General features: G+C 46.7%; 4 protein-coding genes and 1 long non-coding RNA gene across 5 annotated transcripts in view; 3 read left to right on the top strand and 2 right to left on the bottom strand.

Moving 5' to 3' along the window:
• Window positions 1-1,716: 1,716 nt before the first annotated feature.
• Window positions 1,717-6,151, bottom strand: LOC124646532 (KH domain-containing protein At1g09660/At1g09670-like). The gene is made up of 7 exons (XM_047186637.1): window positions 5,600-6,151; window positions 4,987-5,072; window positions 4,188-4,333; window positions 3,422-3,538; window positions 3,198-3,314; window positions 2,390-2,533; window positions 1,717-2,296 (listed from the first exon to the last, which is right to left on the bottom strand). The coding sequence occupies exons 1-7, from the start codon at window positions 5,707-5,709 to the stop codon at window positions 2,144-2,146; spliced, it is 873 nt and encodes a 290-aa protein (XP_047042593.1). The 5' UTR covers window positions 5,710-6,151; the 3' UTR covers window positions 1,717-2,143.
• Window positions 6,152-23,715: 17,564 nt separating this feature from the next.
• LOC124646531 (histone H2B.1-like) lies at window positions 23,716-24,402 on the top strand. Its single transcript, XM_047186636.1, has one exon. The coding sequence runs from the start codon at window positions 23,784-23,786 to the stop codon at window positions 24,246-24,248; it is 465 nt and encodes a 154-aa protein (XP_047042592.1). The 5' UTR covers window positions 23,716-23,783; the 3' UTR covers window positions 24,249-24,402.
• Window positions 24,403-41,160: 16,758 nt separating this feature from the next.
• LOC124706488 lies at window positions 41,161-47,806 on the top strand. The gene is made up of 15 exons (XM_047238152.1): window positions 41,161-41,260; window positions 41,396-41,477; window positions 41,582-41,722; window positions 41,810-41,943; window positions 42,037-42,312; window positions 42,514-42,653; window positions 43,154-43,200; window positions 43,490-43,567; window positions 43,633-43,698; window positions 43,784-43,843; window positions 43,932-44,051; window positions 44,138-44,265; window positions 44,347-44,622; window positions 44,759-44,889; window positions 47,457-47,806. The coding sequence occupies exons 2-15, from the start codon at window positions 41,405-41,407 to the stop codon at window positions 47,500-47,502; spliced, it is 1,716 nt and encodes a 571-aa protein (XP_047094108.1). The 5' UTR covers window positions 41,161-41,260; window positions 41,396-41,404; the 3' UTR covers window positions 47,503-47,806.
• Window positions 47,807-47,921: 115 nt separating this feature from the next.
• On the top strand, window positions 47,922-48,573 carry LOC124706487. The gene is made up of 2 exons (XR_007004429.1): window positions 47,922-48,078; window positions 48,170-48,573. It is a non-coding gene; the product is annotated as an uncharacterized LOC124706487 (long non-coding RNA).
• Window positions 48,574-68,685: 20,112 nt separating this feature from the next.
• The window catches only part of LOC124706486 (MADS-box transcription factor 21-like), a 13,458-nt gene continuing 10,922 nt past the window's right edge, over window positions 68,686-71,221 (bottom strand). Inside the window, exons 3-8 of the mRNA XM_047238151.1 lie at window positions 69,823-69,904; window positions 69,566-69,630; window positions 69,354-69,453; window positions 69,194-69,235; window positions 69,054-69,095; window positions 68,686-68,940 (exon numbers count right to left, since the gene is read on the bottom strand). Of these exons, the coding sequence (XP_047094107.1) occupies window positions 68,686-68,940; window positions 69,054-69,095; window positions 69,194-69,235; window positions 69,354-69,453; window positions 69,566-69,630; window positions 69,823-69,904 (586 nt within the window). The remainder of the gene's footprint in view (window positions 68,941-69,053; window positions 69,096-69,193; window positions 69,236-69,353; window positions 69,454-69,565; window positions 69,631-69,822; window positions 69,905-71,221) is intronic.

The raw sequence follows: 71,221 nt of genomic DNA, 5'->3' as shown, positions 1-71,221 counted from the left end.
ACGTGATAATTCTTAATACTCAAATAAGCTGAAACTTACGGTTTGAATTCCAATTTGATTCTGCCATTTGCGCGATAGCGCAACCGGTCATCTAGTTTACTTAAAAGACACAGGTTTTTCAACTCAAGCACCTCGATTCCCAAACCCCCTGATTCTTAGGCCTACAAACTATATTCCATCGAGATAATTTGTATTTCTTCTTATCATTCTCCTCTTGCCAAAAAAAGCGGGAACGATAATCTGTATGTACTTGTGTAAGTGTCGCCCTGTATTGCTTGTCTAACTCTGCTGTTTATTTACTCTTCAGAAGATATGCCACTTACTCCAATGCTGTCTTGCGAAGTGTATCCTTGCATAATGAGTATGCATTCTTGCAAGCAAGACTTAATGATCCTCTGCCATTGTAGAATGCAAATTCTGCTGGTCCAATGATCTATTTGTAACTTTTATTATTTTTAGGTATCTTTGTACTGTTGTTGATAATTATCGGTGGAATTTTCGAAAAAAAAACCCTCACATTTCTTCAGCATGTTATGATAAGCTTAATCTGAAATTCTGAATGAAAGCAGTCAGTTACTTAAGAAAGAATGCATTTGACTTGCTAATTAAGGCTAGAAGCTTCATTGGAGCTGAGTGGAAAATAAAGTGTTTTATCACAAATGAAGGGAAGTAGGGAACTGAATCATATCGCCGTGGCACGTCAACTCTGAGCACGCAAATAATGAAAATACAGAATTTGGATCTTGAAGCTCATCATCAACTGCAAATGAAGTATTCCTATTTCGCTTTCTCGAGATAGGCTATAAAAGGCGAAGATATACTTAAACTAGTGGTCTATGTAACTTTCTATAGAAACTTTACACTGAATCCCACATGAATCCGTGCAAGTATGAAGTGAATTTGGTAGTGAAGGCATGGGGCCAGGCCATGAAATGATGGCAGACAGTCATCATGGATCCGTGGAGGAGCAACTTTGCATACTCCGTAGTTCATGGGACATGTCAATAAAGGCATGTACGGTGAAATGATTTGCTTGCATGTTGTTCCATGATCATACGCAGCGAAACGACCTTCTCTGGCTGCGACTAGCAGTTCATACATGCAGGGCATATGGTAATCGTTAAAACCAACCAAACAAAACCCTTCGCTCATCAAAACATGGCAATCAACCAAACGCCTGAATTGGCTTTAAGGGCCTCTTTAATTCATAGGATTCTAAAACACATGAATAGAAAAATCACAGGATATGCACAAAAGTTAGTTAGTTTCCATTAAAAGAAAAATAAAAGATTCCTACAATAAGGTTTGACTGAATGTCAGATTTCCTATGAAATGTACTACTCCCTCTGTCCCACGAAAGATGTCGAAAGTTTGTCAAAATTTAGATGTATAGTCTTAGAGATAAGGGAAGAGATGATCTACAAAGCCTATACAAATCCCGTAATATCTCTAACTACCAAATATACTCTAACATCTAGATACATCCAAATTTTGATAAACCTTCGACATATTTCGTGGACGGAGGGAGTACAAAGGATTCCTTAACAAAAGTTCCTATGGAATTCACTCATACAAATTATATAACCACCATGGAAAAAAAAAACGTAAGAATTTGAATCCTTTGAAATTCCTATGACAATCCGTCAAATCAAAGAGACCCTAACAGAATTTTACTGGACATACCAGTGAGGACATGCCTGTGAAAAAAGAGAGATAGGAGGCTAAATACCAATATAAATAGATCTTATTGAGAACCATGACTATCAAGAATAACATAAACCCCTTGACATGAAACAGCTATTTCTTGTACAGACAAAATCCTTATTGGTATTGTCCAGAACTAATCGAGAGACTTTCTGCGGACCACCACGAACCAAAAATGTTAACATTGGGAGTTAGCTACATAAAAGAATAATCAATAAGACCAAACAGACAGCTCCAACTCCACAACCACACAAATTCTCTGACGGCGATCGTCCGTCCAATGACATATCTGAGGTGAAGCACATATCATGACATGACAAGCCTGAACGCGATCGTGCTGGCCCCTCATATGCATCAGGAACTATTTCCAGAAGTAGACCAGGTTTGCAATCTGTTCAAATGAAGGTCACCTCAGGCAAATCGATATTCAGGAGTACGATCACTGGCCAGTTTTCGCACGTTTCATCCCGGTGGAGTTGAAGGGTGATACACTGGGACTGAGATGGGGGCTTGGGCTTTCCTCTCTTAGAGTGCCATTCAGTATTGCCAGTTCTCTCAGCTGTTGCTTCTTGAAGTAGTCCATGGATTCATCCTGATGATAATACCATTAGCAAGAGATATAATGTCGACTTCAGAGAGAAAATGAATATCATAAAAAGTGGGAACTGATAGAAAGGGGGCATACTACTGGTTTGAGAAGATCCTCCAGTATGGCCACAGCTTGGTTTAATCGGGCATCAACGATACCTGCCGGGAACTCAGCTTCGACAAGTAAATGGAGTGGTTCATTTAAGTGCTCATAGCCAGGCTTATCTCTAAGCTTGTTTTCCTATTCAGTAAAGATAATTCAGTTTTTCAGAATCTCTTCAATAATTTTTGATAGTCAGAATACATCGAAAATTGTTAAACCCGAGAAGTAATTATGTTCAGAATTGCTTACAAAATAATATACTTTAATAACTAGTAGTTGCCTTATTTACTCACGGGCCAACTAGAGATGCACACGTGCATGTTTTAAAAAGGGATGCAAACACAATAAGTTGTGGAAATTCATGACTAAGGTGAATATATTGAACACGCAACAGACAGATCTTAGAAGCTTTGAGCTTGGACTTTGTGAATAATATGTGGGCAAATTACCAGATAGTTTATCTTAATGGCTGTAAATTGAAGCTAATGACACTGGAGCATTGAGCCAAACTAATTAAAACAGTTCTAACTTCAATCAATACTAGTGCATGTACTGCCCATTATTGCTTCCACATCTAACAGCACTTAATAGTGAAAAGCATAATGCCCTTTGCAAAACACATGTATTTTCACATCAACCAGTACAATTCAGTACCGGCCTTGGGTTTTATGTACATAGCATGTTTAATTAATAGTCAGGCATACTATATCGATATTAATGTGCTTAACAAGTATTGTAATGGAACGCGAGGGATAAGTAATATGAAACGATAGAATGGTGGTTTTAATCTGTGTTTAGTTACCTTAACAGTATCTTTCACGGAACCACGTCCACGAATATAGACTCTACACTGTGTTGTAGCTTCAACTCTTTTCAGGGAGTTTCCTCGTGGCCCCAACAACCGACCAACAAAGTTGAACTAATTATAACGAAAGATTGTGGATGATTTGGATTCAGCATAACACATAAGAATAAAGTTAACATTGTTTATCCAACTAACTTGAGGTAGAAGTAAGTCGTACATACATTTGGATACTTGTCTGCAGGAATATCTATCCTGATAAGTTTCTTCACAACAGGGCTGCCAACTACACCAGGAACAGCATTCCAGCCCATGGATGGCGATTGGTGTACCCCCATGTGCTGAAGAAAGGCATTCTTATATAAGCAAAGAAAATAAACAATATAAAAGGTGCTTCTGTTTGGCATTGAGAAATGGAAATTGCTGGCAGGTTATAAGAAACTGTTACAAGAATGACTAAGTGAGGTTATAAGAATCAAGCTGCTATCATTTAAAATATTATCTTTAAAACAGAGCCAATGATTTCTAGTCAGGAATCATTTCAGATCCAAGATTCAGATGAAAACTGCCAATGAAGTAGCAAGAAACACTATCAGTTTCTCCAACGGAAAAAAGTTGAACCATTCCATTCTTGAATTATTTAAGATATTAACTTATCTAATTAGCAACGGCTGTAACTTCATTAGTGCTTTTAAAGTCATTCCTATCAGTATCACTCTGTACAGCTAACCTTTTTTTATTCCATGTTAATGAACTGAACAGCTGATCGAGACTTGTCCTCGGTAAGTTCATTGGTTAGTGCTAGTTTGCAAATCAGCTACATGGATAGCATGCACTAGTTATCGGCACTTGTAGACATTATGCAAATTTGAAATGGCCGTATTAGAAAAAGAAGTAGAGAAAGATATCAGCATGCTGGCATCTACATAAAAACTTAGGCAGTTAGAACTTGTAAAGTCAATAACCAGAAGATATATGAATATGCACAACCTCTGCTTGCATTCCTGTCCATCCCTCCAGATCCATTGGTTGGCAATTCATAGGGTGGCCAGATAATCTTAACGGGCTACTGTAATCAGTTCTCTCAGGTTCAACAAAATTTGGGTTAGGTGGCAAAGAAGATGCCCGCAAAATTTCTGCATTGAAGAAAACAAGCCAGTATGAGATTTGTTAGTTCTTTTTGTGTTACTTTAAGTCAGGGAGAAAAGGTCTGATGCTAGAATTTATGTCTGTAACCTGGAACCAACTAGTTGTTAGTGTAGAATCGCCACTCAAGTTATGTAAAGGTTACATTATGATATAGAAGTGAAAAATGAGCATGTTAACTGAAAGGGATGACCGAAGAACTTCACGATATTTGACTGTCTATTTGCATTACCATTTCTCAACTGGTTAGTTTCTGTCCTTTATTGAATCATTGGCAGCAATTTATGTGTTTTCCACATAAATTATAGATGGTTAGTGTAGAGCGAATGAGACAACATATCCTTGAAGTAAACTAACTCAATATCCCTAACAAGATTCTTGGCAGAAAACTTGACAATGCAAAAATCTAACAAAAAATCCCCATGATCAACTTTTCATATAGAAAAGGGCAGACATGATTGTCTGACATGATTTTGTCAAAACGAAAGTTTTCTTTTAAGGAGTAGCAAGGATACCTAAAAATAGCAATGGATAAATTTAACACATTAATAGCAACTTATATCGAAAAATATTAGGAAGCACATAAATAAATAGCATCGTTGTAATACGCAAAAACAAAAACTAATTTGCAAAGGAAACAAACCTTGGTTTAAAAGCCTGTTACAAAATGGAAGAACTTGCAAGAATGGAACTAATTTCTGTCTCTCAGCAAGTAACTCGGCAATATATCTACAAAGCAAACAATCTAATTAGTAAGATCAACTGTAACTATCACAAGCACGGAATTACTTAGGAACCAAAAATAATAATGACTCCAGAGAATACCACAAAGCAAGAGTGCAAGACTATAAAATTCCCTCAAGAAAATGATGATATGTACAACAAGGTGAATACACCAATAAATTGTTACCCAAATACCCAATCAAAAGTCGCGATAACGGGCACTCTGCAAATGACCTTCGCATCTACCATAGTCCAATCATGGTTGTCATGCCCATTTTATTCCTTATAGCAAGCACAAGTCTACCATTAGCAGGAAATCCTCCACTTGGTAGATCACTATAGCGCCGGGACATGATTTGATCAATGGTTAAAATCACTCCAAGGTGGTCCAGATTAAGCACAAATCTCGCAGGACCGGAATCAAATCTCACACTCTCGCCACGATTTCAAGCTAACAGAATCGGCACGAAGATAAAAATGAAAACTTCATAGCAGTTCACAACAGGAGGTTGGAGGGCAGAACATGTACATACCTGTCCCTCTCGGAGGCAGACGACCTCATGGGATTGTGCTGGCGAGGGGAAGAATGGACACCAGATGGTGAATACTGGAAGAAAGGGGCTGGCGGTATCCTCTCATCCATGGCTCCTGACGGAAACAAGAATCCAAAGGAGAACTCTACAAGATTGCGATCTTTTGGGGCATGGAAGAGCCCAGGGAGCCAAGAGAAGAGATCAAGAAAACAGAGGAGCAAAAGGCTGGGTAGCTATCGAAGCAAATGAATGTGGTGGAGGCCTATATGGAATCCAGTGAAATCTAGAAAAGACAGAAAGCTGCCAAGAACCAAGAAATAAGTATAGGGATGGGTGGGATTATATATGCTAAAAATTAAATAAAAAGAAAGGTAATAGCTGGGTTTGTATCAGTCAATTATCAGAGCACAGGCTGTGCAGGGGTTGGCAGCAGCTCTTTGTGGCTGCCTGTCTGCCTGCCCGCTGCTGTTGTTCGTGCTTGCTCTGCCTCCTTTCTCTCTCTACTGCGACGACAAACCCTGTGGAGAAGCGGTGGGTGGGAGATGAGAGAGAAAGAGACAAGGCCAAACGAAAACCTTGGATGCTCTCTCACTACTCGATGCAGCTAGACCAAGAGCATATCCAGTCACGTCCCCAAATCGTTCCTACAGAGATTTGAGCGCATTGGATAAAAAAATGTTTTCAGTTCCGTTCTCTAAAGCCGTTTTTTTGTCTAGCGCGGCTCGATACGGTGTCTGATGCTTCGAGTCCGTCCCCGCTCCACAGAGGACGCTCCGGGCACGCCGGACACAACGAAATGCGAGGCGGAGAGTGGCGAGGCTGACGCGTCAGCGGCACAGGAAAAATTTGTCCCCCCACTCCCACCAAATCGCGTCCCCTCCCGCCACATCGCGCATCTCCCGCCGCGTATTTCTGCCGTCCCAACACATTTGACCTCCTATCCGCCGATTCATTTCTCCCTCCCGCCGTCGCTGCTCTATTCCTCCCGCCGCCGCTACCCTCTCCCCATCCATGGCGCCGCCGATAGCCCCCAAAAAGATGGCCAAGAAAGTGGCCAAGAAGCCGCCGGGCAATGAGACGAAAGGGGCGAAGGCGCCCTTCGCGAAGCCACGGAAGGCGCCGGCTCCGAAGAAGAAGCCGGAAGGCTGGATCGATGATCAATGGCATCAAGACTGTCTGCGCTGAAAGTTGTCGACGGCGGAGCAGAAAGGACGGAGGGTGGCGCAGCAGGAGAAGAAGGCGTTGGCAGCGCGCGCACCAGCACATGCTGACCGGGTGTATCGCTGCCACCAACGCGAGCCCATGGAGTACGTCGGCGCGGGTGTACGTTCCGGAATGCTCTCTCCGTCGACATCTGGGTTCTACAACGACGGCCCCTCCGCCACTCCCGGGTGCGTGATGCCAAACTTGTTGCCCCACTACCAGGATCTGTTGCTGCATGGAGGCTTCAACCCCAACTCCCTCTTCTACTCCCCGACGTATGAGCAAGCGCCCTAGCGCGAGCCAGGACCCGGTTCGAACGGTGCCCCGTTCATTGGCCACAGGGGGCCGCTCGAATTCGACAGCGCCGGTGCTGAGGAGGATGAGGGGGAAGAGGACGAGGACGAGGAGGAGGAGGAAGGGGAGGGTGTGGAGGACGACGACGAGGACGAAGAGGGCGGCGAGGAAGAGGATGAGGAGGGTGCTGGTGAGGATGCCGATGATCTCGTAGAGGTTGACGCGGATGGCGTGATGAAGAAGAAGAAGAAGAACAAGAAGAAGGGCACACGAGGCCCCAAGTGGACGCCTCTGGAGGATCAATGTATGTGCGAGTCGTGGGCGACGGTGAGCCATGACTCCATCATCGGCGCCAACCAAAAGTACGGGAAGTATTGGGCGAGGATCAAGGCCGAGTTTGATGAGCGCAAACTCATCAACAGCGACTACAACAAAGTGACAATGAAGAGGAGCCAAAAGGTAATGTCGACGCGATGGGCCATCATCCAGGCGTCGGTGAACATGTTCCATGGGTTTCATAGTGAGATGGAGACCAGAGGCGAGAGCGGCGTCGACATCAGCCAAATGGTGCGACTCTTTCTTAGAGCATCTCTAACAGAGCCCGTATTTGTCCGAACCGAAAAAACGGAGTTCAGTCTCCCGAAAAACGAATTGAGAGAGCATTTGGGCACGGCGGGTAAACCCAAACCGAACTCGCGAAAATCAAACGACGCGGGAAATCTATCGACGGGGATTGCAGTCGATTTCATCCGATCAACCTTAATTCGATCATAATTCACACTAAATAGTGGCAAAATACAACCGCATTGGACCTAAATTACATACTACGGGCCTAATTAGACTAGAAATTACATTTCCCGGCGACTATACTGTCACCGGGCGGCGGCGGAGGTTTTTTCGATGCCGCTGGTTGCTAGGCGACGACGAGGGCCGCCAACTCGATTGCCGCCGCGCCGGAGGCGCCCCCGCAGAGCAGAGGCGGTCCGTCTGCATCATCGTCGTCGCCGCTCGGGGGCAACGGCGGCAGCGGCGGGCTGCACCCGTCGGCAGCGGGGGGCTCCTCCGCTTCCCCGGCCCGCGGCTGCTGCGCGCCGCCGCCTCCGCGGCCGCAGCCGCCTCCGCGCGCGCTCGAAGGTGGCGCGCCATCAGCTCCGTCCACTTGCGGCCGGCCCGCTTCCATGCACCGTCGGAGCGCGCCCGCCTGCCGCGCTCCGTCTCCGCCCGTACGCCTGGGGGACGGCGACTTGCCCTTCTGACGCCGGATCGGCCGCCACCCCTACCCACGCGTGTTGCACGCGTCATTTCGGATGGCGGGGTGGTGGCCGTAGCGGGGGAGCGGCGTCCGAGCGCCCGGGATTGCTCGTCGGAGCGGCGGCGGGCTACGGCGGCGGGAGAGGAGCAGCGGGAGGGGAGTAGGGTTTCTGAACCGAACTCCCCTCCGCGAACCCTTTTAATAGGGGCCGTGCGGGGGATTTCTCGGGCCCCCGAACTTTCGATTCGAGCCGGCCCACTTTTTCGGGCGCTGATCTGCGCCAGTTTCGGCCCAAACCCGTAAATCCGCCGGAAAAGTTTAGTTCTGGCGGGATTTACGGGCTCTGTTAGAGTTCTTCTTACATAATCTGTAGTGCCTACATTTTGTTCGATGAAATGGTTGTGTTTCCTTTGGTTAGTTTGACAAGGCCATGGATTTGTACCGGAGGAACTCAGAAGGGCATAAGTCTTTCACGCTGACGCATTGCTATAGCAAGCTCAAAATGAACGAGAAATGGCGGTTGACGCGCCATTCTTTGTCGAAGGGGAAAGACGCCATTGATCTGGATGCGCCGCTGGCAACGTCGGCAGGGCGCCCTGTCAGCAACAAGGCTGCCAAGGCCGCCTTGGCCGACGCTGCGTCGTCCAAGAAGACGCAGGTCGATCACGAAATATCTCGTCGAGGTCTCCTCGACCTTGCTCTCCCGCAACAAAAAGGCCGATGAAAGGTGGGCGGCGCTGCTCAAGAGGCAAGAGGATGAAAGGACACGGATGTCGCCTAGAGGGGGGGGGTGAATAGGCGATTTAAAACTTTTACGAGATGGGCTTAACAAATGCGGAATAAAACTAGCGTTTACTTTGTCAAGCCCAAATCCTATATACTATTTGTTCACCTATGTGCACCAACAACTTATTCTAAGCAATGGTTCACCTATGTGCACCAACAACTTATGCTAAGCAATACAAGCAAGTATGCGATAGCAAGATATATATAACTTCAAGCACGATGGCTATCACAAGGTAAAGTGCATAAGTAAAGAGCTCGGGTATAGAGATAACCGAGGCACGCGGGAGACGATGATTTATCCCGGAGTTCACACTCTTGCGAGTGCTAATCTCCGGTGGAGAGGTGCGGTTGCTTAGTGCTCCCGAACGCCACAAGAGGCTCACCTTGAGGTGTGGTTGATCGATGCACACCAATGCCACAAAGGCCTAACCCCAAGATGCGGTACTCACACCACATACCGAACGCCACGAAGGCGCCTCACCTAAATCTCCGGTGACCCTCGCCACAAAGGCCTAGGTCACGGTTCCACTAAGGGATTTCCTTCGAGGCGGAAACCGGGCCTTACACAAAGATTGGGGCACACATCCACAACTTAATTGGAGGCTCCCAACAAATCGCCACAAAGGCCTAGAATCCGTCTAGGGTTCCAAGAACCCAAGAGTAACAACCTTCTTGCTTTCACCACCACGAATCACCGTGGAGAACTCAAACCGATGCACCAAATGCAATGGCAAGAACACCACAAAGATGCTCAAGTCCTTCTCTCTCAAATTCCAACAAAGCTACAAAAGCTATTGGAGGAATAAGAGAGGAAGAACAAATAAGAGGAGGAACACCAAATTTCTTCAAGATCTAGATCTAGTGGATTCCCCTCACAAAGAGAGGGATTTGATTGGTAGGAATGTAGATCTAGATCTCCTCTTCCTTTTCCCTCAAAAAGATTCAAGAAGTATAGGAGGAGTAGAGGGATATGGCAAGCTCTCAAGGTCAACAATGGTGGAGAGCACAAAGGGGAAGAGGTAGCTGCCCAAAGAGGAAGAAGGGGGGCTTAAATACCCCCTCCCATCGAAATATGACCGTTTGGGTCAGCTCAGGCCGGATTTTCCGGGCCGGATATTTGCAAAATATCCGGGGCCCGAAAAACGGCTAAGGACCATGAGAAAACATGCCCTTGGATGGGGGCCGGACATTTGGCCGGATATTTGGCCGGATGTTTCCAAAAACCAGATTTTTCGGGGGGGGGGGGGGCGGATTATCCGCCCCAAACTTGGGCCGGAATATCCGCCCCCCTGAAAACTGGCAGAAACATCAAACTGAAACGGGCATAACTTTAGCATCCGGACTCCGATTTTGATGATCTTAGGCTTGTTTTAAAGCTATGAACAAGCTCTACAAGATAATGCAGGAAAACATCATAGTCCAACAAGGGAGGATAGAAACAAATGATGAAAGGTTTGACCTATCTAAAAAAGATATACCGGTAAAACCTCCAATCTTGAAAATGCAACAAGTTGCCCATGCAAAAACCTTTTTCGATGAACTAGAGCTTGTCATGAGAATAAGAACAAGCTCTAAAATATAACATGGATAAGATCCAAATAAAACCAAGAAAGATGATGAACCAAACTCAAAAACGCAACAAATGATCTATGCGAAATCCGTTTTCGATGAACTAGAGCTTGTCATGAGAATAAGCACAAGCTCTAAAACATCACATGGATAAGGTCCAAATAACAACCAAGAAAGATGATGCAAGGATGCAAAGGTTTGAGCTCTCTCCGAACGATACGATCGAGTTACTCACTCGAGAGACCTTTTGATAGTACGGCAACTAAACTATAAACCGGTCTTCAACTACACTATGAGACCGGTGAGAAAGAAACCCTATCAAGAGCAAACCTTATACTTGCGCATTCCACTTGAACTCGATGACGACGATCTTGACCTCAACAAGATGGAACGCCTTTATTGCTTGTGCTTGCTTGACGAAGTCTTGTGGATTGCTCCCCCATAATCCACCATGGGAGAGCTTCTTCTTCGGCGCATCTTCACATAACCATGACCACCATGTGGATTGCTCCCCCATAATCCACCATGGGAGAGCTTCTTCTTCGGCGCATCTTCACATATCCATGATCACCATATGGATGGCAAGACTCAAGCAAAGGATCTCTTCGAGATGGCTCATCTTGAACTTGCACTTCATTTCTCCATGGCAAGCTTCAAGCTTATGAACTCTTCGAGTTGGCTCATATTGAACTTGCACTTCATTCTTCATTCTTCATCATATTGATGTCTTGAAGTAACTTGAGGGCTCACTTCATCTTCATCTTCAAGACATACTTGACACTTGATATCCTTCATCAATTTCTTATTATTGCAACCTTGAAGCCAACAAATGGTTCAAGAATTGCCTATGGACAACTCCTACAAATATAACTCAATGCAAACATTAGTCCATAGGGCTTGTCATTAATTACCAAAACCACACATGGGGGCTCCATGCACTTTCAGAGGAGAAGATGGAGCTCAAGAAACGCAGGGATCCTGCTGAGAGCGTCGACAAAAGGAATGTATCCTCGGACGCGGGCGGCGCACCAACTTCTTCAAAGGCCAGATCCTCGACGACATCAAATCCAAAATGGCGGCGGCCGAGGCGGCGACAGCAACCCCAACCTCGGAGCAAGAGCCAGCAGACACGTCTACAACAGCATCTGCTACTACACCTGCGTTGGCCTCTACCTCGGCGTCGGCGATGGAGCAGACGGAGCATGCACACCGGGAAGATCATGACGAGTTCATCATGATCGACGGGCCTACGTCGACTCAGGATGCGTTGGCGTCGCCCAACCCCTTCTTCTAATTTAGCATGCACCACCAGTCTGTAATATGATCACGCGCCCAGTACTTTGATCGCCGCTACTCTGATCGCGATGACTTTGGAGGGAACGATCTCTTTTGAATGCAAACTATTTGAATTTCTGATTGGGGACGGCGTTTGGGGAACGCGGCTGGGAAGCGACGTCCCCCAAACGTGGCATGAACAAAACTCATCCCCCAAACGCTCGATCCACCGCCGTTGGGGGATAGTTTGGGGGACGCGACTGGAGATGCTCTAAATTGACGTCGACTCATTGAAGTTGTCGTGACAGTCAGATTTAGGGGTTTTCTTTTCTCAAGATCCTCAAGAAATGCCTATAATTTTTCTAGATGCAAAATAGTAGTCATACATTTTTCAAAAAAAAAGGGGCTCTGCATTGATTGATGCGAGATAATCATGATATTGTTCTAGCTATATAACTGCATCTCCTCGGAACTGAAATTCTCCCCCATTTTAGCCCCTACCCTTCACTCCCGTGTGATGCCACGTGGTGGCGCACCATGGTGTCCGGCACCGGCGGCTCCTAACCCTCCCTCGAGCACATCCCTTTCCGCCGCCACTGATGGAAGAACCGCCGAGCAAAGCCCGTGTGGCAGCGGCGGTGGATCTCCTCGGCTACCATGGAGACGCAACGGAGGCGCCCACTCCGGCCATCTGCGGCAATAATGTTGGCGGCGACGGCCAAGGTGCCTTAATGGGCTAACGACGGCGGGCGGCGCGTGGCAGCGTGGAGCAGGTGGACTCGTTCTGGGCCCATGTGCCTCAGACGGACTACGTTTAGGGATTCATAGCATAGAAAGGAAATCCTACGCAACAACGAATAAACCACCAAGATCTAATCTAGGAGATGCATGTAGCGATGCGGTAGCATGTAACAATGCGATAACTTGATTTGTGTACCGTTGCAAATCGGGTGCGGAAGCTTAACGGTTGGTGTCGATGTAGACGATCACGATCCGTTCAATCTTGGCGATCCAACTCGATCAACTCCGTCGCTCGTGTGGTGGATCCGAGGTGATGCACACGTACGGTTTGACGGCGTCGGCTCCTTCTTGTTCCAGCAAGTTGGAGTCGAGGTATAGAGATCGCTCCGGCGTTACGACAGCGTGATGACGAACTTGGTGCAATTCCGGTAGGGCTTCGCCCAGACTATTTTTCGGAGTTCACCAAAATTAGGGTTCCGACGAGATTCCGACGATCACCAGCGGAGGTCCGAGGACCAATGGAGTTAAACAGCGGAGTACGGAGGAGGACCCCAATGAGGACGGGCGGCGGGCTGCGGCGGCGGCTTGGCGGCGGCGCTGGGCGTGGGGAGCTCGGGGATGCGTGGCTCTTGTGGACTTGTGATGTTGTGGCCAGCCCTGGGGCTCTCGTATATAAAGGCTCGGACCCAAGAGGCCCTAGGATCTCTGAATCCTAATTTGACCCTCAGTCAAACATTGTCAAACTCATATTGGAACCAAATAAGGAAGTTCCCAAGTGAATCAGAATAAGAAGAGGAAACTCCTCCCTCCCACTCCCAAACCGAGTGGAGGGAGGGCTCTCCCTCTCCCACTCGGCCATGGTGGCCAGCCGGCTGGCCAGCCCACTTGCCGCACGGGTGGGGCCCACCCGGCCCTAGGCTAGGTGGGTTCCCCCCCTTCCGGAACTTTCCGGTACAACCAAAAATCCAGAACTTCACGGAACCATTTTGATACTCCTCATATATGTCCATATAGGTTTATTTCCCTTCCGAATCCATATGTGATATTCCTGAACCCATTCGGTACACTGAAAACACTGCACTTGATATCTCTCTATCCCTAGCGACGTCGAACCTTAAGTGTGTGACCCTACATGTTCGCGATTATGCGGACATGACTATGTCCATAGCCAATGGTTAATAGAGGGATCTGGAGATCCATATTAACCCCAACATATTCAACGATGATCTTATCGAGTGAACCACTTATGTCATTCATATATAATTCCCGTGTCCTGTGATATCTTAGTTACCCGATATTTGATTGTTGGTACCTTCATACCTTGTTCTTATCTCGTTACCGGTAAGTACTCTTTTCTCGTCGTAATAGCGCACCCTCATGTGACCTAGTCACGGGCTTTCAAGAGATTGAGTTCGTATTACGGCCCAGAGAATATTTTCCATTAATTGAATGGACAAATCCCACGCTTGATAACATACAACCCAACAAGTATCTTATAGAATACATGCGAGATAGCTTTATGATCACCCAATAACGAAGTGACGTTTGCAATAAGCTATGCATTCTTCAAATACCCGGGGGTTGTATAATCTCATGGTCAAAGGAATAGTGTAGATGACAACGGGAAAGCTTCGCAATTAGAACTGTCTAACGTGATCAATTGCTACGCTTTGATTAGGTCAAGTCCATCGTATTATTCTCCTTAATAATATTACCTCGCTAATAAGTGATACTATGTCCATGGCTATGAAAACCAATAACCAACGCTTATTTCACTAACTAGTATAGAGGCATACTAGTGACACATTGTGTCCATATTCCACGCATGCATTATATTTTCGGATAATACAATAAGCATGGTATATATATAAACATTATCATGAACATGGATTGGTGATAATAAATATTCCTTTATTATTGCCTCTTGGGCACCAAATCCCTTTAGTCTCCCACTTGACTAGAGTCAATAATTCTAGTTAGCATATGGTTACGATTCAACACTTGTAGACTTTAAGTGTCCAATCATGTTTTGCTCCGGAAGAGGAATAGTCAATGTATTTGATATGTGCGAACAATGCAAATATTTATGTCACCTTTCCTTAAAATACTCACATATATAATGTGTGAAAATACTTTTGTATTCGGAGCTCTTGTATGACCATTATTTTTACATGAATTTGACAATAGTTCGATTATTTATTCGATTCATTAAAATCATAATAAGATCCATAGATAAATGGTTTTTTATCTATACTCCCTTTTTGTGTAACTCTATGAGTAATCACAAAATAGTACTTTTGTAAATGCCACCACCACAACAATACTTCTCTAACTATTTCCTTCAAGTTTATAAGTTTCATATCTTGAGAAATTCATTTTATCATGATCTAAATATGAAGCTTTGCATAGATGTAAATCCTTTCATCTAAATTTTCATAACAATCATGAAATATTTGATACTTCTTAAATACCATGACATGGTACCTTTTAAGAATATCTATAATTGATGTTCAATCTTCCATATCAGTAATTTTATGATATCTTTTGTCAAAGACAAAATATTGAATAAATTATGTCCAAATATAAGTTTATTCCATCGATAAAACCTATGACTTAGTCATAGTAGATGTTCCAACATCTTCTTTTATCAATAATCGTTACTGGGTGACGAGGGTGCTCCCCGGCAATGCCCACCATGAGGGGCTTAGGATTGACGTAATCCTGTAGGCTAACACGAGACATCGAATACCAAACAGACATGGAGGGAGATTTACCCAGGTTTGGGGCCCTCGATGAGGTAAAACCCTTACTTCCTGCTTGTCTGATCTTGACTATCGAATATATCGAGTTACAATGGGGTAGTCGAAGGCTATGGTTGTGATCTCGTCGACAGGCTAAGATTCTAAGGACCTAGCTCTAGACTGGCGGTGGATCAATCTGTTGTAGCTGTGTCCCCGACAGACCTTCTCCTGGCCCTTATATTGCAGGCCAGGTCCCAAGGGTTCTGTCCGGATTCGGCTAGATTACAAAAAGATCTATTCTAATCTTTCCTTGCTTAACGTCTTCTTGCCTTGTACATCAAGAATCCTTCTTCGGGTGAGTTTCCTTCTTTGGAATCGACGTATTGGCCCATCTTGGTTGTTGGACAATCTTCATGTGCCCCTGGTTGGGCCGTCCCTCCCCCCATTATGTCCAAAGTGAACAAACATTTCTCCGTACGTCCTCTTTGTGAAAATGAGCTTCAAAGACGAGTATTGGTTTTGGACCTAACATACATCTTTGCGGTTCCTGCCAAGCACTCACACATGGTGGTTTTTTTTTTTGCATTGTATTGGATCTTATTTTCTTATCTTTTGTTCTTATTGGAATCACACTCACTTTTGGCTTTTACCTTTGTCCGACTCTTGGAAATTTGAGGTGTAGTACCATTCCCGGTTCGATGTAAACCAGATTTCGTGAAAATTCTTTTGGAGAGATACCCTTAGAGCATCTCTAGTTGGAGTCCCCAAAGAATCCCCCAAAGAGTTATGGATGGCGCATGACATATAACCCCAAAAGGAATTTTGGGTCTAGCGCGACCCAATATGGTGTTTAGCTCCATTGCTCGGTCCATAGGGGCTCTTGCGGGCTGATGTCTACGCACACTTCTATTCCTGTAGACAGTGTTGGGCCTCCTAGAGCAGAGGTTTGTAGAACAACATCAAGTTTCCCTCAAGTGAATCACCCAAGGTTTATCGAACTCAGGGAGGTAGAGGTCAAAGATATCCCTCTCAAGCAACCCTGCAATTAAGATACAAGAAGTTTCTTGTGTCCCCAACACACCTAATACACTTGTCAGATGTATAGGTGCACTAGTTCGGTGAAGAGATAGTGAAATACAAGTAATATGGATGATTGTAAGTAGTAATTGCAATCTGAAATAAAAATGGCAGCAAGCGAACATGTAGCATAACTTGTTGGAAACGGTGTTTCAATGCTAAGAAATAAGGCCTAGGGATCATACTTTCACTAGTGGACACTCTCAACAATGATCACATAATTGAACAATTAGATAACTTCTCTTCACTTGTGCTACTCTGAATTACTCTCCTATTGGAATCACTAATCATCACGTAGTGGCTACAAAAGCTCCACTCAAAGTTCATCAAGTACTTGAAAAACACCACTCATAGGGATATCCTCATCAAATCATAATCCAAGATAATACCGTTGCAATTTAGACCGAGTACTAACATAGCATACACACTGTCAACAATAGCTATGAAAGGGGGAATAGATCACATCAATACTATCATAGTAATAGTTAACTTCATAATCCACAGGAGATTACAATCATAACCTATGCCAACTACTACATGATGTACACGTGGTCCTCTTTACATCATGGAGGAGGAATAGACTACTTTAATAACATCACTAGAGTAGCACATAGATTAATAGTGATACAAAGCTCATGATCACATAAAGATCACACCATGGGAGAGAGAGATGAACCACATAGCTACCGGTAGAGCTCTTAGCCTCGGGGGAGAACTACTCCCTCCCCATCATGGGAGACAACAACGGCGATGAAGATGGCGGTGGTGTCGATGGAGATGACTCCGGGGGCAATTCCCCGTCCCGGCGGCGTGCCGGAACAGAGATTCTGTCCCCCGAAACTTGTCTTCGCGATGGCGGCGGCTACGGAACTCTTCGTGGATTATCGTCGATTGTTTTAGGATTTTCGGAGACGGAAGAATATATAGGCGAAGGGGCGATGTCGGTGGAGTCCCGAGGGGCCCACCCCATAGGGCAGCGCGGCCAGGGTGGGGCCGCGCCCCCTAGGGTGTGGCCGCCTCGTGGCTCCTCTTTGTCTCCTCTTCAGTGTTCTGGAAGCCTCAGTGGAAAATAAGACCGTGGGCTTTTGTTTCGTCCAATTCCGAGAATATTTCCTGTGTAGGATTTCTGAAACCAAAAACAGCAGAAAATTGTGTTGGACACGTATCAAGCATCCCCAAGCTTAGTTCCTACTCGCCCTCGAGTAGGTAAACGATAAAAAGAATAATTTCTGAAGTGACATGCTACCAACATGATCTTGATCAATACTATTGTAAAGCATATGAGATGAATGAAGTGACTCAAAGCAATGGTATATAGTTTGCTAACGAAAAGATAATGACTAAACAACTGAATCATATAGCAAAAACTTTTCATGAATAGTACTTTCAAGACAAGCATCAAAAAGTCTTGCATAAGAGTTAACTCATAAAGCAATAGATTCTTAATAAAAGGTTTTGAAACAACACAAAGGAAGATTTAAGTTTCAGCAATTGCTTTCAACTTTCAACATGTATATCTCATGGATAATTGTCAACACAAAGTAATATGATGAGTGCAATAAGTAAGCATGTAAGAATCAATGCACACAGTTGACACAAGTGTTTGCTTCTAAGATAAAAGGAAGTAGGTAAACTTACTCAACATAAAGTAAAAGAAAGGCCCTTCGCAGAGGGAAGCAGGGATTACTCGTGTGCTAGAGCTTTTTATTTTGAAAACATGGAAACAATTGTGTCAACGGTAGTAATAATTCATATGGGTAATGTATAAAACTTCCTATAAGTTGCAAGCCTCATGCATCGAATAATAATAGTGCTCGCACCTTATCCTAATTAGCTCGGATTTTCATGGATTATCATTGCATTACATATGTTTCAACCAAGTGTCACAAAGGGGTACCTCTATGCCACCTGTACAAAGGTCCAAGGAAATAAATCGCATTTGATTTCTCGATTTTGATAGATCTCAACTTAAGGACATCCATACCGGGACAACATAAAAAACATATAATGGACTCCTCTTTTATGCTTTAAGCATTCAACAACAAATAATTTTCTCATAAGAGATTTGAGGATTAATGTCCAAGCTGAAACTTCCACCATGATACATGGCTTTGGTTGGCGGCCCAATGTTCTTCTCTAACAATATGCATACTCAAACCATTCAACTCATGGCAAATCTCCCTTACTTCGGACAAGACGAACATGCATAGCAACTCACATGATATTCAACAAAGGTGTAACAGTTGATGGCGTCCCCAGAAACATGGTTACCGCTCAACAAGCAACTTATAAGAAATAAGATACATAAGCGACATATTCATTTACCACAATAGTTTTTTAGGCTACTTTCCCATGAGCTATCTATTGCAAAGACAAGGAATGAAATTTTTAAAGGTAGCACGCAAGCAATTTACTTGGAATGGCAGAAAAATACCACATAATTAGGTAGTTATGGTGGACACAAATGGCATAAGTTTTGGCTCAAGGTTTTGGATGCACGAGAAGCATTCCCTCTCAGTACAAGGCTTTGGCTAGCAAGGTTGTTTGAAGCAAACATAAGTATGAACCGGTACAGCAAAACTTACATAAGAACATATTGCAAGCATTATAAGACTCTACACTGTCTTCCTTGTTGTTCAAACACTTTTACCAGAAAATATCTAGACTTTAGAGAGACCAATCATGCAAACCAAATTTCAACAAGCTCTTCGATAGTTCTCCACTAATAGGTTTAAACCACATGATGCAAGAGCTTAAACATGATCTACTTGAGAGCTCAAAACAATTGCCAAGTATCAAATTATTCAAGACAATATACCAATTACCACATGAAGCATTTTCTGTTTCCAACCAAATAGCAATAAGTGCGGCGACTTTTAACTTTTGCCATGAACATTAAAAGTAAAACGAAGAACACAAGTGTTCATATGAAAAAGCGGAGCGTGTCTCTCTCCCACACATGGATTGCTAGGATCCTAATTTATTCAAACACAAACAAAAATAAAAGCACACAGACGCTCCAAGTAAATCACATAAGATGTGACGGAATAAAAATATAGTTTCACTAGAGGTGACCTGATAAGTTGTTGATGAAGAAGGGGATGCCTTGGGCATCCCCAAGCTTAGATGCTTGAGTCTTCTTGAAATATGCAGGGATGAACCACGGGGGCATTCCCAAGCTTAGACTTTTCACTCTTCTTGATCATATTATATCATCCTCCTTTCTTGATCCTTGAAAACTTCCTTCACACCAAACTCAAAACAATCTCATTAGAGGGTTAGTGCATAATCAAAAATTCACATGTTCAGCAAGGACACAATCATTCCCAACACTTCTGAACATTACCCAAGGTTACTGAAATTTAATGGATCAAAGAAATCCACTCAAACACAGTAAAGGAGGCAATGTGAAATAAAAGGCAGAATCTGTCAAAACAGAACAGTCCGTAAAGACGATTTTTTTCGAGGCACTTAACATGCTCAGATGAAAAAGCTCAAATTGAATGAAAGTTTCGTACATATCTGAGGATCACTCATGAATTTTTGCAGATTTTTTAGACTCTCCTAAAGAGAGATCAACTCAAATTTGTGACAGCTAAAAATCTGTTTCTGCGCAGAAATCCAAATCTAGTATCAACTCTCTATCAAAGACTTTAGTTGGCACAACAATGCAATAAAATAAAGATAAGGAGAGGTTGATACAGTAGTAACAACTTCCAAGACACAACAAAACAGTAGCAAAATAAAAACATGGGTTATCTCCCAAGAAGTGCTTTCTTTATAGCCATTAAGATGGGCTTAGTAATTTTAATGATGCACTCGCAAGAAATAAGAGTTGAAGCAAAAGAGAGCATCAAAAGCAAATAAGAAACACTTTTAAGTCTAACCAATTTCCTATGAAAAGGAATCTTGTAAATAAACAAGTCATGTAAGCATAATGCAACAAGCATAGAAAGGCAACACAAGCGCAACTTCAAGATTCTCAACATAAAGAGGGGAAACTTAATATTATTAAGATGCTTATAACCATGTTTTCCTCTCTCATAATAACTTTCAGTAGCATCATGAACAAACTCAACAATATAACTATCACATAAAGCATTCTTATTCACATGCATAAAAGTATCATTAGTCTCCACATAAGCATAATCAATTTTATTAGTAATAGTGGGAGTAAAACTATCACAACCATCGTTGTAATCATCATAAATTGCAGGCATGGTATAATCATAATAAACTTTATCCTCCATAGTAGGTGGGACCAAAATACCACTATCATTATAATTATCATAAATGGGAGGCAAAGTATCATCAAACAAAATTTTCTCCTCAAAATTTGGGGGACTAAAAATGTCACAACCAGCTTCCCCAAGCTTAAATTCTTCTATAGCATTAGCAATAATAGTGTTCAAAGAGTTCATGCTAATAACATTGCTACAACTATTTTGCAAACAAAGTTCCATGGGTTTTTTAATTCTCTCTTCAAACACATCATGTCCTAATTCAATATAAAGTTCATAAAGATCTCTAATTTTGTTGTTGTTTTCCATTATGCCTAACTAGTGAAATAAAAACAAGAAACAAAAAGATATAATTGCAGGATCTAAAGGAAATAGCTTCGAGCACTCACACACCGTCAACAGTGCTAGGAAATAGCTTAGTAGTCGGAGGATGTGAATACCTTTTACCTTACCTCCCGGCAACGGCGCCAGAAAATAGCTTGATGTCTACGCACGCTTCTATTCCTGTAGACAGTGTTGGGTCTCCAAGAGCAGAGGTTTGTAGAACAGCAGCAAGTTTCCCTCAAGTGAATCACCCAAGGTTTATCGAACTCAGGGAGGTAGAGGTCAAAGATATCCCTCTCAATCAACCCTGCAATTAGATACAAGAAGTCTCTTGTGTCCCCAACACACCTAATACACTTGTCAGATGTATATGTGCACTAGTTCGGTGAAGAGATAGTGAAATTCAAGTAATATGGATGATTGTAAGTAGTAATTCCAATCTGAAATAAAAATGGTAGCAAGCGAACATGTAGCAGAACTTGTTGGAAACGGTGTTTCAATGCTTAGAAATAAGGCCTAGGGATCATACTTTCACTAGTGGACTCTCTAAACAATGATCACATAATTGAACAATTAGATAACTTCTCTTCACTTGTGCTACTCTGAATTACTCTCCTATGGAATCACTAATCATCACGTAGTGGCTACAAAAGCTCAACTCAAAGTTCATCAAGTACTTGACAAACACCACTCATAGGGATATCCTCATCAAATCATAATCCAAGATAATACCGTTGCAATTTAGACCGAGTACTAACATAGCATACACACTGTCAACAATAGCTATGAAAGGGGGAATAGATCACATCAATACTATCATAGTAATAGTTAACTTCATAATCCACAAGAGATTATAATTATAACCTATGTCAAGTACTACATGATACACACGCTGTCCTCTTTACATCATGGAGGAGGAATATACTACTTTAATAACATCATTAGAGTAGCACATAGATTAATAGTGATATAAAGCTCATGATCACATAAAGATCACACCATGGGAGAGAGAGATGAACCACATAGATACCGGTAGAGCCCTTAGCCTCAGGGGAGAACTACTCCCTCCTCATCATGGGAGACAACAACGGCGATGAAGATGGCGGTGGTGTCGATGGAGATGACTCCGGGGGCAATTCCCCGTCCCGGCGACGTGCCGGAACAGAGATTTTGTCCCCCGAAACTTGTCTTCGCGATGGCGACGGCTACGGAACTCTTCGTGGAATATCGTCGATTGTTTTAGGGTTTTCGGAGACGGAAGAATATAAGCAAAGGGGCAATGTCGGCGGAGTCCCGAGGGGCCCACCCCATAGGGCGGCGCGGCCAGGGTGGGGCCGCGCCCCCTAGGGTGTGGCCGCCTCGTGGCTCCTCTTCGTCTCCTCTTCGGTGTTCTGGAAGCCTCCGTGGAAAATAAGACCGTGGGCTTTTGTTTTGTCCAATTCCAAGAATATTTGTTGTGTAGGATTTCTGAAACCAAAAACAGCAGAAAACAGGAACTGGCGCTTCGGCATCTTGTTAATAGATTAGTACCGGAAAATGCATCAAAATGATATAAAGTATGAATAAAACATGTAGGTATTGTCATAAAACTAGCATGGAACATAAGAAATTATAGATACGTTGGAGAGGTATCACGGGCGTGTCAGACCCAACTGGGGCGGTGTGGCGAGTGGAAGACCATGTCTGTCAGTGACACCGCCCTCTCTCCTATCCTAGCGCCGCTAACCTCCAGAGCCAGTAGCAATCCATCTCACAATGTTGTGATCGGCGAGCCGCGACACATCCGCAAGGACTAACCTACGCGTCCCCATGCTAGAGCCGAAGGGAGGAGGATGAGGAGGACGGCGTCTCGAAGATGGCGGTGTACCTCCGCGAGCGGCCCCTCCTCGTCTGCAACGACGATCCAGAGGACACGTTAGGGTGCAAGGCGTTGTAGATGGAGTCCTTGAGGGACCACCGCGACTGGGAGGGGAACATCCGACAAGCCCCTCATTGAGCTCACAGATGGCGATGACGACGCTGGACCTAGCCGCGCCGTGAAGGGCGAGCTCGCCCACGAGCCCTCCGACCCGTGCGGGAATAAGGAGCTCACCGACAATGAGTACCGCTACTTCGAGCACAACTACCACGGTGACCGCCGCGATCACTAGTAGATTTTAGTCTAAGTTTAGATAAATTTTAGCGCGCATGATTTTTTCGCTGTCTACTGGAGATTCGCGCGAGCTCTCCCACGATCGACGGTTAATTTACCGCGCGCGATTTTTGCCGCGCCGGTTGGAGATCTAATGAAGATACTCTTACCAAAAACATCCAGAAGGCAATGTGCACCATTTTATTTTTGGTTGGACGGGGCGACCCGCTCTTTTTGTGCTGAATAAACTTTTCCGATCCCGCCCGCGAGATTCTTTTCTTCGAGTTAATCCCGCCCAGAAGTTTACCACGTCATCGATCCGGGCCGAAACGCATCCCACCCGTCCAGCGAAAGCGACGGAACCGCCTGATACTGCTCCACGTCACCGATCCGCGGCACCAACCCTCGGACCAATCACCGCCGACCGCCTCACCTCTATAAATACATCGCCCCCGTCCTTCTTCCCCGCACCGCAACCCAAATTCCCCAATCCATCTCCTCGCACACGCAAGCCCAAATCCAATCCCCACCACCAGCACCACCAGCTCCGATGGCGCCCAAGGCGGAGAAGAAGCCGGCGGCGAAGAAGCCCGCTGAGGAGGAGCCAGCGTCGGAGCCGGCCGCGAAGGCGCCCGCCGCGAAGAAGCCCAAGGCTGGGAAGAGCCTGCCCGCGGGGAAGACCGCGGCCAAGGAGGGCGGCGGCGTGGACAAGAAGTCGAAGAAGAAGAACAAGAAGTCCGTCGAGACGTACAAGATCTACATCTTCAAGGTGCTCAAGCAGGTGCACCCCGACATCGGCATCTCCTCCAAGGCCATGTCCATCATGAACTCCTTCATCAACGACATCTTCGAGAAATTGGCTGGCGAGTCCGCCAAGCTCGCCCGCTACAACAAGAAGCCCACCATCACCTCCCGGGAGATCCAGACCTCGGTGCGCCTCGTCCTCCCCGGGGAGCTCGCCAAGCACGCCGTCTCTGAGGGCACCAAGGCCGTCACCAAGTTCACCTCCGCTTAGGTTAGGTTTTGTTCGCCGCCCCCCTCCTGGAGAGTCTCTGTTATCTGGAACCACTGGTAGTAGTATTAGCGATGTATGGATGATGCATGTAAGAAGTAATTAAATCTCTGGTGCTGCTTTTGCGTGATGGATCTAAAATACTAGTACTTTGCTCTGTTGTGCGGTACGTTTGCAATGCTGTGCTTATATGCCTCAGTTAATAGTATGATGTTCGTATGCAATTGTGGAACCATGTGATGGCGTGTGCTACCTTTTCTCCTTGTATATTTTCTCTGATCCATCTGAATTATAAGAAAATGGTTTGCATCCTTATCTATACAGGTCTTATATTTGCATCCCCTTCATCTGGATCAATAGGTCTTATCTGTCAAACTCGACATGGGCAGTATTTATGTGACTAGTGCTGTTGTTTTACTTGCTGTATCTGAATAGTAACTTTGCTCTACTGCTGCGTTATGTTTTAAAGCTCTGGTTATGCTTAAACGAATGTCCAATGCTGATGATTTTGTGGATCCATGTGGGATGTGGCTGCACTCCTTGGCATGCTACTTCTTCTAATTCTCGTTGTTATATGATGCTTATATGATCATGTGCATCCATGTGAATTGTATATATCATCTGAATCGATAGGAACTGGATATATTATTTCCGGTTTGGTTATCAGTGGATTTATGTGTGGTTGTAAGAGATTGTTTAGTATCATTCTTGCCTAGGGTATTGCTAAGGTTGTATTTCCTGTTGATATCTCTTTCATGTTTAAAGAATACTTGTTTTGCTCACAGTAGAATAAACTGTATTTCCAGTTCAAGGATAAGACCATAGTATACTTGCTCGTGTTCATTCTTGCCATTGGCATTGCCTATATATTAGTAGTGTACTAATTGCCCTGTGGCCTACTGTATGGGTTACTGCTTGTTACGTAGCCTTATTTTGCTGTTGATGCTGAAGATTTAACTGTGTTTAATAATCAAGAAAACTCGCTGAATGACTTTCCTTAAGAAAACTGTATGGCTTTGGTTACCTGCACTGCAGCAGTGTAGTCATATATACATTAGAAAACATTCCAGCTGGATGTTCATCTGTTGATTTTGAATGCCCCGTGTTCCATTTATATTGTGTTTGAGAGTTGAGAGTAGAAATTTCCAGTCTCTTATACCTACTGCTTGTATCAGACTAGAAGTATGCAGTGGCGTATATATATGAACTCTTATTTGCAATAGGTCTTATCAGAATCAAACAGTACATTATGTCCTGTTTGATGGGTATTGGGTGTAGTGGTGCTGCTGGTTTTTCCTGTTTATCTGAATTTTTAATAATGTATTTCAGTGTGTTGCTCTGGCTGTGCATTGTATACCTGTGATGGTTGGATTATTTCGTGGATTTCTAATTTTCTTCACCTGCTGAATTTTGTAGTAGTATGCAAGAACCATACATGTAGATTGTAGCTGAAGTGTCTAACCTGATGCATAATGCTGTTCAGTAGTATCAATCTTGGTCTATTGCTAGGGTTGTATTTCCTGTAAGATCTCTTTCATGTTTAAGCAGCCAACATTTTGCTCACAATACAATTATGTTCTGTTTCGAGTTTAAGGAACACAATTATTTTGGACTCAGTCAACAGTATAGCTGCACATGTTCATTATTGCGGCAAGCACTGATGTTTTTTCCTTTTGGGAATTTGCATCACTGATATGTTAGTGGACTAGTTGCCATGTAGCCAACTATATACCTTACTGTCATTTACCCGCACTGGAGTAACTCGTAGAGAATGGAAAACCGTCCAGCTTGATGTTTATCTTTTGATTTTGCATTCATTTTGAATGTCTTTTTTTTGCAGGAATTGTATTGCAAGTGTTGTTGTAGTATGTTGGGATTAGAATCTTAATACCTACAGCTTGCTAGAAATTGTTTGCATGCCTGATGTGTGCCTTGTTGGAATAAAATATGCACTAGCATCTGTATCCAATGTAACCTGACAAGCAGCTCTTACAAATACATGGAAACAATCTTGCAGGAAGTAAACCAATGTGCGTGAAAATTCTCTGTTGAGTGATGTATAGATCATTGTCGTTTTTTCTTGACTAGACGCATGGTAGAGTTTCTGTTCTGCATCAAGCTTGGACATGGTGAGTGCGATTTCTGTTTGTTAAGCTTGGACATGGTGAGTGCCATTTCAGTCTGTTTGTGCTTTGCATGAAGCATGCTGGCCGCAATTGTTTGAGATGAAACGCTAGTGAAAATCTGTATTGTAAAGGTAAAAAGGAGTCTATACTACTAGTATGTACTCCATTATTGCAAAATCTAGTATTATGCCATTCGTGTCTGTTTCGGTCTGTTTGGGTCGTTAGGAATCTTCAAACAAATTTGCTGGGTTTTTACTCTATAAATAGTGTATACTATTGAAAAATAAACCAATACCAGTTTCATCATTTCTATTTTTCACAGCATATCTAGCTGTTTCTAAACTACTGGTCCAGGAAGAGTGACAAAGGTAACATGCTACAAGCAGTTACCAAAAGAGTGTCAAAGATTCTTTTATTTTACATTGTTTCTGCATTTAGCTTGTTCTACTTAGTTTATTCTTCTTGCTTTCACTAAAGTGGAAAAGAAAAGAAAAAGTCTCTGTTATATTGATATAATTAAAGGCATCTTGTGATCTAAGAACTTGATTATCAATGGTGAGAAGCTTAGAAGGATCTTTATTGATTGTGTACCCCTTTCCTAAGAAACTAGGAACCTTAATGGTTTTTTCCCCCAGTTTAGTTGTTCAAATGTGTTATCATATTTAGCATCTGGAAGGCATGATTACCAGTTGTTAAAGAATTCTTTATAGGCAACCTTTAGAAGAAACAAGCTTAGGCAGAATATTTTGCATCTGCTATTGCGAAGTAATTTGCATAACTTGGTAGGTGTATATATTTTGGGTCTCACGTGGGAAGGAAAATAAGCGGAAAATGCAAATGAACACCTAGAGTTGCTTCTCCATGTACCTTTTTCAATGCAAACTACAGTCACTTGACAAATTTTCATAATTATTTTTGCATGGAACTGATTCTGCCGGTTCCACTGTCCAGCACATTTTTGGTTTGTGGGATAAACATGTTTGTTCAAATGCCTAAAGGGTTTGATGCCGAACTGTTCATATAATCTTGCACCTATTTTTGTTGTCAGATAATGATTATTCTCATACATTAGTTTAAGAGCAAGTACAATAAGGTACAGTCAGCTGGCTATAAGAGAAAATATTATAAGTTTGCTTAGTTGGAGGAGAGAGATTAGGAGAGAGAAGGTAAGTGGGCTCTTATCTAATAGCCAGCTCTAGCACGTGCTCCTAGGCACTATGTGAGAGTAAAAGGTGGGCCATGTATTGTAAAAGTACTATACTTTTATAGCTTACTATTGTACATGCTAGCTATAAGTTGACTATAGATGATGTGGCAAATTGTTATAGCCGGCTGGCTACACTATTGTTCTTGCTCTAAGAACACTGATTGTTATGTCACCTAGAAATTCTTTTGTCATTAGCACTTTAGCAATAATATGACCGGTATCTTGGATGACAATAACCCACACTGCATTTTATGTCCCAAGAAAAGGAGAGAAATGCAAGGAATTTCCATAGTTGGTTTAGAGGTCTTTTGTATACGGGATACCTATATTTTCTTATTATCTCTGTATTTATTTACTTGCGATAAGTTGAATCAATTCCTGATGTAGTATATTCAAATGGACATTTAATTTAGGTTCACCGGAAGTGAAATTGCATTTTTACGATGCTAACATCATGAAGTTACCTTATCTTAATCTGCAAAGTGTGCATTTTGTTTTCTAACGGTATTGCTGGCTTTCTAGCAGATTGCATTATCGTTATTTCTGAAATACATTTCTTTAAGATTTCCTACTATTTCTCTAAATGCATCGTGTTTGGATTCTGTAATGGCAACATATTGTCTTAGGGTTCTAAAATGTTTAATCTATTTTATCCTCTATCAAGTGCTAAGTAAATCTTTGGGGCGAGCAGCAGATGGTTGATAGGTGTGGATGATGGGGTGTATGGCCAGTTGGTGTGGAGGGAATGGAGGGAGGTGTAGCAAATCAAGGCGGATGGATAGGGAGATAGGTTAAAGGAAGAGACTGGGCCATTAAGAGATGGCCGGTATCAACCGAGAATAGTGGTGGAATTTCTTTACGACGTGCAAACTTCTATAATAGTTTATGGTTCACGTGGTATCGGTTAAGGGGCTCAAAATCTTGAATCATAATAAGTAGAAACATTCTTTTTTGGAGGGGCTCAAAATCTTGAATCATAAGAAGTAGAAACATTCTTTTTTGGAATTAGTAATTGTCCTTTCTCTGGGTACCCTTTCGATACAATAACCATAATTTGGTGGGGGAGTTTATACAAAAGCATAAAAGCTGGAAAGAAATAGTATGAAATCGTACTAAATTGTCATATCTTAGTGCAGCACCTTGATGGAATGTTGTGTCTGCAAGATACTAAAAGAGTTAAATTCCGGACTAATTCTTAATATTCAAATAAACTAAAACTTTTTAAATTTTGACTTGATTCTGCCATTTGCGCGATAGTGCAGTGGGTTTAAACCAGCACCTCTACCTCCAGCACATCATTCTCAACCATCTCACCACCGATTCCTTGTTGTTACACTAGGATTTCGGTTTATTTTATGGGGTATTGCTTGATGGGCCTAGGAAAACAACCACCAGGAAATAAAAAGCACGTGGGGCTGTGCCTGGGCCTCGAGGCCAGGCCCCATGCCGGCCCAACACGACCCATGATTGGACGGGCCAGACATGTGACACATTGGGACGGGCCTATGCCGGCCCTTTGGCCAGGTATGCTCCCAACCTCCGGTGGAAACAAACGTTTTCCTTTGGATAGCCGCACCCCCAACACTTTTTTTCTTGAGTTGAGCCGCAACACCTCTAATTAGGGCATGTACGATGTTGATGATTCAACTATCTGTAAGGAGTAGTTATAGGTGATTTTGGTGATGTGGAGGAAAGAGAATGAGGAGAGAGAGGGAGGATGTCTGTAAAGTTCTAGACAATCTATAGACTTCTTATAGACAGTTTACACACAACATTTTTGTTGTTGTATGAAGAGTGTTTGTAATTTATACTCACACATAGTTAATAAAAATAGAGAATTTACAGATAAACTATTATATACACTGTCTATATCATTGTTATATATGAGATGGAGTAGTATTACAGACACCAAGTGTCTAGACCAATGTACATACCCTTTAGAGCATCCCCACTCGTTGGCGCTCCCCACGCCCAAATCCGGCGAAATTTTCGTCCGGATTGGATCAATTTTTGGCATGGGGGCAGTCGTGTGCTCCCCAAGCGGCGTTTCTCGGGGAAAAAGAGGATGGCCCGGGGAGTCCGGACGAAAGAGGAGACACGTGGGCGTGGGCGGTTGGTTTTGCTCCATCCGGAGTCCCCGAGAGATCCCCGGGAAACCGAGGATGGCCCGGGGAGTCCGGACGAAATTAGGCCGTTTTCCGGACGAAAATGAGAACCTGGGAGCGCGACTGGACCGTTTTTCGCCGTCCGGATGTAAAAAACAGCTCGTGGGGGTTTCTCGGGGAGACGAGTGGAGATGCTCTTACACGCTAGAGGAAAGAAGGGAGAAAAACATAGAAGGACAGATAGATAATTAAATGCCAGAAGGAAACCAAAATATCCAACTGACCAGCGGCGCAAACCTCAAGAAAACAATCAAATGTACTCTCATCTTAATTGTATTGTACATAATTAGTATCGTTAAATTCATATCGAAAACCCCTTTATAATGATGCTAATTATACTCCCTTCGTTCCTAAGAATACAACGGATATTCTCCGGCGCGACGATTAAGGAGCGACCCACAACAAAATTTGTTTGCCGTCTTACCCATATGAAACGCTCTCTCTCCACTTGGTAGCGCTTGCTAGTGAGAACCGCTCCTCTTCTCCGATGGACCACCAGCGTACTGGAGTCCTCGTTTTGAAGGGGAAACCCTGAGGTCGAGGGGCGCCGACAGAGGGAGAGATGCTGCTGTGCCATCCCTCCCTTCCCATCTCTCCGCAACCGTGCACCATGGAGCTGCAGGAGATCATCGCCGCCACGTGAAGATTTTTGGTATTGCCGCATATTGTCGATTCATCGACCTCCTCGCCAGTTTAATCGGCCATCCTCCTGTCGTCGGCCGCCCTGGCCGAGCCTCGGGGGATTCTAATTTGTATATGTGCGTTCCTCAGACCACGTCGGGGCCTCGCGCTTATGGCTGTGTCACTTGTCTGATGGACCACACTGTCGAAGAGGTGGCTCCACCTGCTCGACTGTACCACAGCGTGCACAGATTGCTTGAGGGGAGGTAGGAGAGGGTGCGGCCCAACAATCAGTTAATTGCACGTGGGGACAACGAACAAGGGGAAAACAGGAACAAAGGGGCAACTTTGGGAGATTAGGGACTAATTCGCACCTAATGTCGCCCCGCACCTTTTCTTTGGTAAAAAATCTAGAAAAAGCTTTTCTAGATTAGCACTACCAACATTTTATATAGATTTGAAGTAATTTTGTGGTTAAAAAAACTCGAAAAATGAGGACGCCTTTGAGATGGAAGGACAGGAGTACTCATTTGGATGCATAATAAATGTCGGTAATTTAAATTAAAAATTGAACACTGTCATGTATCGAAGAGATTTTTTTTTAAGAAATGTATCGAAGAGATTTGTATAGTTTGCCGAGGCTAGAGAACCGGTTAGACCGTGGAACCGTTTCAGTCGTGAGTCGTGTCTACCGTCCCGTCCCGTTCGTATCTTTCCTGTTCCTCTCCTAAGAGTATCTCTAACAGAGGCTGTAAACTAGGCGTGCGCTAAAAAACTGTCAATATACAGCGTCAGACGCGGTTTTGCGTTCTCCAGCAGACGCTGCAAAGTAGGTCACGCGGTAAATATTTTAGTGCGCGCGGCAGTTTGCGCTATTCCAGTCTGTATATTTGGTGCTTCGACTAGGGCTCTGTATCTGGCTTCTCCACCGCGGGAAGAAAACTGCCGCTCTGAAATATCTTGCTTCTCCGCGCTGCGATGAGGAAATCCGCCGGCCGTCCCTCCGCCATGGCCGCACGCGCCCTAGCTCCTTCTCTCGACGCGCCGTGACCACCCGCGCCCGAGCTCCGCCTCGCCCGATGCGCCATGGACGCCAGTGTCCGAGTTCCCTTCCACCCGCCGTGCCATGGTCGCCGGCTCGCCGCGCCACGGGCTCCGCCCGTCGCGGTCGGCCTGCTTGGTGGACGCGAGGATGCGGCCGTCGTCCTCGTCCCGCAGCTTGCGGAGGTCGCGGAGGTCGAGGCCGCCGTCGGTCCGCCAGCGTGCCGCTCCGCCGCAGCACCCTCCCCTCCATCATCAAGAGAATCCCCCCACTGGCCTGGTCTGGGCGTCCGCCGAGCTCCGCCTCCGCTTGCTTGCTGTAGCCGTACGCGCATGAAAAAGATCGGTTTTGAATATTGCTAAGATCGGTTCTGAATCGATTGGCTTGCCGCACGCGACGTGGAATGGACTAGTTATTGCTAGGTTGCTCTCTCTGTTTGTTCGATCGATTGCTAGCTAGATGCACCGTATAGTTGTGAATTTAGTTGATTTTTTCAGATTTATTTGTGTCCTGTTTGATCTTATTTATTGCATGTACGTTGAAGAACTTGTTTGTGGAGCTCTATTTTACAGTTTCTGCTGAAGGATTGTTTTTGCCCTTCTTAGTTGCGCCGTAAAATAGAGCTTTCGGTGAAGCTCGCGTCGACGCTACGCTGTATTCGGATCGAGCGTGCTGCAAACGACTTTTATAGCGCCAAATTTTAGAGCCTCGCTCTAAGAGCATCTCCACTCGTCCCCCCGACGAGGCCCCCGAGCGACGATTTTCCCATCCGGACGGCAAAATTCGGCCCAGTCGCGACCCCGGTTCCTCGTTTTCGTCCGGATTTGGCCCTTCATCCATCCGGAGAGCCCACGGCATCCCCGCCCCCCCGGGGACCTATCGGGGACTCCGGACGAGTGAAAAGCGGGGAAGGGCCCGATCTGTCGGTGACTCGACACACGAACCCCACCTCCACCCCTCGTATCTCTCTCGCCGCCGGCTTGTTGCCCAGATTCCGCCGTCCCTCCTTCCCCACCTGCCTATATTCCGCCGTCTTTCGACGACGGCCTATCTGGCTGCTCTTCCGCCGGCCTGTTTCCCGACTTTGGCCTGCTCCTCGTCGCTCGCGGCTCGGGTTGCCTCGACCACGCCCGTCAGGTGTTCGTCCATTTGCCTCGCCGGCCATGGACTCGGACGAAGAGGAGGAGCAGATGTTCGTCGAGCTTATGCAAGAAAAGATGGCAGCAGCCGCCCAAGACGACGAGCACCTGATGATCCTCGGTTGCTTGGCAAGCATGTACGCCGGACTGGCAACTGGTCGACGTGGTGGGTCGGCACCAGGTCGCCGCAAGTGCAAGCCGAGACAGCGAATGGAGGGCTACTGCATGTTGTACGCCGATTACTTCGTCGACAATCCATTGCACGGTGAGAGTGTTTTCCGGCGTCGTTTCAGGATAAGCAGAAAGCTATTTCTGCAAATTGTGTATGCCATCCGAGACTTTGATCCATACTTTAGATGCAAGGCGGATTGCACTGGTTTGGTTGGATTTTCGTCACTGCAGAAGTGCACAGTGGCTATGAGGATGCTGGCATATGGAGCTCCCGGTGATGCTGCAGATGACTATCTTCGGATGGCGGAGTCCACCGCCCTTGATTGTTTCTACCGGTTCTGCAGGACCGTCATAGCAGTGTTCGGGGACTATTACTTGAGATCACTGATGTCTACGGGTGCTTCTATTCTTGTAGACAGTGTTGGGCCTCCAAGAGCAGAGATTTGTAGAACAGCAGCAAGTTTCCCTTAAGTGGATCACCCAAGGTTTATCGAACTCAGGGAGGAAGAGGTCAAAGATATCCCTCTCATGCAACCCTGCAACCACAAAGCAAGAAGTCTCTTGTGTCCCCAACACACCTAATAGGTGCACTAGTTCGGCGAAGAGATAGTGAAATACAGGTGGTATGAATAAGTATGAGCAAGTAGTAACGGCGCCGGAAAAGTGCTTGTCTGGCGTGCGGTTGATGGTAGTAATATTGCAGGAAGTAAAGATGCAGCAAAACAATGAAACAAGCAGCGATAGCGATATTTAGGAACAAGGCCTAGGGATCATACTTTCACTAGTGGACACTCTCAACATTGATCACATAACAGAATAAATAAATAGATGCTAGACTCTACACCCTCTTGTTGGATGATGAACACCACTAAGCGTGTAGGATTACACGAACCCTCAATGCCGGAGTTAACAAGCTCCACAATATTCGATGTTCATATTTAAATAACCTTAGAGTGCATGACGGATCAACATAACCAAACCAAGTACTAACATAGCATGCACACTTGTCACCTTCACACTACGAAAGGAGGCATAGATCACATCAATACCATCATAGCAATAGTTAACTTCATAATCTACAAGAGATCACAATCATAGCCTACGCCAAGTACTACACGATGCACACACTGTCACCATTACACCGTGCAGGAGGAATAAACTACTTTAATAACATCACTAGAGTAGCACACGGATAAATTGTGATACAAAACACATTGCAATCATAAAGAGATATAAATAAGCACTTCACTATGCCATTCATAACAGTGAATAAGTATTCTGTGAAATATAGCCTAAGAGACCCACACGGTGCACACACTATCACCTTTACACACGTGGGACAAGGAGTCTCCGGAGATCACATAAGTAAAATCCACTTGACTAGCATAATGACATCTAGATTACAAGCATCATCATATGAATCTCAATCATGTAAGGCAGCTCATGAGATTATTGTATTGAAGTACATAGGAGAGAGATGAACCACATAGCTACCGGTACAGCCCCGAACCTCGATGGAGAACTACTCCCTCCTCATGGGAGACAGCAGCGGTGATAAAGATGGCGGTGGTGTCGATGGAGAAGCCTTCCGGGGGCACTTCCCCGTCCCGGCGGCGTGCCGGAACAGAGACTCCTGTCCCCCGGATCTTGGCTTCGCGATGGCGGCGGCTCCGGAAGGTTTTCTCTGGTTTCGTCGAACGTCATAGGGTTTTCGCGACGGAGACCTTAAGTAGGCGGAAGGGCGGCGTCGGAAGGGGTCCAGGGCCACCGGACACTAGGGCGGCGCGCCCCTCCTCGGGCCGCGCCGCCACCATGTGTGGGCCCCTGTGGCCCCTCTCGGCGGCTCTCGGGTGTTCTGGAAGCTCCCGGGGATTCTAAGATGCTTGGGCGTTGATTTCGTCCAATTCCGAGAATATTTCCTTACTAGGATTTCGAAACCAAAAACAGCGAGAAAATAGCAACCGGCCCTTCGGCATCTCGTCAATAGGTTAGTTCCGGAAAACGCATAATAATGACATAAAGTATGCATAAAACATGTAGATATCATCAATAATGTGGCATGGAACATAAGAAATTATCGATACGTCGGAGACGTATCAGCATCCCCAAGCTTAGTTCCTGCTCGTCCCGAGCAGGTAAACGATAACAAAGATAATTTCTGGAGTGACATTCCATCATAACCTTGATCATACTATTGTAAGCATAAGTAATGAATGTAGCGATCAAAACAATGGTAATGACATGAGTAAACAAATGAATCATAAAGCAAAGACTTTTCATGAATAGTACTTTCAAGACAAGCATCAATAAGTCTTGCATAAGAGTTAACTCATAAAGCAATAATTCAAAGTAAAAGGTATTGAAGCAACATAAAGGAAGATTAAGTTTCAGCGGTTGCTTTCAACTTGTAACATGTATATCTCATGGATAATTGTCAACATAGAGTAATATAACAAATGCAATATGCAAGTATGTAGGAATCAATGCACAGTTCACACAAGTGTTTGCTTCTTGAGGTGGAGAGAGATAGGTGAACTGACTCAACATAAAAGTAAAAGAAAGGTCCTTCAAAGAGGAAAGCATCGATTGCTATATTTGTGCTAGAGCTTTTATTTTGAAAACATGAAACAATTTTGTCAACGGTAGTAATAAAGCATATGTATCATGTAAATTATATCTTAAAAGTTGCAAGCCTCATGCATAGTATACTAGTAGTGCCCGCACCTTGTCCTAATTAGCTTGGATTACCAGGATTATCATCGCAATACACATGTTTCAACCAAGTGTCACAAAGGGGTACCTCGATGCCGCCTGTACAAAGGTCTAAGGAGAAAGCTCGCATTTGGATTTCTCGCTTTTGATTATTCTCAACTTAGACATCCATACCGGGACAACATAGACAACGGATAATGGACTCCTCTTTAATGTATAAGCATGTAGCAACAATTAATGTTCTCATATGAGATTGAGGATATATGTCCAAAACTGAAACTTCCACCATGGATCATGGCTTTAGTTAGCGGCCCAATGTTCTTCTCTAACATTATGCATGCTCTAACCATTAAATGAGTGGTAAATCTCCCTTACTTCAGACAAGACGGACATGCATATCAACTCACATGATATTCAACAAAGAGTTGATGGCGTCCCCAGAAACATGGTTATCGCACAACAAACAACTTAATAAGAGATAAAGTGCATAAGTACATATTCAATACCATAATAGTTTTTAAGCTATTTGTCCCATGAGCTATGTATTGCAAAGGCGAATGATGGAAATTTTAAAGGTAGCACTCAAGCAATTTACTTTGGAATGGCGGAGAAATACCATGTAGTAGGTAGGTATGGTGGACACAAATGGCATAGTGGTTGGCTCAAGGATTTTGGATGCATGAGAAGTATTCCCTCTCGATACAAGGCTTAGGCTAGCAAGGTTATTTGAAACAAACACAAGGATGAACCGGTGCAGCAAAACTCACATAAAAAACATATTGTAAACATTATAAGACTCTACACCATCTTCCTTGTTGTTCAAACTCTTTACTAGAAATTATCTAGACCTTAGAGAGACCAATTATGCAAACCAAATTTTAGCAAGCTCTATGTATTTCTTCATTAATAGGTGCAAAGTATATGATGCAAGAGCTTAAACATGATCTATATGAGCACAACAATTGCCAAGTATCAAATTATTCAAGACATTTTATCAATTACTACATGTAGCATTTCCCGTTTCCAACCATATAACAATTAACGAAGCAGTTTCAACCTTCGCCATGAACATTAAAAGCTAAGAACACATGTGTTCATATGAACCAGCGGAGCGTGTCTCTCTCCCACACAAGCATTTATTAAAACAAAAACAAAAACAAAAACAAACAGACGCTCCAACTAAAGTACATAAGATGTGACCGAATAAAAATATAGTTTCAAGAGAAGAAACCTGATAAGTTGTCGATGAAGAAGGGGATGCCTTGGGCATCCCCAAGCTTAGATGCTTGAGTCTTCTTAAAATATGCAGGGATGAACCACGGGGGCATCCCCAAGCTTAGACTCTTCACTCTTCTTGATCATAGTATATCATCCTCCTCTCTTGACCCTTGAAAACTTCCTCCACACCAAACTCGAAACAAACTCATTAGAGGGTTAGTGCATAATAAAAATTCAAATGTTCAGAGGTGACACAATCATTCTTAACACTTCTGGACATTGCACAAAGCTACTGGACATTAATGGATCAAAGAAATTCATCCAACATAGCAAAAGAGGCAATGCGAAATAAAAGGCAGAATCTGTCAAAACAGAACAGTTCGTAAATACGAATTTTAAAGTGGCACCAGACTTGCTCAAATGAAAATTCCCAAATTGAATGAAAGTTGCGTACATATCTGAGGATCACTCACGTAAATTGGCATAATTTTCTGAGTTACCTACAGAGAATTAGGCCCAGATTCGTGACAGACAGAAATCTGTTTCTGCGCAGTAATCCAAATCTAGTATCAACCTTGCTATCAAAGACTTTACTTGGCACAGCAATGCAATAAAATAAGATAAGGAGAGGTTGCTACAGTAGTAACAACTTCCAAGATTCAAATATAAAACAAAGTACTGTAGTAAAAAAAACACATGGGTTATCTCCCAAGAAGTTCTTTCTTTATAGCCATTAAGATGGGCTCAGTAATTTCAATGATGCACTCCCAAGAAATAAAAGTTGAAGCAAAAGAGAGTATCAAAAAGCAAATTCAAAACACATTTAAGTCTAACATGCTTCCTATGCATAGGAATCTTGTAAATAAACAAGTTCATGAAGAAAAAAGTAACAAGCATAGGAAGATAGAACAAATGTAGCTTCAAAAATTTCAGCACATAGAGAGGTGTTTTAGTAACATGAAAATTTCTACAACCATATTTTCCTCTCTCATAATAACTTTCAGTAGGAACATGAGCAAACTCAACAATATAACTATCACATACAGCATTCTTATCATGAGTCTCATGCATAAAATTATTACTCTCCACATAGGCATAATCAATTTTATTAGTTGTAGTGGTAGCAAATTCAACAATGTAGCTATCATTATTATTCTCATCAAGTGTAGGAGGCATAGTATAATCATAATTAAACTTATCCTCCATAGTAGGCGGCACCAAAAGATCAATATCATTATAATCATCATAAATAGGAGGCAAAGTATCATCAAAGTAAATTTTCTCCTCAATGCTTGGGGGACTAAAAATATCATGCTCATCAAAGCCAGCTTCCCCAAGCTTAGAATTTTCCATATCATTAGCAACAATGGTGTTCAAAGCGTTCATACTAATATGTTTCATAGGTTTTTTAATTTTCGCATCAAACCATCCATGTCTTAAATCAGGAAATAGAATAAGAAGCTCATTGTTGTCCATTATGCCTAACTAGTGTAAACAAGAAACAAAAAGATGCAATTCCAGGATCTAAAGGAAATAGCTTCGAGCACACACACAACGGCAGCAGAAAAGTACTTTACCTGGGACCGGAGTATGAGAGCCTTTTACCTTTCCTCCCCGGCAACGGCGCCAGAAAAGTGCTTGATGTCTACGGGTGCTTCTATTCTTGTAGACAGTGTTGGGCCTCCAAGAGCGAGAGGTTTGTAGAACGAGCAGCAAGTTTCCCTTAAGTGGATCACCCAAGGTTTATCGAACTCGGGGAGGAAGAGGTCAAAGATATCCCTCTCATGCAACCCCGCAACCACAAAGCAAGAAGTCTCTTGTGTCCCCAACACACCTAATAGGTGCACTAGTTCGGCGAAGAGATAGTGAAATACAGGTGGTATGAATAAGTATGAGCGAGTAGTAACGGCGCCGTAAAAGTGCTTGTCAGGCGTGCAGTTGATGGTAGTAATATTGCAGGAAGTAAAGATGCAGCAGAACAGTAAACACGCAGCGATAGCAGTATTTAGGAACAAGGCCTAGGGATCATACTTTCACTAGTGGACACTCTCAACATTGATCACATAACAGAATAAATAAATAGATGCTAGACTCTACACCCTCTTGTTGGATGATGAACACCACTAACTGTGTAGGATTACACGAACCCTCAATGCCGGAATTAACAAGCTCCACAATATTCGATGTTCATATTTAAATAACCTTAGAGTGCATGACAGATCAACATAACCAAACCAAGTACTAACATAGCATGCACACTGTCACCTTCACACTACGAAAGGAGGCATAGATCACATCAATACCATCATAGCAATAGTTAGCTTCATAATCTACAAGAGATCACAATCATAGCCTACGCCAAGTACTACACGATGCACACACTGTCACCATTACAGCGTGCAGGAGGAATAAACTACTTTAATAACATCACTAGAGTAGCACATGGATAAATTGTGATACAAAACACATTGCAATCATAAAGAGATATAAATAAGCACTTCACTATGCCATTCATAACAACGAATAAGTATTCTGTGAAATATAGCCTAAGAGACCCACACGGTGCACACACTGTCACCTTTACACACGTGGGACAAGGAGTCTTCGGAGATCACATAAGTAAAATCCACTTGACTAGCATAATGACATCTAGATTACAAGCATCATCATATGAATCTCAATCATGTAAGGCAGCTCATGAGATTATTGTATTGAAGTACATAGGAGAGAGATGAACCACATAGCTACCGGTACAGCCCCGAACCTCGATGGAGAACTACTCCCTCCTCATGGGAGACAAGCAGCGGTGATGAAGATGGCGGTGGTGTCGATGGAGAAGCCTTCCGGGGCACTTCCCCGTCCCGGCGGCGTGCCGGAACGAGACTCCTGTCCCCGGATCTTGGCTTCGCGATGGCGGCGGCTCCGGAAGGTTTTCTCTGGTTTCGTCGAACGTCATAGGATTTTCGCGACGGAGACCTTAAGTAGGCGGAAGGGCGGCATCAGAAGGGGTCTGGGGCCACCAGACACTAGGGCGGCGCGCCCCCCTCCTGGGCCGCGCCGCCACCATGTGTGGGCCCCCTGTGGCCCCTCTCTGGCGGCTCTCGGGTGTTCCGGAAGCTCCCGGGGATTCTAAGATGCTCGGGCGTTGATTTCGTCCAATTCCGAGAATATTTCCTTACTAGGATTTCGAAACCAAAAACAGCAGAAAACAAGAATCGGCCCTTCGGCATCTCGTCAATAGGTTAGTTCCGGAAAACGCATAATAATGACATAAAGTATGCATAAAACATGTAGATATCATCAATAATGTGGCATGGAACATAAGAAATTATCGATACGTCGGAGACGTATCAATCACCCACTGTCGAAGACACTCAGAGGATCCTTGCAACAAATGAAGCTAGAGGTTTTCCAGGGATGCTTGGAAGTATTGACTGCATGCATTGGCAATGGAAGAACTGTCCGTTTGCGTGGCAGGGAATGTACAAGGGTCATAAAAAAGGCTGCACTGTGATACTTGAAGCAGTGGCTACCCATGATCTCTGGATTTGGCACTCTTTCTTTGGTATGCCTGGATCCAACAATGACATCAACGTCCTAAACTGCTTCCCGGTCTTTTCCAAACTTGTTGAGGGTCATGCTCCCCCGGTGGACTATGTGATCAATGGTCGGCACTACAACAAAGGATACTACCTTGCAGACGGTATCTATCCAAAGTGGGCAACATTTGTGAAGACTATCTCGAATCCTAGCACCCCCAAACTTTGCGAGTTTGTCAAGGAACAAGAAGCTTGCCGAAAAGACGTCGAGCGTGCATTGGTGTCCTCCAGCAGAGATTTGTTGTCGTCCGGTTCCCCGCTATGACTTGGTCCAAAGATCAGATGTGGAAGGTGATGAACTGCTGTGTGTGCTTACACAATATGATTATTGAAAATGAGCGAAAGCATCCGGTTCCTCTGGCTGAGCAAGAAGCACCATATGAGAGAGAGGGTCCTCTTGCACAGCCTAATCACCGAGTGCCTCCATCATGGGCCGCCTTCATTGCTATGCGCCAGGAGATTCGAGACTCTACAATGCATCGACTGCCGCAAGATGATCCGGTGGAGCACATATGGAGGCTCCGAGGCAACGCCAACGCTGACGCCAACTAGTCCTGTCTTAATTTGTTTGAAAAATTGTGAAATTGTGTGCTTCATTTGTTTCAAGCACTTGCTAAACATTGTACTGATTATCGCCGAATTTGTTTCAGCAATTTTCGTACTCTTGGTCGCCGAACTTGTTAAATTTTATGTTAAATTTGTTTGAAATATGTCAAATGGTCGAGGTTGGGGGTTTCCTGCCGGGGAACGGCTGGAACTTCGACGCTTCCCACGCCAAATCTTCCTCCAATCCGGACGAAAATTTCGCCGGATTTGGGCGTGGGGAGCGCCAACGAGTGGGGATGCTCCAACTCCTTAGTCCTCACAAACCCGACCCGACCCACCGCCGCATGCCCTAGGCCTCAATTCCAATTCCCCACCCCCAACCCTCAGGCGCGTCCCGGGCCATCGCCGTTCCTCGTCGCTACCCTGCTGTACCCGCCCCGGACGCGATATTTGGCGATTTGATTTTGAGGTCCGAGCTTGTTTTTATCCTGTGATTAGTCGAGCCCCCTTTTTGGTTACGATGAATTGATTTCTGAATACCTTTTCTTGCAATGAATTGATCTTTTGATCCGCTCTGTCTCTTGATCTGTTCCTTGCGCTATAGGCTGGAAAGATGAAGATTAAGCGAGGAGGCGTTCCCAAAAGAAGCTCGTATAAAAAACAAAAGACTGGCACAAGTAATGGAGGTGAGCCGCCGGTTCCAGTTTCGCTCCTTCTTCCTAGTTCTGCACGCACGATCGATTTATGCAGCCAGACCAGAGTCGGATGTATAATGTTTTCCTGAACCTAGGAATTTCGCATCCCCACAACCCTTTCGAAGAGGAATTCGGCAGCTCGAGTGGTTCTGGCCAAGGTGTCTGGACGGAACTCAGTGAAGAAGTTGCGTCAAACTTAGCAAATACTGTGGTATCTCTGGCGTCATTCAGTGAAGGTGATTATACACATCACCGGCCTTGGATATTTCCATCTAATCCTCGGTAGTTCATGATTGAAAATGTGGAAATGCCATCTTATGCAGGAAACACAATGTTCTTTGCATGTTCGGGCATAATTATCAAAAATGATCCGGATACTCAGATTACGAGCTTTCTAACCTCGTTAAGTTTGGTTAGATCTACTGAAGACGACAGAAAGCTCTTTCAGAATATGAAGGTTGGTGCTGCAGTATTGCTTGCTTTTTCAGCATCATCCGTGTCTGCTAACCAGGGTGCACATATACTTGGTTGTCTTGCTTTGTCATTATAGATTCAAGTGCGCCTTCCAGATGACCAAGTTGAGCTTGGCTGGTTGAACTTCTATGATTTACAACACAATCTCGCTGTTATCAACATACCTCGCTTCCACACTCTTCGAGTGGCGTGTCTAGATAATCAGCGGCAATTTGAGTGCCATAGCAAAGTAGTTGCTGTAGGACGTTGCTTCAACTCAGGAAAATTAATGGCCACATCTGGGATGTTAACTGACAATCCAAGCCGAGATTACCGCGAGGAGCTTGCAATCTCCACATGTGAAATTACCATGGTGTGTCCACCGTTGATTTCTCTCTGTACGTAGCGAAAATAGATAATGCTTTCATGATATGAGTGGCTTAATTTACCATTATATGCGCTACACTGTTTTCTGGGGGCACTAAAAGTTCCTCCCTTTTTCATCTATACAAATTTCCTTCAGTGTCGCTAAATTTTTGTGCTCGGTTGAGTGTAACGTTATTCTATTTTTTAGACTGGAGTTGGAGGGCCCCTCATTAATTTTGATGGGGACTTCATTGGGATGAACTTTTATACTGAGAAAGAGACTCCATTTCTACCAAGGAATATAATTCTTGAACTCCTCAAGCAGTTTAGCGAAAGAATCCCGTCCTGGTATGTCCTCTATAGTCCTTATGAGCCAAAGGTTCTCCGACTGGCTTATGTATGCGTCTCCTTTCACTCTTCTGCCCTTGTCTCCTACTTGATCTTACTATTTTTTCTGCACATGGAACACACATGCTTAGGAAAAACAGTACTGATCTTCATCAAGATCGGACTTAATAAAATAGTGCCTTTTTATGACGTTATGCTGCAGCTAACACCATGTTTATATAATCTCATGTCGTTGAATTTTCTTTGACAAAACATTGTGTTAAAAGTTCACAAAGTGCATGCATTTTCACAGAATATGAAATTACGCTACGTAAATTACAGCATGCATTGTAGAAGGCTAAGAACAGTTAAGGCATGATCATAAATTGCTATTTAGTGATGAGTCTAACATGCTTAGTTACTGTAATACTGAGGGAATCAGAGTTAGTTTGTGGATGTCCTTACATTTGCTTTTGTGGATGTGTTTATTACTCTGACGAGTTTATACCATTCTATTGCAGGGCTAAGAAAGGACCTGGTAGTACGGTCGAAAGATTTCCCATACCTCGTAAGTCTGATTCACAAGTTGAGAAAAACACACTCACTCCTTAAGATTGCGAAAGTGTATGATATCAAGCAATTCATCAGCACCAATGTTAATTTTCAATGATCATTTGTGGAATCTCCGTACACATTAACCTTTGTACTTTTATGCTTGTAGCTATTATCATACTAACATATATGGTATGTTACTTAATAGATATGCTATATGAGAATATACTCCTTCCTTTCATTCATACTGCTTTTCCATGTTCTAAAATCTGTTAATTTCCCATCTCCAATCTTCTCCATTTTAGGCAGCTTAAGGGGGGGAGAGAAAAAAAAGGCTCAGAAACCTTCCATATGTACTCTCTGTGATCCAGAATGTCAACCAGGTTGGGTCACCTTTAATGTTAGGATCATTGGTCACAGTTATTGATTGTTTCACCCGTGACACCAGGACTGAAGGATCAAATACTAAACTGTAAGTGTTTTCATGCTCGATGGCCATATTCGTCTGCTCATGGTGAGTCGTTGCTTTCAGTTTTCTTGATTATTTTAACATATGGTGTCAACAATCACTTTACTTTGTTGCAATGATAATCAATCAGGTATTGCTGAAAAAGAAGAGCTGAGGTCCAATGGTTATCCTTTTCCACTTTGGGAGGATAGTGAGTTTTTTTCTTTGTCTTTTTATTTTTACTCTGTTATGCTCTCTCTAGCACCCCTCAACTACTGAACCTTTATTGGTGTGGCCAGTCGGCAGGCGTTTGGTTAATAGTTTTGAAGAGGAATTCAGTGAAATTATCTTGAGCGAGCTCCAAAAAGAAGTTGTTTCAAATATGTCTCAAAGTGTTGTAGCACTGGCTTCATTCATTGGTAAATGTATTTGATATAAGCTCATTTGCTTTCGGTATTCCTTTTACAATTTATTCACTAAATTATGTGAATTATCACTCTCTTAGGAGGAAAAAGGTGTTTTGCTTGCACGGGCGTAGTTATAGAATGCAATGAGTCTACCACAAGAGTTCTGACCTCGGCAAGTTTGGTTAGAACTTCTGTCATTGAAAACAAGGTTGCTGATAACTTGAAGGTTGTTACTCTGCTAATAATTGTTTAAATACACCTTTTTCTTATTCATTGCTGGTTAGACTCATCATATCATTAATTGCAGATTATAGTGTGTCTTCCAGATAATCGAATTATTCGAGGGACTTTGCAACATATTAGCCCAAACTATAACATTGCCGTTGTCGACATCACAGGTTTCTGCTGTACTCGGGCAGCACGAATGAGTGATCAGGTGCAACTTAAACCTCATGGGGAGGTAGTAGCTTTAGGGCGCGTCTACATTTCAGGTAAATTAATGGCCACAAGTGGGGTAGTGACTAGCAAGCCAAGTGAGCTTAATTGCAAAGATCTTGTGATCTCTACTTGCAAAATCACCAAGGTACGCTGTGTTTCTCCGTATGGTGAAAATAATAATTGCACCAGAATATGAATATTGAAATCCATCGCCACATCTGTATGGCTTACAAGCCGTCGTTTTCTGTGGCTTACAAGCCGTCCTTTTCTGTTTGTGCTAGGCTGGAATTGGAGGGCCTCTTATCGATTTTGATGGGAACTTTATTGGCATGAACTTCTATGGCTTGGAAGAAACTCCATACATACCAATGAATATAATTCTGGAATTCTTGGGGAGTTTCGGTGCACAAAGGTATGTTTTTTATACTTATGTTAAGTTCTGTACAGTATGCAAGTGTTTCTTCATGTCCATAATATTGAAGCTTGAGACCTCGTTTGCTAGGGGTGTAAATCTAGCCCCAAGTGGAATGGGGATGTGAGGGGATTTGGTGAATCCCTCCCCTTCACCCAATCCTCTCAATTCCACAGATATTAATGTTTTGAAATACTGTTTTACAATTACGAGATTAAAATCCAATCTCTACAGCACTATGTAATGAATTGCGTCCATTTATATTAGCTTGCCTCTTTAAGCAAAATACGGGTACTTGCGATTGATTAATCAACCTCATATATAGTGATTGTAACATCTCAACATGAATGCATACAAAACAACTTGGCAATATCAGTTGACAATACTCATGTACTTAAACAGGAACGTACGAACATATTGTAAACCATAGAATAGTAAAAGCAATTGCCAAAAGTAGCTGAATCAGGTTTGGGGGATGTTCAGTGTCAAGTTGATCATGGATGCGGAATCAGGTCAGGACAGGGAAACGGGTACATGCGATTCATTAATCAACCTCATATATAGTGATTGTAGCATCTCAACAGAAATATACTCATGTACTTAAAAAGGAACGTGCGAACATATTGTAAACCATAGAAGAGTAAAGGGAATTGCCAAAAGTAGCTGAATCAGGTTTGGAGGTTGTTCAGTGTCAAGTTGATCATGGATGTGGAATCAGGTCATGACAGGTAATATGCAGTTATATTCTCCATAAACTTATCCAAAGCAAGACCTTCAATGTTGATGGCATTCCAAGTATGGTTATGCCATTGCAATGTTGAAAACAGTGGGTTGTGGCATTAACCAGAGGCATTGCAAATATTATTTTTTTCGAGAAAACGCAAGAGGTTTTGCGTTTCATTTCATTGAACAGATAGAAAACAACAGGGGTACAACCTCCAGAAGGAGGGACACACACACACGCGACGCACACACACGACCGTCCTCACCAAGCGACTACAACTTGGCAAGGAGGTGCCTCTACAGACCGCAACAACGTTGGGCCACACCTAGCCCTGCCTCCATGCCTCCAGCCAAGAGTGACCAGGCAGAGGGAGTCGGAGCAACAGGGCCACAACACCGCCGTTGCCAGACAACTCTGGGGACGTTTCAGCTCCAGGACTGCCTAGTCCAACGTACCTCGCACCCATTGTGCCTAGAGAGTCGGCAGGTGAGAGGCAGGGCTTCGGCAGGAACTGGTGTAGAGTTGTCGGGGGAGTGCTGGTGCTGACAGATATTGCGCCACACACATCCGCGCCCTGTGAGGCACTCTACTCCAGAAGCGCATCGTCGACCTTTGGCTGCCACATCTGGTACTCCACTCGCAACCAAGGCAGCGCCTTCAAGAAGGGAGCGGCGCTGAGACGCCGCCGTTGCCCGGTCCGGCAGGCCGGACCTGGAGTTTCCCCCGGTGCTCGAGGAGGAAGTCCGAGCAGAGTCATGCCAAAGCCTTCAAGAAGGTAACGGCGCCCTCGGGCGTCGCCGTTGACAGCGCAGGCTGCCGCCGCGCGGGGATTTCGCCCCGACCCTAGAACAAGGACCTCCGAAGACCGTTTGATGCAAGGCAGAGCCGAGTCGGTGAAGAAGCCGCCGGAGAAGAAGAACCCGCAGGGGGGGGGGGGCTAGACTTGTTGTCGCAGGAGGGGGCACAGACCAGCGCCATCAGCCACCGCCGGGAGCGCGCTGGCCCGCAGCTTCCGCCGCCGGGATCCGCCGGGGCGCAGCAGAGCAGCCACCTGCTGCGCGCCTGCACGCCCGCCCGGCGTCCTCGACCAGCGGCGGACGGGGAGAGGGCGGGAGGAGGAGGGAGATGGGAGCAGGGGGCACCAGCGCAGGCCCGCCGCCAGCGACGCCACACAGTGCGCGCCAAGGCTGCGGCCCGCCCGGCCCAGGTCAGGCCCAGATCGGGCCCGAGTGCCGCCTCCGGCAGGCGCGCCGCCACCGCCGTCAGAAGGCGCGCCGCACCGCCGCGCAGCCTCTGCCGTCGCCTCGCCGCGCCGCCAGGCCATCATCCGCCGCTCCATCACCGCGCCGTCTCCCGACCCGTGCGACCCGCGCGACGACGCCCCTCGGCGCGAAGGGATTCCGTCGGGGTGCGCCACACAGCTGCCCACCGCCTTTGGCGGCCGGGCGCCTCCACCACCGCCGGCGCCGGCGGTGGCGGCGGCCAGGGAGGAAGGGTCGGGACGAGCTTTTCTAGGGTTTTGTGGTTGCCTCCGGAGTCGCCCGCGCGAGCGACCCGGGAGGCAGCTTTCGATCCCGGCATTGCAAATATGGTTATGTAAGTCAATAAAAGGTAAAGAACTAATCATGGCATGATGTGCAGCTTACGTATAAAACGAAATTTTAAGCATGTTGGTTAAGTGAACTGACTGAACTAAAAAGATGCAATTTTTGCATAACTAAGGATTTGATTTGATTAATAACTTATCTCCTAATATCATGTCAAGTTTTAGGCCTCACAAAATGATGCCACACATTTTCTATACATGTTCAACTAACTTTGCTTGCAATGGTTACATTGGCAGCTGTAATGTACATAAAGCATGTCAGCTTGGTGAGCGGAATCTTTAGTAAAAAGATACACTGCGATAAGGGAGAATCGAAAAATAGCAATTATGCAAATGCACATACATAGCAAAATGAACAGCTAGTGCCTACTGCCTAGTGGTCACTAATCGGTAGGTTTGTTTATTCTTCAAGAAACCGAATAGTTTACAGTTAATTTACTGCATTTCCTAAAAAATCTTCTGAGAGGTCCTACACATGCCTTATTCCTAAAAAATCCTTGTGATAATCTTGTGCGAATAAAATTTGGACAATCATCTCTTCCGTATATGAATGAAAAATCCATATTTTAGGAGCAAAGCTAGTAGCAGTGCAAGAATAGCTAAATAGGTTCACAATACTCTGCAATTCTCAAAAATCACAACCTACTTAAATCTGGGGGAAATATGTGTGAATGCCTGCCAATCTACTCTCAACATAGCGTTGCTGCACTTTTTTCGTCTTGGATCACCAAAAATCCTTTTACCCATTTTTGCATTCCCTTGTTGGCTTGGTCTTGCGCGTGGTTACTCTTAAATGCTAAAAACTTCAATTTGGTTTTTTTTGTAGGACTATTGCTACTGACGATCATAGCCTAAACAGGTATTCTTTCTTTAGTATGCATTCAGTAGCACGTTGCAGAATTCAGATTTATATATTATCCAGTAACTTGATTGTGTTTTCCTCTTAACAGATGGCCCGTACCTAAGCCATTTTGGTGTTATCCGACATGGCATCTGTCTGAGGAAGAAATTGATGTAGACGAGTTTGTAGCCGACATGAATGTCCCCTTTTGATGAATTGTGGTTGTATTCTTTTGGGTATCAAACGGAACTCGCTAACTTAGATAAAACGGAGTCGCTGATTCAAAATGAAGTTGAAATCAGCTGAACATTTACTGGCAGGACTAGGTTGTTCTGCACATAAGTGCAGCTAGTTTACTTCCTTTGTACTACCTCCGTTCTAGTGTAGCCTGTGCATGCACGTATCGTACCTGCTGCCGGCGTCGATTAATTCGGACCGGAGGTAATAGAAAGCAATAGTTTCTATTTCTTGCTTGGCACTTTGACCATGCATATGGTAAATGTGGTTTTTGATAACTGACAATTTCAGATGGCATTTTATCCAATCAGCAAAAACAGCAAAGGAAGTTAAATGCTCTTAAAGGTGACATGGGCAGTATATAGGACTGGGAACAAGTCCGTCTGTAAAAATACATACGGTCTGTTTCCGTGTAGATCACTGATTGTAGACGCCCTCCGTTGCCGTTGTAGAAAGACCATCAACTATTTTCAAAGACCGTGGTGGGACAACAGAAATACGTGCACGAGATGAACTCTCCTACACCCTACAACCGTCCCTCGTCGCTAGCCCAGACCATCCACTGTATCGTCTGCAGGCGACGTGGAAGGGAATTGCAGACGACCACCGTTGGAACCAATGCACATGTCCTAATTCTCATTTGAATATAAATTAGCTTAATTATCATCCAAATTGCATGACCAGCATCTAAGCGAAAAGAATATTTGCAACCATAGTGTAACCAGAAAAAAATCGTTGCAATTATAGTGTATATAAAAAATGTTATACAAAAATATATAGGATTCAGTTTCAGTCGTTGTGGAACCGGTAAAAAAAATCCCGTTGCAACTCATATCCAACCGAAAAAGTTAGTTGCAACCTAGTATATTAGAACTCACATGCCATATAAATATAACCGCTCTGAAGTTAGAATGAGTAAGTGAATTCTTATTCCAGTGAGAATTGCAAAACCATAGATGTTAAGTGGTGGGAATATCCATAAAGGAGCCGAATGAAATAAAAATTTCATGTTCGGTTTTGAATTAGAGACGTTAAAAATAATAAATCAACGTCGACTATAACCCCTAGCCTTCCAAGCTAACGATGCGGGTTCGATTCCCGCTACCCGCTCCATTCTCTATAAAAGGAGTATTCCTTTTGTCTAGACATGGTAAAGGCCTGTATTCAACCTTTTTTGTCAAGAAAAAAATAGATTGCTTGATGTTTGCTCAAAATTGACCCGCTGACCGGGCGCCTCCTTGTCTAGCAAGAAGCCGCGATATGTCACTGTCACTTGCCCATGTACCTGATTTTCCACTTGTTACAAATCTTGCGAGGGAAGGCGATTGAACGTTTCCACGCGACACTGCTATGTATATATAAAACTCAGACAGTTCAACAAGTTACACTACCACAGCAACAGGCAATATAATGGAGATAGAATCCAGCACAAAGAAGCGCGCCAAGGCCATGAGAGCATCATCGGAGGAGGACCGGCTGAGCGGCCTCCCCGACGACGTCCTCCACTCCATCCTCGGCGGGCTCTCCCTCAAGAGCGCTGTCCGCACCGGCGTCCTCTCCACGAGGTGGGCGCGCCTGTGGATCCACGCGGTCGCCGCCTCCGCCGTCCTCGACTTCACCGACCGCGACTTCGTCAGTGACCAGTCGCCGGCGCAGATCGCGGCCACGGTGGCCCGCTGTATCGTGATCCACGGTTCTTCAGCGCCCATCGACGTGCTCCGCGTTGCGCTGTCCCCGGTCGGCGCGCTCGGGCAGGAAGTCCTCGAGTGGATCGCGGCCGCCCTTGGGAGAGGCGCCCGGGAGGTCCGTGTGGACCTGGCGCGGCGGGGCGTCCTGGACAACGACGACGCATCCCTGCTGCAGCTTCCAGAAGACTTGTTCCAGGTCGAGAACTCGCTGGCGGTGCTCAGCTTGGGCAGGTGCAGCCTCCGTGCCGTCCCGCCCGGCGCCGCGGGGCTCGCCGGCCTGACGTCGCTGTCCCTCGACCGCGTCGACGTCACCGACGATGCCCTCCGGGACGTGGTCTCGGGGTGCCGGCTGCTCGAGTTCCTGAGCCTGAGGAGCTGCCACCTGCTCGCGTCGGTGAGGGTCGGCGGCGAGAGGCTGCGCTGCCTGGAGATCGTGCGCTGCCTTGCCATGCACGACCTGCATGTGGCCGCGCCCGCGCTCGAGTCCTTCGCGCTCCACGGCGACATCCTCTACTCTAGGGACGACTACTTGACCAAGCCCATCGTGTTCGTCGGCAAGGGCAACTCAAGGTCGACGTGGAACGCCGACACGCCGGAGCTGCGGGACGCGTACCTGTCCCACATCGGCTTCGGCGAATACGACCCAGTGATTCACGACTTCGCGTACTCGTGCGCCTTGCTCAAGGTCGCGCATGCTAGGATCTTGACGCTCTGCTCCAAGGGCTTGCTGGTAGGAAGATACTTAAACTTGTTCGTGCGCCGATTAATTCATACTACGATCTTGCCTAGCTAATTAGCATGCTAAATTGATGCAATGGATTATCTGTCAGCACATCGATGTGGAGCGTAATTGTCTTGAGCTCGATGTGGATACCCCGAACCTAGAAGAACTGCAGCTGCTCATGGGTTCCATGGGCGACGATGATCTCGCTCTTTTTGCTGGCTTCTTCGAGCTCACCGTTCCGCCGCTTCTCGAGCGACTCTTCGTCCAGGTAAACATTCCATCTCACGCAAACCGCGTACGAATTCTTGCAGCTTACCTAGCGAATTCTTGCAGCTCCCGGCAGCTTGCAACGGCACGACGACCGGCGAAGACGAGGATATCGTTCTCGACGAGGAGATCGTTCTCGACCACCTGACGTTCGTCAAGATGATGAACTTCCGCGGGACGACGCACGAGCTGAGGCTGCTCAGGTTCGTCCTGCGCAGGGCTCCTGTCCTCGAGCAGCTGGTGCTCGTCACCCCAGAAGAAGAGGGAACCCCGACAGACCATGGAAAGCTCCTTAAGATCGTCCAAGAGCACGTGTCACGGACCCGTAAGGCGTGTCGGGACGCCCATATCACCGTGTGCCGGCCGCAGGAGGACGACAGCCGGAGCCCTGCGCACACCAAGTACTACCACGATGACCAGGAAAACTCCAGTTAGAGCATGTCTAACAAGCCCTTTATTTCTCTGCCTCGTATAACGTGAGTATTTCGTCCCGTATAAAAAAATTGCTCACGGAAGAACCATTCTGTCTAGCAGATCCCGTATTGCGCTCCGTATTTTTTAAAATTAAAACCCCAGAAAATTTATCGATAGTTCATCATCATTGATCATACTAGGATCATACATACATTGCGGGATCCTATCTAATCGTCAAGGATGACGAACCGGATGAACGGCCCCCTGGCGGCAGCCTCCCGCGCCTCGAATTCCCTGACGGCGGCGATGGCCGCCGCCTCCTCCTCTGCCTCCGCCCGAGCAGCTTCGGCGGCATCCTTCTCGGATGCGGCCACCGCCTGCAGGAACTGCGCCTCCTCCTCTGCCTCCTCCGCTTCCTCCTCGTCGGCTCGCGGATCTCCTCCGCTTCCTCCGCCGCTGGTGCTGCCGATGCGCGCCACCCATGCCGCCTTCGAAGCGCGGTCTCTCTCCCACTCGGCGCGCCACTTCTCGAAGTCTGCGCCGCTCATCGGCTTGAGCGGCGGATCTTCTTGGTACCACCGCCCGCCCGCGGCGAACTCACGTAGCGACGGCGGCACGTAAAGCGCGCCGGCGTACCGGCATGCCGCACGGCGACTCCCCGCGGCGGAGCGCTTGCATTGGCGCCGCCATGCCTCCTCGCCGGACACGCGGAACGGCTTCGGCGACCCGACATGGCGACCTGCGGCTGGAATGGGGAGGCGTGCAGTGGGGGATTGCTCGCCGGAGCTTTCCGGGGAGGCGGCAGCGCACGGCGGAGCTAGGGTTGCGAGTGAGGGTCGAACCCCTCACTCGCACCTTCGCCCGGTATATGTAGGGGGCGGCGGTGTCGATTTGCTGGGGGGCCGTATTCGGCCGAAACGGGCCGGCCCGAATACGGGGCCTGCTAGACGGCCCAAACCGCGCTCACCCCTTATCCCGTCGGAATTTTACGGGTTGGGCGGGTTTTAAGGGGCCTGTTAGACATGCTCTTAGAGCGTTAATTTAATTCCACTTGTCACCATGATCGTTACTTGCACAACTGCGTCTATGTTGTGGCTCGAACGATAACTTGGCCTCGGTACGTTTGCGTGTTATATGAACGAGGGAATAATCGATCGCTAAGTCGGTTACATCGAGTACATTGAGGGAGGGGTAGAAAGGGTGGTACCTATTGGAGTACTACTCCATACCAGATACATATCAAAGAACTACAAGAGAGTATAAACCCTGATACCTATCTTATTAACAACCCCCTTTAATCACAACCTTATAAAAGATTGCGACTACGCTTGAACTCATCAAGATCTAAGCCTTTGTGAAGCCATCTGCAACTTGATCCTTGCTAGAGATAAATTTGATATCGAACATTTTGCTCGCAACTCTCTCTCTATTAAAATGAAAGTGAATTTTGATATGCTTGTCCTTGCATGAAAAACATGATTTGCAGATAAATATGTTGCCCAAATTATAACACCGTAAAAGCTTCAACCCATATTAATTAAGCTATGGCATTAGCTAGAGCTTTGTATTCATCGACCTTAATACTGTTGCTTGTTTTCTGGCACTCCATTAAATTAAATTTGGTCCAAAAAAATATAGCAAAACCTCTTGTAGACCTCATATGAGGAAGAAAACATGCCCAGTTTGCATCAGAAAAAGCACTAAGAAAGGAAGATATTTGAACAATAAGACCTACTTTCAAAGTGCCCTGGACATATCTCAAAATTCTCTTAGCAACCGTCCACTGAGAGGTTGTTGGAGCATGTAAATATTGATAAAATTTATTAAGTGAGAGAGAGATATCAGTTCTTGTCAATATCAAGTATTGCAAGGCACCTACATGATTCTGTATTCTGTAATGTTTTCAGGACTAAGAGGAGTACCCTCAGCAAGAGATAACCTCAGTGGATGATAAAGGTGTATGAGATGAAGTGCACTTTTTCATGCCAAACTTTCTAAGAAAATCTATATCATACTTTCCCGCCCCCACGAGACAGAAATCACCAAGCAAAGTACTCATCGCCTTGAAGACTAGGTGTGCCATTACTAGGCTTCACACCTCAAGAGCCATGACATTCTCTGCCACTGTCTTCACGATGTAATCCGAAACACCGACATGTCCCATAATGTCAACAAACAATGAAATTTCTTTTCTCGCCCTCTTGAAGACGCATGGGTTGAAATAGGGGCGCACACGACTGAATCCCAACCGATCTAGCAATCTACAGGCATCAAGAGCCAAAAAGAGATCTCTGGCGGAGCCTTTCAGAACTCGTCCGGTCAGATCAATGAGATCATACGTCAAGCAGAACACCATCTTTCGCGAGAAGAATCCTAAGACCACCTCCTTTATTAGGAAGATCGGTAGGCTCCCAAGTCGCCGCCCAAAGGTAGACCGGAGATTGCAGTGCGCATCACCATCACCAGTCGCACCATGCGGAGATGATGAGCCGAATTACACTGAGCCCCTCGTACCAGCCGCCGTGCCGCTCACAGGGCTACACCGGCTGCCAAAGACGCCTAGGAAGTTCGGGGCCACCGTCCCGACGTCCATCTCCGCCGGAAGAACCACGTCGTCCATGACCACCACAAGGCTCCAGCCGGAGATCCCGCCATGCGAGAATGAGGGGCCCCCATCGCCACCGTTCACATGAGGTGATGAGAGCCTGCCACCGCATGCAGTCGCACAACCTTTGACCAACGGCGCCCTTTGGCGGCAGCGGGTGTCGTTGCCTAATCGACGGTACCTCGGAGGAGGGATCCTCACGAGGGGGAGAAGAAGTAGGGGCCATAGGGCGGAGTGCACACGGGACGGTGGTACGCGAGTTACCCAGCTTCGGAACACATGCACGATGACAGGGCCTACTGCTGCTTGTCTGGAATTATCTGGGCGCTTTCGCGTTGTTACAATGAGTTGTGGTTGTGCCTCTAGGGCTCCCATGATCCGGCTTATAAAGGCGCACGGATCTAGGGTTTACATGGAGAGTCCTAGCCGGAATACAAGTTGCCTAACTACGGTACAATGTCTTGCCGTGTACGTCAAGGATCCGCCTTCCTCCAAGTACGTGCTGGATCCGGATACTTCATGGGCCGTCACGGATCCGGCCTCCTTCGTAGGTCGGTAGGGATCCGGCTTCCTGTTCCTGGGCTGGACTTCATCCTTCAGGATCTACAGCAAGCTCGGGCCGCCCGATGGGCCACATGCCTCACCACCATCTATGGGCCACCCGGGCTTGCCGGATCTAGGCCATGCCGTTGATATACCCATAAAGTATACCCACAACAGTAGCCCCCGAAGTTCTCCGAGATTCATCATCCCTCCGACTTCATTCAGCTCGGATCCGAAGAGAATCTTGAAGAGCTTCAAAAACTTCTACTTGATTCCGGGTTCATTCACTCGGAATTCCTTCGTCTTCAGATTAGGTATCGCAACGGAGATTCCGTTTTTCCCGCGCACAACCTCCTTTTTTCCCGCGCTAAATTTTCGCAGATGCCAATCTTTAGCCGGAAATTTCGGGAGCGCATGGTTAAATTACCTCCACGTCGTTTTACCGCATTTGACCTAAGACACGTGTCATTCATCCAAAGGTGCGACCGTTCCGTTTCCACCGTTGGATCCGAATCCCGAATCTCCGCGCGTGGCCTATAAATACCCCCGCGGCTCGGTAAATCCTCATTCTTTCACCGCGTCTCACCACTTCATCTTCTTCCTCGCGCCGCGCCACCCGATAGATCTCAACTCCGGCGAGCCTTCCGCGCGGGAGCTTCACGCGCCGCCGCCTCAAGCCTCTCCTCCAACCAAGATCGCTGCGGTTGACCGAGAAATCAACTCCGCCGCCGATTCGTGGTCATCGGAGGCTCGAAAGCCGCCAGTTTGTTGATCTCCACTTCACCGGATCTTCGCCGGACCGTCGCGCCATTGACGGTACGTGCATCGGACTTGTAGAAGAAGAAGTAGCCGTAGTATAGAATTTCCGGTTACTCAAATTAGTTCGCATGGGTGCAGCCGGAAGCATGCCTCACGGTTCTCCTCACTGCACTGGTAGTTCTCCGAGTAACCCGGAACCCAGTGCCGTGGAACCAATTTGCCCGGATCCCATTGCGTTCCTACCACCATATGTTTCCGACATCCGGCTAGCTCAACCGTTTTCCGCATCTTCCAGCACCACTCCAGGCCGGATCCCTTCCCTCAAAGAACTCAAAGAAGAACTTGAAGGTCAAGCAAGGATGGCAACCAAGGTGCAGGAGGCGGAAAACAAGAGGGCTTCAAAAGCTCGGATCCGCGAAGGAGAAAGGGGTCAATGGTGGCCCTGTGAAACCACTGATGTGGAGCTCAGAGAGCTTCAGAACGAGGGTATGATCTCCGCCTACTGAAGCTTCATTTGTGACACCGACGTCCCCAAGCCCGGAGCTGGTGAAGTGGTCATGACCAAGGCTTGGGTGGAGCGCGGATTGTCGCTCCCCTGTTCAAAGTTTTTTCTCTCCGTCCTCAGCACATATGGGCTCCAACCGCACAACATCTGCCCAAACTCATACCTCCTCCTCTCCAACTTCGTCACTCTTTGCGAAGGGCACCTCGGAATCCGCCCGGATATCAAGTTGTGGCAGTTCTTCTTCCGAGTGAAGAAAGAAACAAAGGAAAAAGTAATGGTGAACTGTGGGAGCATGACGTTCATGCTCCGACCTGGACGCATGTATCCGCCTCACGACTCGCACGAATCCGTCCGGTACTGGAACGCCGGATGGTTCTATGAAAAGAACATCTCAGTTCCGAACGTCCACGACGGCCTGCCCAAGTTCGTCAACGAACCTCCGGAAGAACTTGCGAGCTGGAGCTTTGTTCCCTCACTCGCCCAAACTCCGATCTTGGAGAAGGCAGCGCGGAGAATATCTTGGCTAGTCCATGATGGGCTAACCGGAGCTCAGCTTACACTTAGCTGGTTCACCCGGCGGATCCAGCCTCGCGGCATAACGCGCGATTGATTTGCGCATACACCGGGGCGGACGACCTGCTCCGGGCTACCCGCCACGACCTTCCGGCTGACTCTCTGAAAAGGAGAATCAAGACGCTCGTGAAGATAGGCCGGGGCCAGCCGGTCCCGGAATTGATCAAGGACATCTACACCAACGACCAGTGTCCTCCGGTAAACTCAATTTCCTTTGTTACTCCAATCTTCACAAGTTTTCAAATGTTGATCTTATGCTTATATGCTTATTTCCTCCAGCTCGATACTCTGGCGGAGGAAAATCTTCGCACCATACTTCGTGTTCCTGTCAGCGATGACGGGGCGGAGGAGGATCCGGACGACGAAGAAGAGGAAGAGGAACAGGCACCCCGTAAGGCAGCCCCTCGACCTTCGAAGCGTCCCCGCGCCAAAGCTTCCGGTTCAGAAGCCGGAGCTAGCGGCGAGGCCTCCGCCAAGAAGCCAAAGACTGCTCCGCTAAACTCGAAGAGAGCGGAGCAAGCGCGTTTGAAGTTGCTAGCAACAGCTGGCAAACGCTCGCGCCCCATCATCCCCGGAGCCCCGTAAGTTTCCGAATATGGTACATCTCTACTGAAGCTTAAAAATTGTTTATGACGTGAACCCCTTTGCTTGCATGTAGGAATCCAAGCACCGCCGCCACCAAGACCACCAACCAAGAGCCCATCACCAAGTATATGAAAAATTCTCCGGCCGTAGGTCCACCCACTCCAGCTCCGCCAAGCACGTCTCATACTGCTCCCCAAGCATCCCCTTCCCAAGCTGATCGTTCTCCCCCACCTGCCACCAATACTCCACCGGAAATCGTTCCGATCAGCAGTGAAAAGGTGGGCGGAGAAGATCCTCAAGACAAATGACCTGCTCAAGATGAAACAGGAGCACAAGGTCAAGGAGAAATTGAGGTTACTTCTTCCGAGAGAACCGAAGCTGGCATCGGCGACGTCGTCGTGTTTCCGAAGAATTTTGGAGATCCGATCGACCTCACCTCCACCCCCAAGGCATACGCAACTAAGTTTTTCAACAAACTTACTGAGGCGGAAAAATGGGATCTTGAACAAGACTTGCTCAACGCCATGTTGGACAATGCCTGGGGGAAATCCGATGTCGCCACCGCGGAGATTCATGACTTCAAGAAGAATGTCGGTCATTTCCTCAACAAACTCGTCTGCAAGCAAAAGGTACTCCCCAGTAGCCCCCAAGCATGTAAGCGGAAACGTAGATATACGTTAGCGCTTAAATGCTTAGACGAATATCACTTCTGGAAAGATTTTAAGTCGATGCAGTAGCCCCCAAGCATTATGGCGGAAAGGTTCCGACAATAATGCTTTAAAGGAATCCACTGAAGCAGGCGGAATTCTTACTCCGGCTCTGTTTAACTTTACGAGAACAGACAGCGCCGCATTATGAGCTGCACAAAAACATTGCCCTTCAGCGCCGCGTTACCTTGAGTCAAGCGGAAAATATCCGGACTCCGAAAGATGCGAATGCGGATCCGACCAAACAACCGGCGTAAGCCCAAGGTTGGTTTCCGCCCTGTGCTTATCTCTGAATTCGTATTACGATTTTAACTTGTGTTATTATAGGTGCATCCTCGTCCCTTGCTACAGCCTCTTCGGAGCTTGAGAACCTGCGCTCCTCGTTCCAAGCATTGGAGACGAAGCTAAAGGAGGCGGAACTGAAAAAGGAGCAAGCCGAGAAACAGCTGGCGGAGAAAATTCCGAGCACGCCAGGGAAAAGGGCGAATTTATATTGAAGAGAAATGCTGACAGCGAGACCATCAAGAGGCAAAAAAAAAGAACTCACTGGGCTCCAAAAATATATGGAAACCGCGGAACATCATTGGGACGTGCTTAGTGAGAACGTTTTGGGTACTACTCCAGAACCTGCTGGAAGACTCTTTCTCCGACCTTTCTCGTGTGCTCAAACTGTTAACTTATATCCGATTATCTCATGCAGAACCTTGGGTATCCGGAAAAGCGTCGGAATTTGTTCCCCCGGGATGATCTCCTTCAACTTGCAGGCGATGATTGCAAAGACCTCATTTCCGCCTCCCGGAAGATATGCTACAACTTGTCCATCAAAAGGAGTCGTACTTGCAAAGTGCGCAAGCTTATTCAAAAGATGGACGTTCTTCCGGAGCTGGTGACGGATCTTCAAGCATCATCAGCCCGAGGCGCAGCTGCGATGGCCTTGACCATGTGCTTGGCACATAACCCGGAGCTTGATCTTGACCAGGTGACCGCCGGAGTTCCCTCGGACGCGGATGTCAATGCGCTCTTAGATGCAGTAAACGGCTATGACACCCGTATCGCGCGCAGGATCCGGCATGACGAATTCTACGACAAGTTCGTGCTTCCCGCGGACGAACCCCTGGAAGCTGAACTTCAAGCGAAGCGCGACGCGGAAGCACGTCCTGCGGAATCCGGCTCCCAGTTTACCTGGACCAGCTCCAAGGATGCTCCCCAAGAGGAACCCAAGGACGGCGCTGCGTCTTCGTCGGAAGAAAGTGACGAGGACGTGTCATCTCCGGCAAAGGATGCCGAAAAAAGTGACCCAAAGGGCAAGGCTTCTCCTGCTAAGGGGGAGTGAAAACTTTGGCCCCAGCGAGGGTTTGTAATAAGACTTTAAATTCTTAAGTAGTTAGGGACGAAACAATTATGCATGGGCGGAAACAACTTATCCTGCTATCCCTTAATATTATTCTGCATGTTTCGTTTTATGTTGGAAAGCAAGTGCTCGATGTTGTTGTTTTCCGGCTTGCTCGCTTGACCTTCCACGAGCCGGAAGACCTTAGCCGGAAACGCTCGCCAGCGGCGACGAAACCCAATGGTAATCCGTCAATAACCGCGGAAACAAGCCCCCAAGCATAGGTGCCGGAAATCGCTACTAGGAATCCACGAGTTCGCAACGAGATAACAATTTAATCGGAAAACTTAAGCTTACGTCCTGAGGGACGATTTTTGAAAATCACAACTTTCATACACGCCTAGGCGGAAATATCCAGCTCTGCGGTTTTAGTCGGAAAACATATACGATCTAAAAATGAACAAGTAAAGGAGGTAAATGACTCATAGAGTGAACCAAAAGCTTTATTTCATTGATCATGTATAATATTGTTACAAGGTATGCAATTCTATGCTAAGTGTGGAAAGGACGTAGCTGTGCAATGTTCCAAGGGCGATCTGTTTCGTCGTAGATATCATCCGGATCCTCACGCTTGCGTTTCCGGCGCCAATTAGCAGGTCTGTCCTCAGCTCTCGGAAATCAACAAGGTAGTATGATCCGTTGTGAAGCACTTTGCTAACGATGAAGGGTCCTTCCCATGGAGATTGCAACTTGTGATCTTTCACCTGGCGAAGGCGGAGAACCAGGTCTCCGGCCATGAACGAGCGATTCCGGACTCGACGACTGTGATAACGTCGGAGCTTCTGCTGGTAGATGGCGGAGCGCCGGTCAGCCTAAATTCCGAGCTTCTTCGATCAGGTCCACATATAGTCGTCCGGCCTCGTCAGTCTGTTTCTTCATTATAGGCGGAAACTCGCGGCGAATCGTGGATGATGTCGGAGGGAATCACGGCTTCGGATCCGTATACCGGGAAGAATGGGATAAACCCTGTTGACTCGTTAGGGGTAGTTCGCAAACTCCACAAGACAGCGTCCAACTCGTCAGCCCAAGCTCCAGCTGCTCGTCGCGCCGGTTCCTCGAGGCGTGGCTTGATTCCCGATAATATTAGACCGTTTGCCCTTTCAACTTGACCATTGGACTGTGGGTGAGCCACAGATGCGAGGTCCAATCGAATCCCCATTGTCTCATAATAATCCTTCAATTCTCCCTGAGCGAAGTTTGTGCCATTATCTGTGATTATGCTGTGTGGGATGCCGAATCTCATCACGAGGCTGCGTACAAATTTTAGTGCCGTAGCACCGTCGGCTTTTCTCACTGGCTTTGCCTCGATCCACTTGCTGAATTTGTCAACAGCGACCAATAGGTATTCAAAACCGCCAGGAGATGATCTTTTTAACTTACCAACCATATCAAGCCCCCAGACCGCAAATGGCCAGGTGATAGGTATGGTCTTCAGCTCTTGGGCTGGAGCGTTTGGTTGAGTAGCGTAGTACTGACAACCTCGGCAGGTCTTGACTATCTTGTCAGCATCTTCTTTAGCTGTGAGCCAATAAAAGCCTAGCCGAAAAGCTTTTGCAACGAGTGACCTGGGGGCGGCATGGTGCCCGCAATCCCCTGCGTGGATCTCTCTGAGGATTTCAATGCCATCTTGATTAGAGACGCATTTGAGAAACACCCCTGTTGCGCTTCGTTTGTAGAGCTGTCCATCAACAATTGTGTAGGATCTTGCTCGTCTGATGATCTGGCGCGCGAGGACCTCGTCCTCCGGCAACTTCTGATCGATGAGGTAGTCCAGGAAAGGTTGTGTCCAGGCCGGAATGGTAGCCAACACCTCTTTGGCCGGAGACACTGCCACTTCTGGGTTTTCCGGGTTAGCGCCCTTCACCGAGGGTATCCGGAGATGCTCCAGGAAAATTCCAGGCGGAATTGGCTTTCTGCCGGATCCGAGCTTGGATAGCATATCTGCCGCTGTATTGTCGTCTCTCCGGACATACTTGACTTCGTATCCTAGAAAGCACTTGGCTATCTCGTCAACTTCGTCTCTGTAAGCCGCCATGACGGAATTTCTGGCGTTCCATGTTCCGGCTACTTGCTGTGCCACCAGGTCGGAATCTCCGCAACAGATGATGTGCTTGATCCCTATTTCCTTAGCGATGCGCAGTCCGTGTAGTAGAGCCTCGTACTCCGCCATGTTGTTTGTAGCTTCGAAGTGGATCCGCGAACGTACTTGCAGTTCTTCTCCGGTAGGGGACTTCGGGGTGACTCCGGCTCCCGAGCCTTGATGCTGCTTGGATCCATCGAAGTGCATAACCCATGTCTCTCGGTTCCGGCTCTAGATTAGCATCCGGAGCTTCGTCCAATCCGCAACGAAATCCGCCAAGACCCGTGATTTAACCGCAGTCCCGGCTTTGTAGCCGATATCGAAGGCGGATAATTCAATGCCCCATTTTGCTGTGCGTCCTATTGCGTCGGCGTTGTTGAGAATCGTTGACGAGCGGAGCTTTGCTCACGATCATTATCGGATGTTCTTGGAAGTAATGTCTCAGCTTCCTGCTGCCTAGGAATACTCCGTAGGCAAGCTTTTGAAAGTGAGGGTAGCGCTGTTTGGATTCCGTAAGGACCTCGCTGATAAAGTAAACTGGCCTTTGGACTCCATATTCTTGACCTTCTTCCTGCCGTTCCACCACGATGACGAGGCTGATGACCCTGTTGGTGGCTGCCAGGTAAAGGAGCATAGGCTCTGACTCTCCTGGAGCTGCTAAGATAGGTGGGGAGGTAAGTATCTCCTTCAACCCTTGTAGTGCTGCATCCGTCTGCCTCGTCCCGCGACAAACTTGTCTCGTTTTCTTTAATAGCTTGTACGAGGGAAGTGCCTTCTCGCCAAGACGGCTAACAAACCTGCCGATTGCTGCGACACAACCAGTGAGCCGTTGCACATCTTTGAGACAAGTTGGCCTTGTTATGCACAAAATTGCCTTGATTTTTTCCGGGTTTACTTCAATGCCCCTGTTAGAGACAATGAAGCCAAGGAGTTTTCCGGCTGGTACGCCAAAGACGCACTTCAGCGGATTCAACATCATCTTGTACCGGCGGAGATTCTCAAAGGTTTCTGTGAGGTCGCTGATCAAGTCGGATCCTTTCCGAGTCATGACCGCGATGTCGTCGACGTAGGCGTGTACGTTCCGGCCAATCTGGTCCTTCAAGCACCGCTGCATCGTACGTTGGTAGGTGGCACCTGCGTTTTTCAAGCCAAAGGGCATAGTAACATAGCAGTAAGTGCCAAAAGGGGTGATGAATGAGGTCGCCTTTTGGTCAGACTCCTTCATCCGGATCTGATGATACCCAGAATACGCATCAAGAAAACACAGAAGCTCCGCCCCTGCCGTCGAGTCAATGACTTGGTCAATGCGCGGCAGGGGAAACGGATCTTTCGGGCAGTGTTTGTTCAAGCCGGAGTAATCGATGCACATTCTTAGTATTTCAGTGTTCTTTTTGGGTACAAGGACGGGATTTGCGACCCAATCAGTATGGATTACTCCTATTACAAAACCTGCCTCTAGTAACTTTGCTAATTCCATTCCTATGGCGCGGCGCTTCTTATCTCCAAAGCGTCGCATAGCTTGCTTCACCGGTTTAGCCCCGGGTTTATGTTGAGGTAGTGTTCGGCGAGTTCCCTTGGTACTCCGGACATGTCAGAAGGTTGCCATGCGAAGATATCCATGTTAGCGCGGAGGAACTCGACGAGCGCGTCTTCCTATTTGGGGTCCATGTTGGCTCCGAATGAGACCTGTTTGGAATCGTCGCCTTCCTTGAAGTTGACTTTCTTGGTCTCTATCGCGGCCCTGAAGGAGTTTTTGTGTTCGGAGATCTGCTTCTTGGTGGTCTGCATTTCAGTCGGATCCACCGCGGCTCTGTAGCCTTTCAGCTCTTCTCCGGATATGACAGACTCTACGAAGGCGGCTTCGCCTAACTCGCACTCGTGAGCCTTTTTGTAATCTCCGGTTATGGTGATCATACCATTAGGACCCGGAATCTTGAGCTTGTTGTAGATATAGCACGCTCTTGCATGGAACTTGTGGTAGGTGGGCCTGCCGAAGATGACATGGTAGGAGCTCTTGAAGGGCACAACTTCAAACGTGATCTTCTCTTCGCGAAAATTAAGAACATCGCCGAAGGCCACGGGAAGTGTGATGCTGCCGAGGGAATTCGCCTTCTTACCCGGAACCACGCCGTGAAACTCAGTGTTGCTGTGTTTGAGCTGTTCATTGGTGAGGTTCATCCGCTCTAGAGTCTCCAGGTACATGATGTTCAAGCTGGCTCCGCCATCCATGAGGCACTTGGAGAAATCATACCCGTCTATGCGGGGACTTACAACCAAGGCGTAGTATTCTTTTGGCACAATGGCGGGATGATCCTCCCTCGTCAAATGTGCACGGAACTTCCGACCACCCGACATACTGCGGCACAGCCGGAACCGTGGCGTTCGGGATCCGGGTAGCTGATTTTGTAGCGCGGATCGTTGGGGTTCCGAGGAAGGTGTGGTAAGCCCCCACGCTCTTTTTCTCGAAGGGGTTGGATTTACACTGCGGATCCGGCTTTGGGATCCGGCGAGTTATCATCCTCGTCCATCGCCTCGGAACTATCCTCCTCCTTGTCCTTGTTCTTGCCCTTGCCTCCTTTGCCGCGTGGGCGGTGTTTCCGGGCTCGCTTATATCCTGCCTCCGGGTCGTTTTTTAGGTCGTTGACCCACTTGCAGTTGCGGTTGGTGTGAGTGGACTTCCCTGTAACCGGATCCAAGTGGGCCAGGCAGGGCAAGTCTCTATACTCCTCGTAAGTTTGCGGAGCGCGGGATCCGCCAGCTGTGACTTCCGTGCCATGCTGCTGACCCCTGCCGGCTCCGCCTCCACGGCCGCGTCCTCTTCCGCCTCCTGAACCTCCGCGTTGGAATGCCATGGCGACCATGTCGGATCCGCCACTCTTCTGGTCATCAGGGTTTTTGCGTTTATGGCCGCTGTTATTGCCGTTATCACGGTTCTTCTTTTGTTGGTGCAGGGGGATCGCTGTAGCTGCGATATCGCCGCCTGCGTCGTCATCGGCGGCAGTGTGATCACTGGCAATGGAGATCATCTCATCCAAAGTCAGTTTATTGGCGTTAGCCAAACATGTAAGCTTATGCCTCAGCAATCCTCCTCTCTGCAGTCCACCAATGAAGGCGTACATGGCGGTGGTGTGGTCGACGTTTCGCACTCGTTCCCGCATGCCAACCATCGTGTGAGGAAGTTTCTTGAGGATTCTCCCTTCTTCGGATACAAGCTTGTAGGTCGCTTGCCGTGGCGGGTCTTTTGTAGGTGCCTCCGAAGTGTTTCTCGAAGGCGGTCTTCAGGTCAAACCAGGCAAAAGATGGAGTTTTTCTCGAGGTCGGCGAGCCGGATCCGGGCTGGTCCTACAAGGTACAAGCTGGAGCATGCGGCAGGCGATATTAGGGGTTCCTCCGGCAAAGGTTACTTGCATTATAGTAATCCTCAATCCAGGTATCCGGCCTTTCGGTGCCATCATAATGCTTCGGGTTTCCGGGTAGCTTGAGGAGCTCCTTGGCTTTGGTTCCTCTCGAATCATCCTGCCAAAGCACTTCGGTCCGATGTAGTCGGTTCACGTATTCGTTGAGGCGTTCCCGCGCGTCGCGCGAGCCGTGACGGGGGGACTTTGAGCGAGAGCGAGATCTCCGACCACCGCCTCCGCCTCCACCTCCGCCGCCACCGCTAGGTGGTGGTGAGGGAGACCTGCGAGGGGTCCGATCCGATCTCTTGCTTCCGCCTTCAGATTCTCCCCGGCCCTCCCGGTGCTGGCTCCGGCTCCTGTGGCTGCCTCCGCCGTGACGCCGGCTGCCCCGAGTCGTTCCGGCTCCGGCGGGGCTCCGGTCGCGCTCCTCATTCCGGCTCCTCCTAGGCTCGGGCTCACGATCGTTGTTCCGATTCCGGCGAGGTTCCGGCGTGCGCTCCCTGCTCCTGTTTCTTGAGGGCAGCACGTTGTCGCGGATAACAATTCCACCATGCCCCGAGGCCTGGTGTTTCCGGCTGGACTACGGCGGCGGGGGGACGCGGGTAACCATTAGGCGGAGGAGAGGCGTTGCGGTACTTGTCTCTTCCGAGTACATTGCATCCTTTCCCTTTCTCGGATCCGACGGTGGCGTCTTTGATGGTACGGGGATCGGATTTGGGGTGTTCCCCGGCTTTCCTTCGCGTTCGAGGATGCTGGTTCGCGATTCGTCATCTCGATGGCGATTGTCGTGGGCGTCCTTCACGCGCGGTGGAGACGCAATGCTCCGGGTTAGATTCCAACTTGCGTGAAGTGTCCGCCTTGCTCGTTGTTTAACCGGCGAGCGACGAGCGTGCGTAAGTAGTTGATGTCAATCTCCTCGTCACTTTTCTTCAGGATCTCCGCAGCTTTCGTCATATTATCTTTTGGGGTTGCGAACGGCTGCCGCGCTCCGTTGGAGTTGCGAAGGTGATCCTGCGGGGAGCTATCAACTCACGCCGGACCTTTTCTACCTCCCGATCGGCTTCAACGATCTTGTCCTCCCAGTGCTTTCGGAGTTCCTTGACCTTCGCCAGTCCTTCGTCCACCTCCTGCTCACGCTGGATGAAGTCTTCCACAAAAACTGCGGCATGCTTCCTTTCCTCCCGCATGGCGGCTGCGGTGTCCTTAAACTTCTTGGGCTGTGGCCGTAGCTCCACTCTTTTAGCTTCTAAAGCTTCTACGTCTTCGGGAGTGATGGTTTGTTAAGAATTTCCGAGCGATAAACCGCATCCATGCTCGCTTGTGCGACCATCTCTTCGGGCGACAGGAGGCTCTCCGAGGAAGAATCCCTACGGGGCCGCTCCCGCGACATCGGAGATCCGTGGTGGGATGGGCAGGGGTCGGATTGGGTGCCTGCCTCTTCGATCCGTTTTCTCCGAGCGCCGCTACGGTTGCAAGTACACTGCTTTGGCTGGGCGGAATCAACTTCGGGCTGGCCGCCGTATCCATATTCCTTCACCTTGCGATCGAACTCTTCGGTGTCCATGGACTGGGTGTCTCCGGAGATTGGGCTTAGATTTCCCAAAATCGACTCTTCGGCGGAGTTTCGCTTTCTCCGACAGACCTCTTGCCGATCCGAGAGCAGCGTTGTTTTCCGGGGCCATGACCTGCTCGGGACCAGCTCCGGCTTCTTGAGGGGCGGTTCCGGCGGTATGGGCCAAGAAGTGTACGAAGTGACACCTTTGCTTCTCTAACACCCGGGAGACCCGGGCGGATCGCATTGGTCTTCCACCGTTATCTCCTGCTCAGGGGCGGATTGGGTGGGTTTTGATTTTTTCAGATCTAAGGCGGAATCTTCGCTAGGAAGTTCCTGCGTCTCAGATCGGATCTTCGCGACTGCATCCCGCTCAGCGGCGGTCGCGTCAGCGCTACTTACTAGTGGGTTTCCGTCGGAATCGACGGTTTCCCCGATGAAGATGTGTATACCGCCAACTGGGACGATGGAGAGCTTGACGGGGTCGGTTTTAGCCGGAATCCAACACTCATCCGGAGGGACGATCGGCAGATTTCCGGCGTAAAGGACACGCCCCACAGCGATGGTGTCGTCGTAGCTTCCCATGGCGGAACCCTCCCGGTTCCGGCCTCCGGACGCCGCAGGCCCCACGGTGGGCGCCAAGCCGTCGTTGCCTAATCGACGGTACCTCGGAGGAGGGATCCTCACGAGGGGAGAAGAAGTAGGGGCCATAGGGCGGAGTGCACACGGGACGGTGGTACGCGAGTTACCCGGCTTCGGAACACCCGCACGATGACGGGGCCTACCGCTGCTTGTCTGGAATTATCTGGGCGCTTTCGCGTTGTTACAATGAGTTGTGGTTGTGCCTCTAGGGCTCCCATGATCCGGCTTATAAAGGCGCACGGATCTAGGGTTTACATGGAGAGTCCTAGCCGGAATACAAGTTGCCTAACTACGGTACAATGTCTTGCCGTGTACGTCAAGGATCCGCCTTCCTCCAAGTACGTGCTGGATCCGGATACTTCATGGACCGTCACGGATCCGGCCTCCTTCGTAGGTCGGTAGGGATCCGGCTTCCTGTTCCTGGGCTGGACTTCATCCTTCAGGATCTACAGCAACTGGGCCGCCCGATGGGCCACATGCCTCACCACCATCTATGGGCCACTCGGGCTTGCCGGATCTAGGCCATGCCATTGATATACCCATAAAGTATACCCACAACAGCGGGGGCAGAGGCGAAGGGGAGGTGGGTGTCGGTGGCTCTAGGGTTTCACTCGAGCCTCCCTACATGGGAGCGACACGAGCCAGAATGACACTCTCTATGAAATCTACTGGCAGATACCCAATTTTAAGGATATGACTAAGATAATAAGGAGAGTTCTTTTGGCAAGGATCTAGGCATAAGAAAAGGTATTACGTGGTCAAGGGGCTATGAGATATGCAAGCCAGAAAACAGAAGGAGGGTAGTGAATAGACTACAAGGGAAATGATATTCAGTGACATATCACCTTTGTCACCTAATATGTTGTTTTTATTACTGAATACGATGGTGGCAACAATGGGCCATCACTAGGACCGTCATAGAAGCTTCGTCATAGATTCGTTCTGGGTGTTAATTTTTCGTCACTGAAAATCGTATATTTGGTGTCGTTATTGAATGTGTCATCGAATGGGAGTTGCCTTTTCACCTTATATATGATAATTTGTCATTGTCTAATCGATTAGTTGACAAATGGACCGTCACTATCACGTAGTAGGTGAGATTAGGAACCATTAATGTTGCTGACATGTGGGTCTCATGATGATGATGTGTCTATTGACATGTGGGTCTAACCCTAGTGATGTGGATGCTTTCATGTGGGTCCAAGTGGTAGTGGCATTAGATCAGGTGGATCCATACGAAGTTGAAATTAGGGACCCACATGGCGATGGAGGTGACACTGTCACAATTTCCGTCACAGTTAAGATCATAGTCTCATCACTCTCATGGAGTGGCGGAGCTAGAACTTCCGACACCAGGGTGCCTACGAGTGCCACACCAGATATATAACCTTTTTTTATAGGGGGCATACATGTGAAAAGTTGCCATTTTACAAAGGAAAATAATTCTACCCGGTGTCCAGTGCACCCTCTTAGCCTCAAGTAGATCCGCCACTAGTCTCATGTTGTTATTATGTTGGCGGCTAAGAGTCTTGTAAGTTGATAACTCTTGTTTCACTTTCTTAATCAATGAAAACAATAAAGCTTTCGCCTGTTACAAGAAATAAAATGTTATTGATACTGTAAGTTGTACCAAATTTCATGTGGTCAGTTGACTCAGCACCATAATGCGTATAGATAGCAGTACATATATGCTTCAAATACATTAAAAAAAGCCAAATCACTATTGATAACATTCGCTCGCGTACTCACTAGGTGCCTTATGCAGCAGCAATATCACACATACAGTACTACGTACATATGTAAATGTAATTATTTAGGTGTAGCAATAATGCAATATATACTAGCTTGAAGTCTAGAACCGATCGCGCACAGTAATACTTCTAGAAGAGATCTGGATGCATGAATGCATCGACGACGGAACGCGCGCTGAGCCGCCAAGTTGAGGGGTAGATCAGTTTAGTTGACCCCCTTCATCTGGTAGCCGAGGTGGAGAGCGGTGGTCGCCGGCGCTGCCTCCTGATCCTGGCGTAGCCTCGCCTGGTCCTGCGGCTGGGAGTAGCGCGAGGAGGAGGCCGCCGCGGCCTCCTGCAGCATGGTCACCTGGTGGTGGTAGTAGCTCCTCGCGTCGAACGTCGGGAGCGCCTCCAGCTCCGCCCCGCCCGACACCGGCGCCGGCGCCGGCGCGAGGGCCAGCCGTTCCACGTCCGCCACCTGCATGCGTACATGGAAGTGAGACATGTAGCGAGGAGATCGAGACCAAAAGATCCTTCATTACAGACTTTACAGTACCGCGAAGCACTGACTGCGCGTACCGGCGTACGTACCTTGGCTCTGAGATACATGTTCTCGCTCTGGAGATCAGCCTCCTGCGTGGACCGACAAGAAGAGGAACGAATCAGCCAACAACAACAAAAAATCACGAGCAATTGTATCGATCGATATGTATTAGTGATTAGTTGATTACCAGTTTCTGCATGTATTCGATCTCGGCGAACAGCAGCTCATGCTGGCAATACAGGTGCACAAAACATATATGGACCGATTAGATGATATATACCATGTGTGCTGAGGATAGCTGAACTCTGCGAAAAGTAGATGAAACTAACTAATCAGAAGCAATTCACCTTCTTTGATCGGATACGGCCGATGCCCTTCTCGAGCCTGCTCTCGAGGTTCTTGAGCTCCTTCAGGGTCAAATTGCCAACGGATTCGCCCATCAGGTTCCTGAAGAAAAAATATTTTAGCAGATTTAGGTAAAGCATACATAGAAATTCAGTCAAATGAGAAAGTTAGCTCGGGTGATCAGCTGATGGATAGCTAGACCTAGAACACGTACCTGTTTGCGTTTTGCAGGGACTGTATCTGATGGCGCAGCTTTGCTGATTCTTGCTGAAAGTATTGCTGTTGCAAAATGAAGTAAACACGGACGGAACGAGTTAGCAGTAGATAACTAGCTCCATAACTCAGAGGGAAGCGAGCATTGCATAATCAGAGGGAAACGAGTTCAGAAGTAAACAGCGGCTCTCTTTGCTTAATCAGAGGGAAGCGAGGAAGGACGATATGTTGCATGGCACCAGAAACAAGATGTTTTACCTGAGAATTGACGTCTATAGCTGGAGCTGAGCCAGATGCGCTAGCACATGCCTTCTTGTACCTGTCGATCGTCGATCTCGCGCTAAACCAAATGTTCAGAAACGGAAAAAGGGTTAGCTAGCCTCATATCGTTTTTTATTTTCAGTTTGTCTCTTATTTGACACATCCATGCATGTATACTCGTCGAGCTCATTAAATCTACAAAGCTGCACCCCACATTCGGCAAATGTAGAGAGAGAGAGAGAGACGGAGAGACTAGAGAGGGGGAGAGGTTCATATTTGAGTGGTCATACATTCATGTTACTCGCATCTCGACTTCTCGAGTGGGGGTTCGATCGGTAGTGCTAGCTCTTACACCCCTTAGCACGGCAGAGGAAAGGGAGCAGGGAGAAACCTGGGCTTTCCTTCACCATGCAACATAACGCGCGCATGCGTTGAGAACACACGTGTACACATATCCACTTCGATCACACACTCTGCCCAGTGCACATGCATGCATGCATGAATGAATGAAAGATGGAACCACCTTTCATTCAGGGGCGTGCCATGCCCTGCATATAGTTGAGGCATGCACGCGCGCAGTGACAGTCGACTGAAGTCAAAGCTACGGCCCGCTCTCGATCAGGAACACTCAAAACAACAGTACCTACTCATGGAACGGAAAACATAAGCAAAAAAACATCTTTTGGCAAAAAACTGCACCACGTAATCAAATGATGTACATCCCAAAATTATCCTGGATTCTCTCCAAACTTGTAGATGCACAGGACTCACCCGGCACACGGGCACCCGGGTGCCCCGGCCCTAGATTTTTCAATGCATGCACCAACTAATCAAATTTTGCTTGATGGGTGATGTTTGTGGGTCAATTTCCCTAGTTGTGTTTGTGTGTATGGAGTTTGACCTTCTTGCATTATCTTGTTCCATGATAGCTGGTGAGGTCATTATATATTTTATTTTGTTTTTTGGACGATTTTTTTTTGGGATGGTTTTTGCCTCGTCTCGGAGAAATAGGTTTTTTTTTTGGTTCGCATGATTTTAAAAACACATAGAATATGGGAATATGATAGGAATGCATGTACAAACAGAAAATGGAAAAAAATTGTAAGCTTGGACATTTGGTTTAGAGGAATATGTAAAACACAAGAATCCTAATAAACATGCTAAAAATCAAAATCCACCACATAAAAGGTCGAATTGGGATGTTATTATGCCACTTAAGGCCTCGATCTCGTTCTTGGCGTGTAAGAACTAGAAAAGGAGGTCCAAGTGGATTGTGAAATTTCCTCCTCTTTTTTCCTTTGAGACTAAGACCACTATCTTTTCTTATGTTATTTCCATTCCTTTAGACCAAACTGAAGAGTGACACTTAATGAAAAATCCTATTCCTAACCAAGGA

The sequence above is a fragment of the Lolium rigidum genome, chromosome 4, assembly GCF_022539505.1.
Source record: "Lolium rigidum isolate FL_2022 chromosome 4, APGP_CSIRO_Lrig_0.1, whole genome shotgun sequence".
Classification (NCBI taxonomy): domain Eukaryota; kingdom Viridiplantae; phylum Streptophyta; class Magnoliopsida; order Poales; family Poaceae; genus Lolium; species Lolium rigidum.
Note: the sequence above shows the minus strand (reverse complement) of the source record. Positions and strands in the feature narration are given on the sequence as shown.

Excerpts from the sequence above, each read along its gene's own strand:
- LOC124646532 (XM_047186637.1), bottom strand. The coding sequence starts at position 5,709 with ATGGATGAGAGGATACCGCCAGCCCCTTTCTTCCAGTATTCACCATCT. Across the intron at positions 3,315-3,421 it reads CTGCAGACAAGTATCCAAAT|TTCAACTTTGTTGGTCGGTT; the intron begins GTATGTACGACT and ends CGTTATAATTAG. Across the intron at positions 2,297-2,389 it reads AGGATCTTCTCAAACCAGTA|GATGAATCCATGGACTACTT; the intron begins GTATGCCCCCTT and ends TATTATCATCAG.
- LOC124706488 (XM_047238152.1), top strand. The coding sequence starts at position 41,405 with ATGAAGATTAAGCGAGGAGGCGTTCCCAAAAGAAGCTCGTATAAAAAA. Across the intron at positions 42,313-42,513 it reads CCACATGTGAAATTACCATG|ACTGGAGTTGGAGGGCCCCT; the intron begins GTGTGTCCACCG and ends TCTATTTTTTAG. Across the intron at positions 42,654-43,153 it reads AGCGAAAGAATCCCGTCCTG|GGCTAAGAAAGGACCTGGTA; the intron begins GTATGTCCTCTA and ends ATTCTATTGCAG.
- LOC124646531 (XM_047186636.1), top strand. The coding sequence starts at position 23,784 with ATGGCGCCCAAGGCGGAGAAGAAGCCGGCGGCGAAGAAGCCCGCTGAG.